The sequence below is a fragment of the Thamnophis sirtalis genome, unplaced genomic scaffold, assembly GCF_051295495.1.
Source record: "Thamnophis sirtalis isolate CommonGarterSnake01/CBP01778 unplaced genomic scaffold, rThaSir2_p1.2 scaffold_3, whole genome shotgun sequence".
Taxonomy (NCBI): Eukaryota; Metazoa; Chordata; class Lepidosauria; order Squamata; family Natricidae; genus Thamnophis; species Thamnophis sirtalis.
Genome location: NW_028261383.1, coordinates 134,151,206 through 134,222,979, shown reverse-complemented (window position 1 = coordinate 134,222,979; position 71,774 = coordinate 134,151,206). Strand labels below are relative to the sequence as shown.

At 43.5% G+C, this 71,774-nt stretch overlaps 2 protein-coding genes across 6 annotated transcripts; one reads left to right on the top strand and one right to left on the bottom strand.

The window, feature by feature from the left end:
• Nucleotides 1-17,490: 17,490 nt before the first annotated feature.
• On the top strand, nucleotides 17,491-23,379 carry GPR142 (G protein-coupled receptor 142). Its single transcript, XM_014073764.2, has 2 exons — nucleotides 17,491-17,617; nucleotides 22,320-23,379. Exons 1-2 carry the CDS (start codon nucleotides 17,491-17,493, stop codon nucleotides 23,180-23,182), a joined length of 990 nt encoding a protein of 329 aa, XP_013929239.2. The 3' UTR covers nucleotides 23,183-23,379.
• A 14,889-nt stretch (nucleotides 23,380-38,268) lies between these two features.
• GPRC5C (G protein-coupled receptor class C group 5 member C) lies at nucleotides 38,269-57,724 on the bottom strand. 5 transcript variants are annotated; one of them, XM_087710177.1, is made up of 5 exons: nucleotides 57,604-57,724; nucleotides 45,292-46,365; nucleotides 42,206-42,300; nucleotides 40,861-41,019; nucleotides 38,269-38,754 (listed from the first exon to the last, which is right to left on the bottom strand). In XM_087710177.1, exons 2-5 carry the CDS (start codon nucleotides 46,319-46,321, stop codon nucleotides 38,713-38,715), a joined length of 1,326 nt encoding a protein of 441 aa, XP_087566303.1. In that variant the 5' UTR covers nucleotides 46,322-46,365; nucleotides 57,604-57,724; the 3' UTR covers nucleotides 38,269-38,712. The 5 variants fall into 5 exon arrangements, with proteins under 5 accessions (XP_087566303.1, XP_013929240.1, XP_013929243.1 ...); XM_014073765.2 differs by lacking the exon at nucleotides 57,604-57,724 and adding an exon at nucleotides 57,113-57,558; XM_014073768.2 differs by lacking the exon at nucleotides 57,604-57,724 and adding an exon at nucleotides 57,113-57,556 and having other exon boundaries at nucleotides 38,269-40,700.
• Nucleotides 57,725-71,774: the final 14,050 nt, after the last annotated feature.

Genomic DNA, 71,774 nt, shown 5'->3' with positions numbered 1-71,774 from the left:
GGAGCATTACGGTCATAACAGGGAGGGGCAGATACGGCAGGGACTTTAGGGCTGGCCATTATTGGGGAAGGAGGGCTCACTATGACACAGAGATCCCTCCTTCCGGCCCTATGAGTCCCACTCCAAGGCCAGATGGTGCGAGTAATCAGGACCCTGGTCTCAGGCTGTTGTTGCTAAATGCCAGGTCTGTAGTTCACAAGGCTCCCCTCGTCCGGGACTTAATTTTAGATGAGAGGGCAGACCTGGCATGTATTACTGAAACCTGGCTGGGCCCGGAGGGAGGAGTCCCCCTCGTAGAGATGTGCCCAGAAGGTTTTCAGGTGCTCCATCAGCCGAGAGCCCAGGGAAGGGGTGGAGGTGTGGCTATTGTTATCCGAGAGTCTCTAGTACCTCGTAGGATCCCTGCTCCGGAGCTTGTCGGGTGTGAGTCCCTGCTGGTGAAGTTGGACCTCAAGGGTCAAGTGGGTTTGCTGTTAACGTACCTGCCTCCCAACAGCGTTGCAGCAGCCCTCCCCTCGCTCCTCGAGTCGGTAGCCGAGCTGGCAATTGAGTTCCCCAGGCTTATGGTTCTGGGGGATTTCAATTTGCCTTCGCTCGGTGAACACTCTGATGGAGCGCAGGAGTTCATGGCTTCCATGACAGCCATGGGCTTGACCCAAGTAATTCGGGGCCCAACCCACTCAGCGGGTCACACGCTCGACCTCGTATTTCTCTCGGACTTGTGATCTTGGTCTGAGGGGTAGTGAGATCATACCCCTGTCGTGGTCAGACCTCTGCCTACTGAGGCTTGACTTTCGGAGACCAAACCTCCACTGTAGGGAGGAGGAACCGACCAGGTGGTTCCGCCCCAGGCGACTTATGGACCCCTTGAGGTTCCAGACAGAGCTTGGGGTTATTCCTGATACTCTCACCCACAGTCCGGTGGAGACTCTGGTTGCTGCCTGGAACTCGGCAGCGATGGAGTCTCTTAACCGGATTGTGCCACTACGGCCACTCCGAGGCAGTGGATCCAGCAGGCCCCCTTGGTTTACCGAGGAACTCCGGGAGAGGAAGCGCCGGAAGAGACGCCTAGAGCACTTATGGAGATCCAACAAATCTGAATCGAGCCGAGCACTCCTACATCAGGGCAATTAGGACGGCGAAAAGAACTTACATTGCCACCTTGATCGCCTCCGCTGAGTCCCGCCCAGCCGCCCTGTTTAGGATAACCCGTTCCCTCCTAAATAGGAGGGACACGAGGGACCCCCTGCAGGGCAGGGCTGAGGATTACGTCCAGTTCTTAGCGGACAAAGTTGCTCAGTTTCGGTCGGAGTTGGACTCCGATCCTGCAGATCCAGCCGAGGCACAAGGGGATAATCTGGCAGACCATCGCTGGGTTGAGTTTCAGGATGTTGCCCCAGAGGACGTGGACAAGGCCATGAGAGCTGTGAGTGCCTCCACATGTGTACTGGACCCGGGCCCCTCCTGGCTGGTTGTTAACAGCAGGGAGGTGACACGGGGCTGGATCCAGGCGGTTGTTACCGCCTCCCTTTGGGAGGGGGTCTTTCCCCCCGCACTTAAGGCAGCGGTGGTGAGACCCCTCCTGAAGAAACCATCTTTGGATCCAGCCGTTCTTACCAATTATCGTCCAGTCTCCAACCTCCCCTTTGTGGGGAAGGTTGTTGAGAAGGTGGTGGCCTTTCAGCTCCAGCGGTCCTTGGAGGAAGCCAGCTATCTTGACCCATTCCAGTCCGGCTTCAGGCCTGGCTACAGCACAGAAACTGCTTTGGTCGCATTGACCGATGACCTCTGGAGAGCCAGGGATAGAGGCTACGCCTCTATCCTGGTTCTCCTTGACCTCTCGGCGGCTTTCGATACCATCGACCATGGTATCCTTCTGCGACGACTGCGGGAGGTGGGGGTGGGAGGCACTGTTTTGCAGTGGTTCTCCTCTTACCTCTCGGACAGGTCGCAGTCGATGTTAGTTGGAGGGCAGAGATCGACCCCTAGGCCCCTAACATATGGGGTGCCGCAGGGTTCGGTCCTGTCCCCCCTGCTTTTCAACATCTACATGAAACCGCTGGGCGAGATCATTCGGCGGCACGGGATAAAATACCACCAGTATGCGGATGATACCCAGTTGTATCTGTCCGCCCCGTGCCAACTCAATGAAGCGGTGGACGTGATGAACCAGGGACTTGAAGCTGTTAGGGACTGGATGAGGGCTAACAAACTCGTGCTCAACCCAGATAAGACTGAGTGGCTGTTGTGTTTCCCTCCCACCAATTTGGCAAGTATTCCATCTCTCAGGCTGGGGGGTCAAATTTTACACCCCTCAGATAGGGTCCGCAACTTGGGAGTCCTCCTGGACCCACAGCTGACTTTCGAATATCATTTGTCAGCTGTGACCAGGGGGGCATTTGCCCAGGTTTGCCTGGTACACCAGTTGCGCCCTTACCTGAATCGGGAGGCTCTCACAACAGTCACTCGAGCCCTTGTGACCTCTAGGCTGGAATACTGCAATGTGCTCTACATGGGGCTGCCCTTGAAGAGTATTCGGCGACTTCAGCTAGTCCAGAATGCGGCCGCGCGAGCGATTGTGGGTGCACCTCGTTTCACCCACATAACACCTATCCTCCGCGAGCTGCACTGGCTACCTGTCGATCTCCGGGTACGCTTCAAGGTGCTACTTGTCACCCATAAAGCCCTTCATGGTAGTGGATCTGGGTACTTGAGTGACCGCCTACTGCCAATTACCTCCACGCGACCTATTAGATCTCACCGATTAGGCCTCCTCCGAGTTCCATCTGCCGGTCAGTGCTGACTGGCAACCACGCGGAGGAGAGCCTTCTCGGTAGCAGCTCCGACCCTATGGAACGATCTCCCCGTGGAGATTCGGACCCTCACCATCCTCCAGACCTTCCGCACAGCCCTCAGAATCTGGCTATCCCGTCAGGCCTGGGACTAAGATTGTAACCCGCCCGAATGGTATGAATGTTGTGTTTTTTAATTATGTATTGTCTTATATGTTAAAAGTTTGTCTTTCTCCCCTCTTCTCTTTTTAAGTTGTGAGCCGCCCTGAGTCCCCCCAGGGAAAAGGGCGGCATATAAATAAACTCAATACCAATACCAACTTCCAGATCAGCCCAGCATCTAACAAACAGAGAGCTAACAGTCATTCTGGCTCCCTTTTATGGCTGATTGAGGAAAACAGCAACCAATCACATTTTACAGTATGATTTAAAGAAACAGGTACAACATTGTTACATGATTTATATATTGCCAACCCAACCGTTAGAATTATATTCCTAACAGTAATATTTCAGCATCTATGGCACTGTGTCTCCTCATAAACAAGGTCATAGCATTTCTGCTTTGAACCAAAATTATGTAAGAATTTGTGTCTTCGGAGAAGTTTAATAGGGAGATAGGCTGTGTTCTGCTCCGGGCAATGAGGTTCTGCTCGGGCAGCCAGTTAACTCCACACTTAGGAATATCTTTCAGATCACGTTTATTATCAGGCATCCTTAATAGCAAAACTTACAGTTCAGTGTTAAGATTCTTCTGACTTTCCATGATCTGTCCCATCACGTAGTGTAAAAAGACATTAATTCCTCTAACCCATGCTGCTGGTGCAAAGCTGCTTCTGGTAGAGCCGATGGCGATTCAGTGAGTGCCCAGTAATAAATCAATTTCCCGGGCAGAGTACCCACTGCCCAATCGGGGAGCACAGATGTGGTCACATGTTATGGGACTACATTTCCCATGAGGTAGTTTCTTAAAGGAGACAGCTCTTAATTCCTAAATTAGCTATATGCTGTTGGGACAGCACACTCCCCACCTGGAATTATAAATTCCACTATCAACTAGCCTTTAACTAAAGATAAACAAAAAACATGGCATAAAAATGCAAACTGACTGCCTAACTAACTGAGTTACACATAGCAATAGCAATAGCAATAGCAATAGCAGTAGACTTATATACCACTTCATAGGCCTTTCAGGCCTCTCTAAGCGGTTTACAGAGAGTCAGCATATTGCCCCCAACAATCTGGGTCCTCATTTTACCCACCTCGGAAGGATGGAAGGCTGAGTCAACCCTGAGCCGGTGAGATTTGAACCGCTGACCTGCTGATCTAGCAGTAGCCTGCAGTGCTGCATTTAACCACTGTGCCACCTTGGCTCTTATCATGACTATCTAATCAACTAAGATAAACAAAGGCTTAACATCAAACATGTAATTAACTGAGCATGCAACTCTACCTAACTGATTAACTGGGTTACACAAGGCATAGCTTCAAACAGTGCAAACAATCATGTAAACACAAAGCATGCAAAGCTTGAGGTTCAATCTTCTAGTTCAGTCTTTCGTAGCAGCACTACCAGATCGCTGATTGGTCTGGAGTAGAGTTTCTTGGTGGAAATCCTCTTCGCGACCTGAGCCTCCATCTGACGAACTAGTTCATCATTACTGGGTGGGGCTTGGTGCACAAGTCCCATAGGCCATGAGTTCCAGTGGACACAAGTCCCTTAGGCCACAAGTTCCAATACATGTCTTTGGGAATGAAGTTCCCTGCTGGTTCTGGCCAGTCACCTGTCTTCTGAGTCAGTAAGGTGGCTGGAGTAAGGGCAGTTGGCATTTCAGGATCCAAAAACTCTGGAACCAAGGCTTGAGAGTTGATGATGGCTGCACCTTCTACCACGAGGGTGGTGAAGATGATTACTGCTAAGCCCAACATGAGAGGCTTCCGTCTGGATAGTTGTTTGAAGCGAGTTGGTTCTTGGGACTGGTTGACGGGTAGTTGTGGTGCTAGTTTCACCATTCCCATGATGAGACTGATGTGAACATTGTTCTCCCCACCGTAGACGATGTGAACATTGTTCTCCCCACCGTAGATCTTGATGTATCCTACAGCTGTTACCACCTTCGTTGTGGCGATAGGCAAGGTGGGAACGTACTTGCGCTGGACAGGAATGCCTTGGAGACAACTCAGGGATTCTCGCCATATTGGCCGATCTTGCTTCTGTTGGTTGTGCTGTTCGTTGCTGGACCACATGAAACATAGATAACTGATGGTTTTCTCTGACGAGGAATAAGTAGAACATCTGCTGGATGTTGTCCATGATGGCTATGGCTTCCTTTCTGGGGTGAATGAGCATGCTGAGTAGACTGTTGTTGAGGTTCGGACTTTTGAAGAACACTTTATTCAGAGGGACCTTGGGATTGCACGCTGGTATCAAAAAGTGCTCGAATCTGGTCTGGCTCTTGTGGCTGGCACTTTCTAAAGGATGGTGAGTGCCAGTATTCTTCATCAATTTTGAAAGGTGGAGCAAGTTCTGCGTGTCTGTTCTGGACCGTCTTGTTCATGAACTCCACTAACTGAGCTTTCATTGCAGGCTTCTTATACATGAGTCGTCTAAGACTGAAAAGGCGGGATAGAGCTTGCTCATGATTGTTTGGAAGCCGTTGCCTTGGTATATGAAAGGGTAGTGGAGCCACCCAACTCTTAGTAGCGTCTTGTTGAAACTCCTTGTCCATGAGTCTCAAAAATTCTTTGTCCTCTATCGACAAGGCTAAGTCATTGTCTTCTTTGCTAGTTTGGAACACTGTTGCTCCTAAAACTGGCTTGATCGATGAGGTCGTGAAGTGTTCTTGGCATGGTTTCAAGTGGGATGTTCTTCCATTACTGAGAGTGGAAGTTGTGAAGACATTCACCTGGGTTGGGGCCTGCAGCCGATCGACACAAACGGTTCCTGCGATGACCCATCAGAGTTCTGTCTTGAGGGCGAGTGGGGAGCCTTTTGGGCCTCTGACCATTCCATGGCAAGCGAAAGCGTCAGGGGCATCCATTCCCAACAAGAGCAGGATTTTGGCTTCAGGGTCTAGGGCAGGAAAGTGATTAGCCATGTGTCTCAGATGGGGTATGTTGCTTGCTACCTCTGGTGTCCCGATCTGACTGCGATTGTCTGGTAGACCATCCCATTCTAGTAGTGATGGCAGTGGGAACTGTGCGCTCCCATCTAACGCTTCTATGCAGAATCCATTGACTTCCCTCCCCACTGTGCGCTGGGATCCAGTGCACCCTGAGATCGTAAATCCTGTCTCTTCGGTTTTGATGTCGAAGAGATCGAAGAATGCTGACCTTGCTAACGATCTGGTGCTTTGCCCATCTAAGATTACATACATCTTCACGGCCATTTCTGGATGAGTGGCAGGGTAGACTTTGGCCAGGCAAATTTTGTGGCACGTGCGAGGTGTTGAAGAGCCACCACATATTGAGGTGCATCTGACGCTTACCTCTGTGTTAGTTTCTGGGTGCGCTTCGGCATTTTGTGGAGCCTCCTTGTGTGGAGGGGTGTGGGCTGTTGGACGATGCGCTGTCTTGGAGTTTGGGTGTAGGGCGCCAGGGTGCCAGCTACTCTTGCAAAGAGGACATTGCACCTTGGCCGTACATTCTTTGGCGATGTGTTCTGTAGAGTCACAACATTTATAGCAGAGTTTGTACTCCCTAATTAGAGCTTTCCTTTCCTCCATAGGCTTCTTCCCAAAATCTCTACATTTGTTCAAGGAGTGGGAAGACTCGTGGAATGGACAGAATGGGTCCTTATTTGTTGTTGGGGGTTTAACTATAACTTTCCTGGTTGGTCGCACGTCGGAATCGTTCCTGGCAGAGTTAGAGATTTGCGTTTTGTGAACTGACACAAAGGTTTTTTCCTTTGTGGTCTGCATTGGACTCTTGATTGCAGCAGTGTTATGGGCAGCCTCTTTGGCAATTGTGGAGTAGTCATCCCAATGACCTAGGTTTCGAGGGTCAGTGCATAGCTCTACCTGATCAGCAACAAATTCTTGGAGTGTAGCAAAGGGAGGATCATTGTATTGATTGTTCTTCCTGTAGGCGTCCCGCAGATCGGTCCATCGATCGTTGAACCGTCTTGATAGTTTTCTGATGATAGTGTTCTGTGTGTTGTATTCATTAAGGCATGCCAATCCCTTAGTTGTGGGGTCTTCTTGAGCAAACCGTAGTTCTGAGAGGAGGTCAGAAAACTTCCATAACTCCTCGGGATCATTTGGACTAATATTTGGGTGCTCGATGACCTGTTTCAAGAGTGAGGACTCCATGAGCATGGATGTGCCAAACTGTCGATCAAGTACTTTCCATGCGTGTTCGCAGGCTTTGACTGCATCCTTCAGGTAAATGTGGTAGATTCTTGTAACCATTTGTTTAGACTTTGGGCCTAACCAGGCTTTCATAAGTACAATCTCATCCTCAGGCTCTATCTTCTCATTACGGACAAGACGTTTGAGGATCTCCCTCCATACCTGATACTCTCGGCCTGGTTTGTCTGAGAACTTCTCTAACCCTTTCTCTAACCAACTCATCTTCCTCTGCCAAGGTTGCCAGTCTGCTCCAGGGTGGTATGCCGGGGGGATCGGAAGGGTGTGCCCTGCAGCTTTGGGTGGATCAGGTCCTGTGGTATCCTGTTGGTTTGAACAGGTGCGGTCTAGAAGAGTGGGCGTGGCAGCTGTGAACAGCTGGGGTTTTTCTTCCGAAAGATTCTGTGCAACTTCATGTTGCCACAGTGTAGCCAAGGGTTGTTTTTGTTGTTGCTCTGCAGGTTGACTGTGTTTATAAATCTGTTCGTTCCTGTTCAAGTAGCCTTGAAGTATTGGCAGGAATTCTTTTGCCTCGACGCTGATGTTGCTACTTGCAACTATTTGTATCTCTGCTGGCTGAGGATTGTTTGAAGTTCCTCTGCCATGGTTGAGATTGTCTGGGTTCGTCGGTTTAGGCTCTCCAGTTCTAAGGGAAGGAATGAGTGGTGCAGACTGTATGACATCAACTATCTCTTTAGCTTGTGGGTTTGTTAATTGTTCCTGTTGTATTACGTGTTGGCCGTTTACGTAGGCTTCGACACGTGCATCTGGGTTCTCTGCTTCTACCTTCCTAGGATCGAAGTTGATGAGGCCACCACCAGCCTCGGCCTGTAGAACTTTGGCCCATACTAGTCTTTTGTTTGCTTCCCGTTTGCGCCGGAGGTATTCCAGTTGAGTCCCAATTCTGGCAGCTGCAGCTGCCTTTTCTGCTTCCACGGCTGCCAACTCTTCCTTCAGCAGCTGCTCTTCTCTTGCTGTCTCTAGATCTATCTCTGCCATCCCAGCTTCTATTAGTGCCTCTCCAGCTGTAGATATCCCTGGCCTTTGGCTGTAATGGGAAGATTGCTGTGAGACGCTGCTACCTGCCTTTGATTGGGAAGATGAGGCCTTTCTGGAGGCATGGGAGGAAACTGCGTGTGACTGTTGAGATGTTGTATGTGAACGATGAGACCTCACTGATGCGGTCTTTTCTCCCTGTGTAACTTTTGAACTAGATGGGGATGTTCTCTTAGAAGCGTGAGAGGGGGCTGCATCTGACCACTGAGATGGTGCTCGCGAACGATGAGACACTTCAGATCTGGCATTTGTTTCTGATGTGTCTTTGGGATGGGATGAGGACGCTTTCCTAGAAGCATGAGAGGAAGCTACATATGACTGTCGAGATGCTTCAGACTCAGCCTTCTTGTCCTTGGGATTGGATGAGGATGCTTTCTTGGAAGCATGAGAGGGAACTACATATGACTGTTGAGATGTTTTAGACTCAGCCTTCTCATCTGGGGCTGTCTCCTTCAGATTGGATTGTATAAGGTCTTTGCTGCGTCGGATCTGCTTTTTACGTTCTTTGTATAACATCTGAATGCGCAACATTTCCCCCTGGAGTTCTTCATCACCATTTAGTTGTAACTGGATAGCAGTGAGGTGGTCTCCGTAAGATCTCCATGGCTTGTAGATTTTGTCCATATCTTTACTTAAAGAACGGAGGCGTTCTGGGGGTAAATCGTCTTTGAGTTTGTTGCAGAGATGCTGCAACTGCTTCCAGGCGCTTTCCTGCTTTCGATAAACCCGGTCCCATTCCTCCAAGAGGTTTGACCGCATAGTCTGCGTAGGCTTTCTATGCTGTCTTAGGTCATCGGCTGTTTGACATGTTTCCGCCTTTTCTGATAGTTGGACATTCAATTCTGAGCTTTGGGTGACCAATTCTGAGTCTATGATGGGTTCAGGCATGTCTGACCTTTCTGCCAATGGTTAGAAAGGTTCTATAACGAGGATTAATTCAGAAAATGTCTAAAATCCGTTATCAATTCTTGAGTCCAACTCCCTTCTTTGGCCACTAGCTTGCGTTGCAAGACTTGAAGATGTAGCTGCAGTTCACTTGTCAGCCACTAGGGTGCATTGCAGGACTTGAAGATGTGGGCGCAGTGCACTTGTCGGCCACTAGTGTGCATTGCTACACTTGGAGATGTGGGCGCAGTGCACTTGTTGGCCACTAGGGTGCGTTGCTACACTTGGAGATGTGGGTGCAGTACACTTGTTGCCCACTGAGGTGCGTTGATAAACTTTGGAGATACAGGCGCAGTTCACCTGCCAGCCACTAGGGTGCGTAGAGAAGCTTTGGAGATGCAGGCACAATTCACCTGCCAGCCACTAGGGTGCGTTGAGAAGCTTTGGAGATGCAGGCGTAGTTCACCTCCCAGCCACTAGAGTGCGTTGAGAAGCTTTGGAGATGCAGCCACAGTTCACCTGCCAGCCACTAGGGTGCGTTGAGAAGCTTTGGAGATGCAGCCACAGTTCACCTGCCAGCCACTAGGGTGCGTTGAGAAGCTTTGGAGATGCAGCCACAGTTCACCTGCCAGCCACTAGGGTGCGTTGAGAAGCTTTGGAGATGCAGGCGCAATTCACCTGCCAGCCACTAGGGTGCGTTGAGAAGCTTTGGAGATGCAGGCGCAGTTCACCTGCCAGCCACTAGGGTGCGTTGAGAAGCTTTGGAGATGCATGCGCAGTTCACCTGCCAGCCACTAGAGTGCGTTGAGAAGCTTTGGAGATGCAGGCGCAGTTCACCTGCCAGCCACTAGGGTGCGTTGAGAAGCTTTGGAAATGCAGGCGCAGTTCACCTGCCAGCCACTAGGGTGCGTTGAGAAGCTTTGAAGATGCAGGTGCAGTTCACCTGTCAGCCACTAGGGTGCGTTGAGAAGCTTTGGAGATGCAGGTGCAGTTCACCTGCCAGCCTCTCGAGTGCGTTGCTAGTGTTGGCTTAAGGATCTGGACTGCAGTCTAGAGTGGTCACTAGATGGCGCTGCTTGTGTCTATCGTTTGGAGTGATATGGCTGCTTCCTATCGAGATTCTTGCTCAGCTGCCTCTCCAATGTTGGGATTCCTAAGGGAATGCACCAGAACTCAGAACCCCTCTTGGACCTGGCTGGCTTGATACCTCCTAAGGGCTTGCACCTTTTCCCACTTCACAAACAATAACAAATCAGCAAGAACATAACATGCATTCTCTTTTAATTCATTCAGCTGGTCTGCCTCTGCCTTATTTCCCTTTTGGCAGGCTTGCATCAGTTGGCCTCTTTATTGCCTCTAGTTGCCAAGACAACTCATCAATAAAGTTCAAAGGAGTTGGGAGGTCTGCTCTGGGCTGATGACCTCTTCCTTACTCAAATTTCATTTGCATGGAGATTTTTCCATGAGGCATTTACTACACAAAGAACTTCTCTTCTTGTTAGTTTTGGGAACGAAAGGGGGGTTGCTTTATCATGCAAATCCTGATTTCCTTTTAACACACTTTCTTAATCACAACAACGTTCATCTCAGGAGAGATAATCAGCCTTTCTCGCTGAAATGGGATGTTTCTCTTTGCTCCAAAGGGGGGTGGGAAAATCCTGGCAGCTTTTCTCAGTTAAAATGCAAACGGAGTTTGGGATTCCACCTCAACGTCTTATTTACTCAGGAGCTTCTGTATGGGGGCAAATCATTCATCATCTTTTCTTTGAGGGGAATAAACTTCAAAGCCTTTTCACTCTGAGGAGGTTAAAGAATTTCTACTGTCTTCTGCTTCGGAGCTCAGAGAGGAAAACAAAGGAAGCTAAAGGAATTTTAATGTCTTTTTACTGTGGAGCTCAGAGAGGAGGACAAAGGAGGTTAAAGGAATGTCTTTTTACTGTTCTGCTCCGGGCAATGAGGTTCTGCTCGGGCAGCCAGTTAACTCCACACTTAGGAATATCTTTCAGATCATGTTTATTATCAGGCATCCTTAATAGCAAAACTTACAGTTCAGTGTTAAGATTCTTCTGACTTTCCATGATCTGTCCCATCACGTAGTGTAAAAAGACATTAATTCCTCTAACCCATGCTGCTGGTGCAAAGCTGCTTCTGGTAGAGCTGATGGCGATTCAGTGAGTGCCCAGTAATAAATCAATTTCCCGGGCAGAGTACCCACTGCCCAATCGGGGAGCACAGATGTGGTCACATGTTATGGGACTACATTTCCCATGAGGTAGTTTCTTAAAGGAAACAGCTCTTAATTCCTAAATTAGCTATATACTGTTGGGACAGCACAGGCTGAGATATCAACACACCTAGATGGAAACATGTTCTGCCTCTCCATTTCATCTCACAAGGGTTGTGGAGCAATTCTTGAATCAGGCAATGGACTCAATGATAGATTCTTAAGTGAAATGCAGTGGCTATCCCGACATGCTTTTTAAATCTTTTGCTAATATGCTCTATCTTCTGGCAACTTAATAGCAGTGACTGTGAGAGGGATCTTGGAGTTTTAGTGGGCAACCAATTAAATATGAGCCAAAAGTGTGTGGCAGCAGCCAAAAAAGCCAATGCAATCCTAAATTGCATTAACAGAGGGATACAATCAAGATCAAGTGAGGTACTAATACCACTCTATAAAGCCTTAGCAAGACCACACCTAGAATATTGCATCCAGTTTTGGTCACCACACTATAAAAAATAGTGAAAGAGTGCAGAGAAGAGCAACCAAGTTGATTAGGGGACTGGAGGCTAAAACATAGGATGAACAGTTGTAAGAACTGGACATGTCTAATTTAGTGAAGATCATGTCCAGGGGCAACATTGCTATCATGTTCAGGGGAGACGTGATAGCAGTGTTCCAATATTTGAGGGGCTGCCACAGAGAGGAAGGGGTCAAGCTATTTTCCAAAGCACCTGAAGGCCAGACAAGGAATTATGGATGGAAACTGATCAAAGAGAGATTCAACCTAGAAATAAGGAGAAATTTTTTGACAGTGAGAACAAGCAACCCATGGAACAGAAGTTGCCTTCAAAAGTTGTGGGAGCTTCATCACTGGAGGCTTTCAAGAAGAGACTGGACTGCCATCTGTCAGAAATGGTGTAGGGTCTCCTGCTTGGGTAGGAGTAGATGACTTACAAGGTCCCTTCCAACTCTGTTAATCTGTTAAATAGGTGTAATCCTAAATAATAATAAAAACAAGTTTTAAAATGACACAGTGGAAGGACAAAGATCGAGGAAGAGGCTTGGCCAATTACTTTCCTAACTCCAGGAAGAAAACTGCATGGGTGTATCATCCAGAGTCAAGTTCAATTCCATCGAGCGGCCATAAGGTAGCCCACATCAGGAAATAAGGCAGGATAACTAGAACTATACTTTATAAAGGTAAGCCAAAGAAGCAGAAGCTTGCAAGTGTGATTGTGCCTTTGCTCCCCCCTGCCACACCAATTCCCCAATGATTCAGGAAGGAACCAAACTGAGTCCCTTGCTAACACTGTCTCCTTTCACAGGGTGAGTGTTTGTATATGTGCATGTGAGTATATTTTTAATTTTTTTGGAAGTGGACAGAAAAGGTTTGCACCAGTAACATCTGGATTCCAATAAGTTCAATGCAACCCCCCCAAAAAAGTATTGTAGAAGTAAATGGTTAAAATCTCTCCTTTCCCCCGTCTACTGTCATTACGTCACTGCCATATTCCTCAATCATTGTGTCAGAAGAATAATTTGGGTTTCCATCTCAAGCCAGGACTGCACAAAAATAAAAAAGGGATCCAGACAGCTGTGAGGAAAGAAGAAATATTTATTCCTAAAAGCAAAAGAACTTGCCTTTAGGGGCAGGCTGCATAGAAATGGGGTACAGTGGCAGATTTTTATAGGGGGAGCTTATCCAGGGTGAAGTGTCCACCTGCTGAATCTAGATGACACTTGAGATGTGTTTGTGTGTGTGTGAAGATATGTTTATCCTTGTGAGCATGCAGTTCCTCTGGGAGACCTAATTTTATTAACTCTGTGTTTGTGGGTCTTATCCTTTGATATGTGGATTAGGTCTGGGTAACTTATTTGGGGGTTTGAGGAAGTTGCTGATTTTAACTTAGTTTCCGCTTGACTATCAATTATCTAGGGGAGACACCGATTCTCAAACTATTGCGTATTCTGTTGATATTTTAAGGGAAGATGGAAACAGTATAAAGAATAAAATATACTTGGATATAAAACTTCTCACATCTGAAAAAATTAGGGGGAGAAATGTAGTAGGTCTAGAAGGATTGACTTCCCGTGATCTAATCTAAGCAGGAAGGCCTGGAGTGTGGGCCTCCTCTCGGATTGCTTATGTTTACTAGAAGAACCTGTGACTCAAAGCATGTTTGATCAATGATTGGCTCATGTTCTTGGACAAAAAAAGCTTTGCAACAATTATTCACATTCTGGTAACCACCTGCTTAAGTAGGTCAATGATCTGTAGTATATCTGAGACTGCTTTTGAACCTTGTCCAAAAGTTCCAGTTAATCAAAACCAGGACAGCTAAGCTGCTGTGTGGGACCTGCCCATCCCAACACATTAGGCTTGAGTGTAACCATCTGTACTAGCTGTTGTTGTGGCCCGCCAGCGGCCAGCAGAGCTAATGGGAGACTTGGACAGTGAGGAGGTTGGGGAAGAACATGGGCCAGTCCTGGAGTCTGCGGAAGGCTCTGATGAGGGCTCTGGGTCAGAGGCAGAGGTGGGGCCAGGGCTGCCTGACAGTTATCAGCTGCCTTCGGAGTCAGATATAAGTGGGCCAGGAGAAGGGAACAGGTAAGGAACAAGGGCCAACTCGGGAGTAAAGGCACGGGTGGATGATGAATGGCCCTCCCATAGGGAATAAAGAGGAGTGAAGGGGGAGTGGAGCTTGCAGGAGACAAGTTGTTCGTTTAATTAGTGTGAAGATTTGTTCATGACTCTCAGAGACTCCTTGCCGAGTATTTTCTTATACCGTGTGGCATTTAGAAGATATTGGCCTGCCACCTCGCCAAGCCTGTGGGGTCCGTGATTGTAAACCCTTGAAAAGATTTTTTGCCGGTACTTTGCTGGGTGTGAATGAGAGGAATTCACATTAGTTTAATAAAAGGGGGTTTTGTTGGGACGTGGAGTCTGCTTCGTGGTTTGGGGAAACCTAGGTCAGAACAGCTGTGGTCTCTTTCCAAGCATTTTTCAAGCACTGATTGGTTTGGGCAGAGTTCCTGGAGGAACATCCTCTCTGCCATACATGCCCCTGCCTGAAGGTCCTCAGGTTCTCATCTCCATCTCCAAGCAAAATGCATCATGGAATCTTTATCTTTGGGAGAGGAAAAAGGGGGCAATGGAAAAGAAGACTATGCGTTGCAGACATGCATGAGAAGCTCTCTGTTGGGAGGAAGGGTAAGAATTGACATCAGAAGTGTCAGAGGAGCCAAAAAAAAGTCAAGAGGGCAGCTTTGATCACATAGTTACAGCCACACCACAGTAACCTTTTTTTCCCTTTTAAATCACCTCTATGGCTGATCTTGAGACAAACTATCTGCAGAACAAGAGCAAAGCGACCTGTTGCTTCTAGCCCTCTCTGCCTCTTTTTACTCCTTCTGTCTCAGCTCACTGTCCTCCAATTTGATTACACCCACACTATTGCTATAAGTAAGCAAGCTCAAAGGCAGGCAGCATCGCTGTGGAACACACCCACATCAGTTTCTGGGCCAGAGGGCAGCATCTGAAGAAGCCTTTGGCCTGAGCCTCTGGGCAGAAGTCCATATGGACATCTAGGGCAGTGATGGCGATCCCCCCTCCGCTGCCCTGCATATGTGCGCACAGCTTTCTTGGAGCCCGGGGAGGGCAAAAACGGCATCCCGCACCCTCCCGGAGGCCAGAAACGGACTGTTTTCTGACTTCCAGTGGGCCTGGTAGGTCCAGTTTTCACCCTCCCCAGGCTCCAGACGATTTCTAGGAGCCTGGGGAGGGCAGAAAACAGCCCAACGCACAACCCAGAGATCGGGAACGGACTTCTGGGTTGCCCATTGAGCCATTTTTCACCTTCCGGAGGTTTCTCTAAAGCCTCTGGAGGGCGAAAAACAGCCCTCCACACAAACCAGAAGTCTGTTCCCGAACTTCTGGTTTGCACGTTGGAAGGTTTTACGCCCTCCAGAGGCTTCAGAGAAACCTCCCGAGGGTGAAAAACGACCAAAATTCAAGGCCGAAAATCAGCGGGTCAGAGCATACATGCACAAGCACATGCATACTGGAGCTGACAGGGCAAGACCTCACCAAAGATTCGCCATCACGGGTCTATGGTTTGTGTTGAATACTAGCGCGGGGGTGTTGAATACTAGCGCGGGAAATACAAGCGCGGGAATAAAGGACTCCCTTCTGATTGGTTCCCGGGCGGAGCCGGTTCAATCCTCGCCCTGATTGGTCGAGCTACTCGACGCCCCATTGGCTCCTCGTTCAAACCCGGAGGTATAAATGTTTGGCGCGAACCACGCCACGTTGAATCGTAGCCACTCTGTTCTCAATAAAGGTTGCTGTTTGCATACCCGTCTGTCGCGTCCTTTCCCTTCGCTCCAAGATGCAAAACTGGCGACGAAGGTGGGATGAGAACGTCGCCGTCCCACCTACTTACAAGACTATGTTTGCCCTTCCTAAGGGAACTCTTTAACTAGGGGGGGAGGGGTGTTGAATACTAGCGCGGGAAATACAAGCGCGGGAATAAAGGACTCCCTTCTGATTGGTTCCCGGGCGGAGCCGGTTCAATCCTCGCCCTGATTGGTCGAGCTACTCGACGCCCCATTGGCTCCTCGTTCAAACCCGGAGGTATAAATGTTTGGCGCGAACCACGCCACGTTGAATCGTAGCCACTCTGTTCTCAATAAAGGTTGCTGTTTGCATACCCGTCTGTCGCGTCCTTTCCCTTCGCTCCAAGATGCAAAAGTTTGAGATACTATTTTTTGCACCCATACAGCACAAACAAAAGTAACTGACTGGCAGTGCTCTGAGACAGCTTTCTCCCCTCCCTTCCGCCTCCATCTCTGCTTAGCCAGACCAGCCGGCTTCTCCACTCCCTCCTAGGTCTGTCTCAGCCAAGTGCACACCTGCCACTGCTCCTCCTCCTCCTCCCCCCTCCTTTTGCAAGAGCTTGAATCCGCAGCTTGCTCTTTCCCATTTCTCCCCCTGGGCTTTTCTCTTTCTTTTCTCTCTGGGTCCCTACAACAGCCTTGCAGAGAGGGGGAGGAGGGAGGGGAGGAGGACCTTCAGACATCATCTACTGGGGAGAATCAGCAGTGACCCTTTGCAGAGCTGGCGAACACAGGACAACAATTTCTGCCACCAAAGCATCCAGGTAAGTTTACATTAGATTGCATTCTGCAAGGAGATGGCACATAGTGGACTTGATGCCCTGATCTAGCCTGATTTAGCAAGAGGAAAGATAACTGCATTCCCTTGAGCTGTGTCGTTACATTGCTTAGTTCTACCAACCTCAGGAGCTGGATGGATAGAAAGTTGCCACTTGCTAGGAAAGAGTGAAATAGGGGATTGGAGTCCATAGAGGGGAATTAGTGCACCTCAAAACCCTCTAGAAATCCTTCTAGGTCTCACTGTCTGTAAATGGAAAAATAGAAATCATTCTACCTGAAGGAAACTCAGAGGCTATCCTGTCCAACTCTTTTGTTAATGCGGGGAACCTGTTGCAGTTTCCTAGCTAATAAAATAACCACTGGAAAGAAGGAAGGAAGGCACTAGCAAAATGGAATAGAATATATCTCAGAGTTGGTTGAATGCCTCTTGTATTTAAATGCAGTCATTTATTTCCACCATGCCCACTATATTGGCATCTGTTTACATCCTTGGAAAGCTTGCTAAATGCCCGACAGATATAACAGAACATTCACTAATCCCTTAGTGATGTCTCTCTATCCTGAATTTTGGAAAGGGCATTATAATTCTGTCCTTTAGCTTTACATCTCTAGGTGCTCTTGTTTCCCACGCCTAAGCGACTTAACAAAAGAGGAGCAGAAGTTGTCTTTGACCTCTTCTTTAGAAGCTTCATTGTACACCAGCAAATCTCTCTTTACATACACACTGAGGGAAAAAAACTTTTCTCAATTGGAAAGCTATAGAATTGCCAGGATAATAACAACCATGGGGAAATATGTGGGTCAAATGAAATCAATCATTGCCTATAGCTATATTGATTCATTCAGTGGCACCGCTGTTTTGCTATCCATGTTTAAAAAAACAACAAGGAACAATTTCCTGCGGCCAACAGTCCAGGATCGGTGAGATTTCTGCTATTGTAAGCAAGGATTCTATTGTATTTTTTTTAACCCCGTTGTCCTTGGTCTCCTCGTAGCCGGAAGGCACTAAGAGAAGATGAACAAAAGTGATCCGGCCTGGGGAAGCAATGCCAAGGACCCAGATGAGAAGGAGATATCGCCTTGCATGGTCAGCATAGGGGCCCTCCTCTACTACTGCATCCTGCTGTGTGTGGGTTTGCCTGGTAAGACAAAAATCAAGAAATCCGACAGCTCCATAGGTGTGTCAGTGAGACGTGTTTCTGGGTACTTCCAGCAGGTAAGAGGAGGTAGATAGGCAGCAGCAGCAACAACAACAACTCTTAGTTGAGATATTTTATAGTTATTTGTTTAAGTGCCTGGGTAGTACTGTCAAGCTGACACATTGGGGAGGGGGGAGAGAAGAGGCAGTCAAGCTATTCTCCAAGGCACCTGGGAGTAGGACAAGAAGCAATGGATGGAAACTAATCAAGGAGAGAAGCAACTTAGAACTGAGGAGAAATTTCCTGACAGTTATAACAATTAATCAGTGGAACAACTTGCCTCCAGAAGTTGTGAATGCTCCAACACTGGAAGTCTTTAAGAAGAGGTTGGATAGACATTTGTCTGGAACTATAGTATAGGGTTTCCTGCCTGAGAAAGGGGTTGGACTAGAAGACCTTCCAAGGTCCCTTCCAACTCTATTATTCTGTTCTATTCTATTCTAAATAAAAACTCTATCATATCAATTCAAACAAATACAGTCCAGAAACCAAATCACATTTTAAAAGCCTGCAGAAGGAGGGACTCAAGACATTTTTTGTGGGAAAGTCTGCCAAGAAAAAAAATGGATCCCACTGAGAAGGATCTACCTTTAGTGGCTATCGGGAGAAAACAGTTGGAAATAGGAGCCAAAGGCCATCAGAGAGAATAGGAGATGGAAATGGAAGTCTTGCCCTTGATATATCCCACAGAGGTGAAATACAAACAAACCAGTGAACTGCAAAAGGCTGATAAAACCAAAGTGAACAGCTGCTGCAAAGCAAGAAAAATAAAATACATCCAGCCAAATTTGAGAAGGTATATTTGCAGGCAAGGATTGTAACTGGAAGGAAATTAACTGAGCCCTTCATTTTAAAATCAGAAGGGTTAAATGTTTTTCTTTACATGTAACTGCAGTGGGATTCACTTATTATTACACCGCACTTATCTCTTACCAGCATTCACGTATTATATTGGTAAGTGACAAATAGAAAACGTTTGTACTTAGAGTGAGAAATATGTTAAAGTATCCCCCCCCCCAAAAAAAGGACTGCAGATTTCCCATATAACTGATATATAAAGAAATACTGTGAACTGTATTGTATTGTTCCAGTAAGGGCTGGGGGTATTTTTCTAGGAATATTCAAGATGCAGTATATAGGGATTATAGTAAAATCCCTTAATAAAGTGTATATTACAAAACCTGTTTTATTTTGTGGTTAGATTTATATGCTGCTTTTTGCTCAAGAGCTCAAAGCAATGCAGGCCCTCCCCAGGTTATAAGCAAGTTCCATTCCTGTGTTTAATTCGAATTTGCATTTAAGTCAGAACTCGTACTTACAGATGGACTGCCTGTTACTAAAACTGGCAGACAGGGCCGGATTTAGATGAAAAGAGGCCCTAGGCTATTCCACTTATGAGGCCCTTTCACCTCCCATTTTTAAGTTTGTAAATTACATGAGAGACAATAAAATACATCATTACTGTGATATATATCAATATATATAGCTGGCCTCCCGACGGAGGGCGGCTCTGCGGCAAAGGCAGCGAGGCCAGCCGCCTCCCCTGCTGCGCTCAGCTGCCCGGCTCGGCCCCCTCATCCTCACCTGCCTGGCCACTAGTGGGCTCCGTGGCAACGGGGCGGCTACTGGGAGCGGCCGCGCCTCTTGCCCGACCGCCGGTGCCGGGAACGTGGGCGGGCTCCCCAACTGCCACGGCGCTGGAACAATCTTAACCAATACATTTTTATGTTTGTTTATTAGTCATATGCGTAGAATTTCTCCTTATTTTCGGTTCAGTGTTTTAGTGTTCACTGTTTTTAGAATAGTGTAATTTTAATTTTGCTAACAATTTGAATGTAGGCCCCTCTTGATCTTGAGGCCCTAGGCTGAAGCCTAGTTAGCCTATAGGAAAATCCGCCCCTGCTGTCAGACAACATTCTCTTTCCTTAAGCCGACCAACAGCTGAAGCCACACAATATTTCCATGAACCATTGAAAAGACATTACTTGTTAAATGTGCACAGTTTCAGTGGTTCATGAAAACATTGCTTGACTTCAGCAGTTCTTTAACTCAAGGAAGAATTGTCAGTCTGTTCATAAGCGATCAGTTGTTCAGTTGTTAGTCAGTTGTTTTTAACCTGGAAACTGCCAGTGTATAGTGCTTCAAACCTCTTACAGCATTTTCCCCCATAAAACAATAAGACTGTCATCAATCCAAACTCACCTAGGGAGCTTTTCTTCAAAAAAATAGTCTAGATCTGTGATGGCGAACCTATGGCACACATGCCAGAGGTGGCACACATAAGCCTCTCTGTGGGCATGTGCACCGTCGTCCCAGCTCAGGCAGCTGGTTGTCAGGTTTCCGTCGCATGCATGCGCACTGGCCAGGTGGTCATCAGGTTTCCAAGGTGCGCATGTGCGCCAGCCAGCTGATCATTGGATTTCTGGCTGTCTGGCACACGCCTTCCTCTTTGGCCATTGTATGCCTAAAAGGTTCGCCATCATTGGTCTAGATCAGTGTTTCTCAACCTTGGCAACTTGAAGATGTCTGGATTTCAACTCCCAGAATTCCCCAGCCAGCATTCGAGTTGAAGTCCGGACATCTTCAAGTTGCCAAGGTTGAGAAACACTGGTCTAGATGCTAGAACTCTTTAACTAATATCCCACGATCATCACAACTTTTGTCAACTTCTTGTGTATTTTCACCAAAATCCTTTTAACAGAAATATTTTTTTCCACTTGTATTCATTAACATCAGTACAAACGAAATCATAAAATGTTAGAGCACAAACTCTGGATGCCATCCAGTCATTCCAATAACCTATTCAGTACAAGAGATCAATGCATTCTCCGATGTCCACTTATTATTATTTTTTAGCAAAAGGAAATCCAACTTTGTTTCTTACCCCAACATTTTAATGCATTTGTCAGGATTTTTTTTTTTTTTAAGCATGGCTACAGGACGGTAGGAGGTTTATTAGGTACAACTTTATTCATATGGGCCCATCATAGTGTGAATTTCAAGATGAGCACCAGAGGGAGCTATCATCTCACAAAGATGTGGAGAACATTGATGGGCCTTCTAGGCAGTTTTATGAGTCCTTTCCAAGGGAAAGTGGGATGGTTGGCTCAGAGAGAGAAAAATATGAAATCTGCTTGCCCCACAACTCCATTATCGTTTGCATCTACGATGTCAGCAATACTGAAAATGATTTGTTTTCACAAAGCGACTGGCATTACTTTAGCCATTCATAGGAACTAGCCTCATCTGTTTTGAAATGTTAGTGCTCACTGTAGTATATACCCTATACATTCCAAGCAAATGGCTGTCCAATCTTTTCTTTAAAACTTCGAGTATTGGAGCACCCACAGCTTCTGGAGGGAAGTCATTCCATTCATCAGTGGAACGACTTGCCTCCAAACGTTGGTGCTCCTTCACTGGAGATTGGACAACCATTTGTCTGAAATGGTATAGGGTGAGCATGGGGCTGGACTAGAAAACCTCCAAGGTCCGTTCCAACTCTGTTCTTCTGTTAAGAGCCGAGGTGGCGCAGTGGTTAGGGTGCAGTACTGAAGGCCACTACAGCTGACTGTTATCTGCAGTTCAGCGGTTCTAATCTCACCGGCTCAAGGTTGACTCAGCCTTCCATCCTTCCGAGGTGGGTGAAATGAGGACCCGGATTGTTGGGGGCAATATGCTGACTCTGTAAACCGCTTAGAGAGGGCTGAAAGCCCTATGAAGCGGTATATAAGTCTAACTGCTATTGCTATTGCTATTATTCCTATGTAAGAACATGTGTGAGAAATGGAAGGAGGAAGAGCTGCAAATTAGGGATTGGTCAGATAAGAGGCAGCTTAGTTCACAGAAGGAATGAGAACAGAGCAAACATTTGAATTTATTTGTATTTATTAGTTTGTCAAACATGTACAAGATAGCAGGTATAAATATAAACATGGGCATGAACGAAAGAAATGAATACAAATAAATGGGGACAGTAGGATAGGGACAGTAGGCATGCTGGTGCGCTTATGCACACCTCATTTACGGACCTCTTAGGAAAGGGGTGAGGTCCACAGTAGACAGTTTGAGGTTGAAGCTGTGAGGGTTTGAGGATGCAACAATGGAGTCAGGTAGAGCATTCCAGGCGTTGATCACTCTGTTACTGAAGTCGTATTTTCTGCAATGGAGTTTGGAGTGGTTTACCTCTGAACATCTCTGAAACATCTCTGAAAGGAATCCCCTCCCCCACCCCAAATTTCTTGGATTGGGTAAAGGTAAGGAGAGAGAGAAATGTACTTTCAGACTTGCAACAATGAAGATAGTTCTCGTACTCATGGTTGTTTCTTTTTGTCTGGATTACTTCTAAGGAGTGACATTGTCCTACTTCCTATTTCATTTGTATAATTGGGTCCCCAATACAATTACTGTATATCTAGTCCTCTTTCCGAAATCCTGTTTGTTATCTTTCCCAACTTTATTTTACCTTGATAATAGCCCCGTCAAGGAGAATAAGCTAAATGGTGGCCATTTGGGTCAATTTTACAGAAACCAAATTATTAGTCACAGCTATATATACAAATACTAATTCATCCTAAAGCACTTTTAAACTTCTCATCTACGGAAAAAAGTTTACTACCTTTTTGTTATCTTTTCTTCCTTGTTCAAGTTAACATTTTAACTGCCGCTGCACTTTCCCGTCTTGCTGCTCGTACCCAGAAGTCCTCGTACTGCTACCTCTTGGCCCTCACCGCTTCTGACATCCTGACTCAGGTCTTTGTGGTCTTTGCTGGCTTCATCGTGCAGGCAGCCATCTTGGCCCGCGAAGTGCCAGGTGCCTTTGCCCATGCAGTCAACATCTTGCAGTTCACGGCCAATCACGCCTCCATCTGGGTGACGGTACTGTTGACTATGGACCGTTACGTGGCCCTTTGCCATCCCCTGCAGTACAGGGCTGTCTCCTACCCAGAACGCACCCAGAAGATAATTGCTGCCGTGTTTGCAGTCTCGTTGGCTACTGGGGTTCCTTTCTACTGGTGGCTGGATGTTTGGCATGATGTCTACCCGCCCAGCACTATGGACAAAGTCCTGAAGTGGCTTCATTGCTTCATCATCTACTTCATTCCCTGCACTATCTTTCTGATGACAAACTCTGTTATCATCTGCAAGCTCAAGCGATCAGGAAATCGCAACCGCCGTCTCAGCAGAACCACAGCCATTTTGCTGGCTGTCACCACTGTCTTCATTGTCCTCTGGGCTCCACGGACATTTGTCATCATCTACCACCTCTACGTGGCATCAGTCAATCAGGACTGGCGAGTACACCTGGCCTTGGATGTGGCCAACATGGTAGCCATGCTCAATACCTCCATCAACTTCTTCCTTTACTGCTTTGTCAGCAAGACTTTCCGGCGTACTGTCCGTGAAGTGCTCATCTCTTACAGGTTCCAATGTACTCAACGATCAAAGAAGGACACTGCTTTGGAATTGACTCTGAAACCCCTGGGGGTCTGGGCTGGGACTTCAGTTTAGGGAGATGATCATCATCCTTCTGCAAACAGCCCTGCTTTTGCTGAATGTGGATTCCGTGGGCCTTTTGGTGCAGCAAGATGATGGAGAATAAGGACTTCCTTTGTGTCCCTGAGTTCCTTCAAAAAAAGGGGGGAGGAGGTAGTGAAGTAGCTTCATTCAGAGATGCTTTGTTTTCATTCTTTATTTTTAAGTAATGAATTGTTTGGGGAAGAGAGGAAGGAGGGAAGCCTTCGTCCTCCTTTTGTTTTATGGTCTTACAACTCTCATCCTTATTCAGTGAGGTGAGCCATCCGTCAAGGACAAGGACAGACCTTCACTGCCATTTTGAGATGTGTTCCACCTCAGTGGAATGTCTTTAGTATATGGCAGGAAGACAAATGTCTGGTTTATCCCCAGCTCTTATTCACCATATCTGTTCTGATTCTGATTCTTCCATAGACAGGGCAATGCATACACAGTATTTAAAGAAAGCAAGAAGGGATGTTTGTGTGCCTTGATTTCCCTGTTACTGAAGGCAAAAGACAAGGAGGCCTTGAAGAAGCCAGGCCCTAGAAATCAAAGAGAGAAAAGTAGTACCGTAATATCCATGTAACAACATGTGTGTTTAGAAGGGTGGAACCTGCAGAATTGTTTCAAGCAAGCAATCCCTTTGTGTGGTGAATGTCTCTGAGCCAGATAATCCATTCCACACTTTCAAAATTCCAACATTCTTCACTCCTCACCCCAAACTTTCCACTCCCATAAATATTTGCCTTTAGGTGGGTTTCTCTGAGTGTTTTTCTCTCGCCTCCTTTGAAAAGCTTCATTCACACCCTTTTGGAGGGCCTGTCAATCTGGCAGCTCCCCAAATAGCTCCAAGCACCACTGCCTGGGAGGAAAGCCAGCTACGTCCCGCCAAGCATCAACTCATGCTTTCTCCCAGAGGCACAGGCAGAGGCATATAGTTCAGCTTCAGACACGGGAAGTAGGCCTGTTGGGACATTCGCATGGTCTTAGATCCATGCACAAATTGGGAGGTCTGTGCAGGATCTGTGTGAAGGTACCTATAACCGTTTATAAGCCACGGTTTATGGCATAATCCCAGATAATTTAAATATATTAAATAATCCAAGTTTCTGTATGATTTAGCCCAATTTGACTGAAATGAATCAGACTCACCTAGTCTCCATACCATGTCAAACTGTTGACAAGGATCAGTGTTATAAACTCCACAAGTAAATGGAGAATGCTTAGATTTGTTTTGTATAGACAAGGCAATTTACAAGTCTGCTTAACTTTTGTTGTTACTGTCTTACTATTAATGAAGGTTTTTGTCATACTTGAACTGATCTATTCACTTGAGAAAGAATATTGAATAATTGGAGAAGTCGGAGAAAAGGGCAACCAAAAGGCTCAAAGAAGTACAATTTAATTTTATTTAACTTGGAGGGGGGAGAATCACCCACCATCAACGAAGAGAGTTTGAAGTTTTTTTTTAATTAAAATTAATACATATTTAAAGTAATTTGAGAAATTCAAAAATAGAGCTATTTCTCTCCATTTTGTGTGACAGAATTTTTGGATCAGTAGTCTGTTCAAACAATTTCCTTTCTTTTCAGGCAATTTTTTGAGTCAATGGCAGGGATGCTAGTTACTAGGGACATAATAGTATTTAAGATACCAAACTAGAAAGTTATAGACCCACTTTAAGCATGAAAGCTGGCTGGGTGACTTTGGGACAGTCACTCTCTCTCAGCCCAATCCCCCCACATAGGGTTGTTGAGGAAGGAAGGAATATTAGGTATGTTCACCACCTTGAGTTATTCATAAAAATATTAAAGGCAGAATAAAAACATCTAAAATATGTATAGTATGACAGTGGTAAAATATTGATAAAAGTGTCACGTGTGATATTTTTCAACATTAACAGCTTGGATGAAAACATAAAGAGAATGCTTTCCAAATTTTTATACAAGATAAAAACGAGTGAAATATCTAATCTTTTAGACAGCACATATAAGATCCAAAAATGATCTTTTTTTATTTTGGTTTGTCAAGCATGTATGAGAAAAACAAGTTTAAGTATGAATATAACGTATAAACATATAAGTATAAACAGGTATACGTAAATACATACGAAATGAATACAAATAAATGGGAATAGTAAGCCAGAGACGGTAGGCATGCTAGTGCCCCTTATGCACGCCCCCTTACAGAGACCTCTTAGGAATGGGGTGACGTCCACGGTAGACAGTTTAAGGTTAAAGTTTTGAGGGTTTGAGGATGTAACAACAGAGTCGGGTAGAGTATTCCAGGCATTGACCACTCTGTTGCTGAAGTCATATTTTCTGCGATCAAGTTTGGAGTGGTTTACTTTGAGTTTGTATCTATTGTTTGACTGTGTGCGGTTGAAGCTGAAGTAGTCGTTGACAGGCAGGACGTATCTTAAGTTAGAGAGACTTAAAATAGTGCTTTTTAATTTTAAAAAAAATGCAGTTATTATCTTAGGATACAAATCAAGTGTACAGGGGGTAGGGGATAGGCAGGGGATAACTGGTTTGGAAAGTGTATGTGTGAAACTATCTAGGATTTATAGTTCCCAAATGAATATGGAAGAGCAGTGAGACCTGACTATAGCAATAGAAGTATAATTCCCAAGGAACAAGGAGTTATATCTTCACTGAATTCAATAATTATTAAATCCCATCATGTATTGTGTCATCCTAGGCTTTAAGAAGGTTTTCAGAAAAACTGGAACATGTACAAAAAAAAGGGTAACAGAGAATTTGAAAGCTGTTAAGATATGTTTAATCCATAAGCCATGACAATTAATGAAGGTTATTGTGGCCTTCTTCAAGTACCTGTATGAATGCCTTGTCAAACTTGCAAAGACAATATCGAAATAGCAAAGACAATTTAATACAGGCAATTCAATGAAATATTTTAACATTCTGACCAACATCAAATATTGTGAGAAAAGACCAGAGACTGTGCTACATAATATAAGTTCGAGCAAATGGGGCAAGGATGTTCATAACCCCTTCAAATTGAATTTGACTCTGGGTGTTTTCATGGACATGTCTATAAACTGGTGTTTTCTCGTCTTGACAGTCCAAGTCTTCTGGACTGTCCCAGTTACTCTAGTCAATGCTATGGCTTCTTGCCTTTCTTTATGGCCAAGGAAGAAGCTATATTTATAGCTAGTTTCTGACCCGCACAGCTAGGATGAAACAAGAAGGCTGTACCAGCTGAGGGCTTCCAGATTTGAGGTACTTACCTGTCTAGTGCAGTTCTAGCCAGCATGGATGACACCTTGGTCACTCACACTCTGATCAGCCCTTCTTTATTCTCCTACCACCTGGAAGGAGATATAGAAGCATAGGCAGCCACATCAACAGGCTGAAGAACTGTTTTTATTCCTGGGCTGTCAGACTCCTGAATGAAAAATAACTCTACAACATAGTACGATTGACTTGCAGGGGCGGCGCAATGTGCAATAAGTTCACATGGTGCAATAGGAATGGGTGTTTGTTAGTAGGATTCATCGGGCTAGGGATTTTTTGTCTTTCACTGCGAGTTGTATTGTGTTGGGGGCAGTGGTGAAATCCTCTGAAGTCTGTTAGCGGTTCGGTGAGTCTGCTACCAAGCACGCTCTATAAAAGGAACATTTTGAAGCCTTCCGAGTCTGTTATCATCTGCAAGCTCAAGTGATCTACCAAAGGTAAGTAGAACAGCGAGGGTGGGGGAATCTGCTGTGCCACACGATTTAGATTAGCTAGAAAGCAGGAAATCTGACGATTCTAGCTGATATAAATCGTGCATCACAGCTGATCATCGGAAATATCAATTCACCCGAACCAGTAGCATTTAAGCCCTGGTTGTGGGGAGTGCACAAAGGGAGGCTCAGCCAATCTCATTGTATATATGTTGTACTCTGACAATAAAAGTTTGAATTTGAATTTGTTGAAAGATGCTACTCTCAGGATAAACCTGTTACAGGAAAGTAACACCTATTCCCCAGCAGGATAGGGCAAACTGCAGGTGAAGACTATTTTCAGAGTCTTAAATAATATTTTTGTAATGTTCTACATTTGGTAGGGAAGCACAAACAGAAGCTGGCATAGCTCTCTACCAGATGGCTTAGTTTACCACAAAGAGGAACATTATTTTTTATGGAAGTGTATAAAAGGAAGACTCCTCCCACCAACTACAACTCTGAAGTTGTAGAAGCATCCAACCCCCCAACCCCCTGTTTCCACTGAGTAAGCTGGAAAGGTCCTCTGGTTATAGTGCCATAGTGCTTCTTTCCCTTAAGGCAATAACAATTTCTCACAGTTGACTCTCCAACGTTTAGCTGCCTTTAATTCATTGTTCATGAATAAATAGACACGCTTATCTGGCTTGGACTAAGCTGGCCAGAGAATGCAGGCACAAATCCTTTGCTTGAATTACCCTCTTTTAGCTTCCTTTGACAGATCTACGACTGCTTGGCAGCCTGCAGCAAAGTGGCAAACAAGTAGAACTGCATTTCTTCCTTCATCATTTATTGCACGAGTTGAAGCATGACCCTCCCGAGCCTTCTGGTGATGTCACTCTTCACTAACCACTAACTACCGCTACCTCCACGGCCCATGAAGCTCAGAGAAAGAGGCCATTTCAGTTGAAAGAATAATCCACATTCTCCTCGTTTCAAAGAAGAAAGGAAAACTGTAATTTTGCACTCCTCTCCTGTTGCACCTGCCTGCCACCTGCTTTGCCACAGGCCAGCATCAAGGAGGACAAATACCTGGCCAGCCCTGGCTTGCCAGTTAGAAAGAAAAATAGTTCCATTGAAGCGGGGGAAAGTGGCTCATAGTTTGTTTAATTGAATAAATAAACAGCTTGATCAACTCAAAGCTGAATTGGAGGGCCATCAAAAATTTTAGGATGAGTTATTTACCACTGGACCCTCTCAGTGCCCCTTGCAGGTTCCAGAAATTGGAAAATCCACCAAGAGAAATTTCTGGGAGGGAGAACTAGTTGTTTTGTTTCTTTATTGGTGGCCTGTTCAGATCAAGCTACTTGTTATTTCTCTTGAGGTCTACCTGACACAGTGCCCTATTTGCACAATACATTCACCAAATCAGTGTGTAAATCCTAGGAACTCCCTTCACAATGTGTGTGAGGCATCGCTGGCTTAGACCTTAGTTCATCTTTTAGGTGTCTTAGCAAGCTAGATGAACCCAGCTTGTTTGGTTAGTTCAGGTTTCAACAAATAAGGGGAGACATGATAGCAGGGTTCCAATATTTGAGGGGCTACCACAAAGAGGAGGGGGGTCAAGCTATTCTCCAAAGCACCTGAAGGCCAGACAAGGAATAATAGATGGAAACTGACCAAGGAGAGATTCAACCTAGAAATAAGGAGGAACTTTCTGACAGTGAAAATCAACCAATGGAACAGAAGTTGCCTTCAGACGTTGTGGGAGCTTCATCACTGGAAGCTTTCAAGAAGCGAATGGACTGCCATCTGTCAGAAATGGTGTAGGGTCTCCTGCTTGAGTGGGGCGGGGGGGTGTTAGGCTAGATGACCTATAAGATCCCTTCCAACTCTGTTAATCTGTTAAATTAAACCCAGAGTCAGATTTAAGATATTATGCAAATGCAGCCAGGCTGTGGCTCCCATTCCTGATTTGCAAAGGAGAATAGCAAGATAGGAATAGCAGTTTTAAAATATCTAGAATTTTTTACCCTTGACTGCATATGGTTTAGAAAAGAGCTGCATCCTCCACCATGATAACACAGGGATCACCCAGTTGGAATGAGAGATAGACATCAATGGATATCTAAATCTCTCTGGCCTAAGGCTCGGTTACATGCCCGCAATTGTATGCTTTTCTCCCAGGCTTGACCTGAGAGAAAAGTCTGTCATTTTAGATAACACTGCTCCTTTCCCCCCTTCTCAAGATGGGGTTGCTGCTCTCACAGAGATTCACTCCAGTTACTGTCAGGGTAGAAGTCGGTTTTCCTGAGCTGGAAAAAGAGCTGTGCATTGTGATATCTCACTTAAATTTGTTCTCCACATTTTCTTTGGGGTCTGGGAGCTGAGTTCAGGTCCTTATGCTAAAGTAGGTACAGACTGGTTTGCCCTCTCTCTCTTCAGAGAGGAAAAGAAGTGGTTGGCTGGAGAGGGAAAATGATTTCCTGCCCTGGAAACAGACTGATGGAAGGAGAGATAGGATGACCAAGAACCAATCAGCCGTTTCTTTAGTTATGCAAACTTCAGAATTCTTAGTATGTTGCAGCAAATTGAGGTTTGTAATCTACTTACGAAAGACCAGGACTTGATACCACGAAGGAAGAGAAACAGGTTTATTGGATGCATCGAGTTCAGCGTGTTCACACACCAAAATCTGAACTGAACTGAGCTCTGCCCAGGATCCTACTTTTATGCCGTGTTCCACACGGTACATTCTCAAGGCGTTTCCATACACGAGACAAGCATGACATTTCAAAAGGGGAAGTTCACTTGGACTGTTACAGCAAAGTACATAGGAGAAATATAAAAAAGAGAAGTTCCTATTTCATCTTAAGCTGTCAGCAGCTTTTACCTCTGTTCTATCTCTCACTTCCTGTGTCCCCACTTTACAGGGTCTTGCCACACTGTTCAGCCCTATTTGTAATACTTATGAGGAAGTTGGGGAGAAGGTTCACTCCAGCTAAAAGTCAACTTTGGGACTCCAGGGCACTAGAATGAAAAGCCAAACTAAAATGAATTTATAAGGTCCATTCTATTAAGACCACCTAACCTGGCCAGCCACTGGTGGGTTTACCTATGCAACCCATGCTGCATCAAGTAAGCAGGATGTTATAATTCTCCAAGATAATTTATTCAATAGAATGCTTATGGTTTAGCCCAGTGATGGCGAACCTATGACACGCGTGTCAGTGCTGACACGCGTAGCCATTTGGGGTGACACGCACAGGATTTCATGCGATTCATCCTCGGCTCCTGCACGGCCGCCGAGGATGAAAGAATCTGTGCTGGAGGAACGGGGGGGCGGGACGTGTGATCTCCCCCGCCTACACTCACTTACTGTATCGCCGCCGCCCCTTTCTGAGTGCAGGGGCTGCTGGTAAGGCGTGCGTGCCGTGCGCACACACGTCATCAGCGCGGTGAGGGAGGACCCGCAGGAGAGGAGCGCGGGAACAGTGCACGCCTCTCTCCAGTCAGGCCGGCACAGAGAGTCTACTCCTGGGACTGTCAGTTACGACCGCACCACAGCAGGGAACAGCGGAGTGCCAACGGGAACTGTGAGCGCCATTAGCAGCAACTATAAATTGCGCAAAATTATGTTTTTGTTGAAGTGACACACAACGCGAGTTATGCTCAATTTTTTGCCGATTTTTGACACACCACGCCAAAAAGGTTGCCCATCACTGGTTTAGCCAGTCTGGAAATCATGAATTATTATTTGATCAGAGAGATTATCTGTTCAAGACATGTATAATAAAAAGAGGAAGAGAACACTTAACTAAAGGATAAACCAAGTATAGGGCAAGTACAGGGAAGCAGAAAAATGGTGCCAAGCACTTCCATTAGTCTAAGAACTGTAGGAAGTTAGCATCCACCCCTCTCCTAGGAAAATGAAATATTTTAGGAAATATTAAAAGGGCAGAATATTTTCCCCTAAAAGGGAAGCACAAACTCAGCCCTTTCATCTTTGTCAATGGGCCATTAAGGCCTGAGTCAGTCTATTCTACATAATAAACATCTACCTCCTTCAGGCTCTGCCAACAGAACTTTGGCCAGGAGGGAGAGAATATCCATGGGGAAGCCATAACAAGTCTTTCCATTACATCATTACCCAGCAACAGCTCAACCAAGCTTGGGACTCAAAAGACAACCTACAGAGTTGCCCCAGCATGGCCCCATGGGAGTCTGATAACCAATCAGAATACAAGCTCAAGATCAAAGGCCAGAGAGGGCATAAAACTAGGGCACTCTCAGCCTCTCTTCCCTTTTTCGTCAAGATCTTCAAGGCATGTGATCACCCTTTTTCCCCAGGACCTCAAATCATGTGGTCCTGTCCACCTTTAAAACCATCTTTCCAAGCAGCCTCCATGTTTCCAGTGTTTTTCTCCCCACTTGGAACTGAACCCAGAAGGACAATTCTTCCAACAGAACTTTGGCCAGGAGGGAGAGAATATCCATGGGGAAGCAAAGGACTGGGAAAAGGAACAAAGAGCCAACTTGAGACTGTACATTTTGCCCACCTGCTAGGGCAGTGTTTCTCAGCCCTGGGAACTTTTAAGAAATGTAGACCTACTCTCAGAATTCCCCATGCTTGCTAAGAAATTATGGGAGTTGAAGTTCACACGTCTTAAAATGGCCAAAGTTTAGTATCACCTTCTTGGAAGAAATATCTATCTGGGTTCAGTTCCAAGGGGGAAGAAAGACACTGGAAATATGGAGGCTGCTTGGAAAGATGGTTTTTAACAGTGGACAGAACCACATGGTTTGAGATCTGGGGGGGGGAGGGAAGAGATGCAGAGAGTACCCTGGTTTTATGCCCTCTCTGGGCCTTTGAATTTGAGCTTGTATTGTGATTGGTTGGGTAATGATGTAAAGAAAGGGCTTTGGGCAATTCCTACTATGGCTCTGCCTGAAGGAGGTAGATCTTTGTTATGTAGAATAGACTAGCCCATTGACAAAGGTGGGGGGGCTGAGTTCCTGCCTCCTTTTTAGGGGAAATATTCTGCCATTTTAATATTTCCTAAAATATTTCATTTTCCTAGGAGAGGGGTAGGTGCTAACTTCCTACAATCTAAATGGTTCCTTCATGCAAATCAGAATATTTGCAGGAGGGCGTGTTAACATTTGTTGATGGAGGCTATAGATCACTTGGAACTGTTTCATCTGCCAAGGAGAACTTTTCAAGAAATGGTTAGCGGGCCAACTAGCTGCGGCATGGAAACAGCAGGCTTGTTGTTTTCCAATGGGCAAATCACCCAGCAGTGAAGCGTCAAGATGAGGCTTTGTCAGGCCAATTATTCTTTCCATTCCTACTACTTTGCTGTCTTTCTGTGTAGGAACTCAATATAAGAATAAAGGTCTGAGAATGAAACAGGTACTCTCCCCTCTGGTTGCTATTTGCACACATATTCATCACTCTGCAAAAATAGATGTTTCCTAGAATGCGTAGATCTTGGTATGATACTTATGATTTTATGATAATTATTTATATTACACCTTTATTAATAACTAAATAAAAAGGACACAGTGGCTCAGTGTTTAAGACACTGAGCTTGTTGATCATAAAGGTCAGTAGTTCAGCAATTCGAATCCCTAGTGCCTCATAACGGAGTGAGCTCACGTAACTTGTCCCAGCTTCTGCCAACCTAGCAGTTTGGAAGCATGTCAAAATGCAAGTAGAAAAATAAGAACCATCTTTGGTGGGAAGGTAACAGCGTTCTGTGCACCTTCGGCATTTAGTCATGCTGGCCACATGTCCCCGGAGATGTTTTTGGACAGTGCTGGCTCTTCGGCTTTGAAACAGAGATGGGTACCACCATCTAGAGTCAGGAACAACTAGCACATATGTGCGAGGGGAACCTTTACCTTTAAATAACTCAAAGTGCCAAACCTATCCAGTACTCCTCCCTCCTCCTATTTTCCCCATAACAACCACTATGTAAACTGAGAGAGAGAGAGAAGGTACTGGCTCAAGTGCAACGGATCCAGAAATAAACCACAATAGCTATCAAATATAACTAATTTCATGGCATCCCAAAAGGCCAGAGCTGATGTCAACCACAACCCACTACTGGGAATGTCCTGAATTGTTTAACAGAATGGGAGTAAAGAGATCTTGAGAAAGAGGACAATGATACTGGATGTTTGCAGGATTATTGTTCTTAATCAACACTTGGTTTCAACAAGCAAAACCAAAAACAGAATCAGTATAGTTTAAAACAACCTCCTTATCAGTTCTGTCATCCTTCCAGTTAAGACTCCTAATCGGAAAGAAAAAACTGCCAAGATAAATGTACAATTCCCAGTTCACCTAATTTCGCCTAAGACTCCAACAAGCTTCTAAAAAATAATGATTAAACAAGGTTTGGCTTGGATTCTGTTTGGCTTGACAATAGCCTAACTGGTTAAACATTTCCAGAAACTCTGGGAATCAGCGTAATGTTTAACACCAAACACAAGACAGAGGATAACATAGATTATTTAGTAAGCTCGTTCCCTAAATCCTTAGGGATCAACTACAAATACATTATGGACAGAAAATGTGAAAATTTTCAGTTTGAAAACTCTTCTATCATAAAAATATCTAGCAGCTTCAGCTATTTCTGTGCTAGTTATTGGTTACCTAACATTCCACATTAGCAGCTTGTTACTGCATTTGAAGGAACTGAGTGTTCAGAAATGTTCCGGTTTTTTAGTATTCTCGTGTATAAATGTCCAGGATGACTGGACACTTGGTACTGGCACTGTTTTTCTCATCCAGCACTTACCAAAACTCACTTTTTCATGAAAGTAGAATTGCTGGGTATGGTCTCCAAATGTGAGGAAAAGAAGAAGAAAAAAGACGAGGACAAGGACAATGGAAAGAATGTAATAACAAAAACTAAATCAAAGCAAGATGTTGCACTAAATGACCTCCAAATTTCTTTCCAGTTCTGTGATTTTGCAATCCAAATGTGCTGATCCTCAGTTTGTCCCTATAATTCCTACTGTTTCCCTGAAAATAAGACTGGGTCTTATTTTCTTTTGACCCCCGAAATAAGCACTTGGCCTTAGTTTCGAGGAGGGCTTATTATTTTTGAGGTGCAGGAGGTGGTGAGTGGGATCACCTCATGGCTGCTGCTGTGTAGCAATATTTTCGGGGAGAGCTTATTATTAGAGGAAGGCTTATTTTAGCACATGCGCTCAAAACCCGATTGGACTTATTATCCAGGGAGGTCTTATTTTGGGGAAAACAGGGTAAAATGACATAGTTACACACTTGGAAGTAGACACCAGTCAGAGGGAGGCTGGACTGATAAAACTTTCCTTGACCCATAGACAGTCTGGATATAATTCTGAATGTAGCAGCAAATAAGCCACATGAAGCCTTGAGAATGTGTTGGCAGTAGAGAGCCAGGATAAACCCCAGATCCCCCCAGGGCAGTGTTTGTCGCTTTGGCAACTTGGTGTGGCCAACTGCAGAGAAAAGTTAATTGCTACTAACCTCCATCCAGTACTTTCAGAAATCCCCATGGTTCTCGAAGTTCTGCTGATTATGTATCAATTGTAATAATGGCTTAAAGGTAGTATTCCACAGCAGCAAATCCTGGAAAGATTTTCCAAGTGCAAAGTATTTTTACTCATTAGGAGGACACACCAATACCAAACTGGGTATTGTTTTTCCGCATCCAGTCCCTGTTCTCCACAATAGATTTTCCTTCCCACATTCTTTGGCCTCTTCTTCCCATAAACAGGCTTTTCATGACAGCCATTGCATATTTAAGACGGCTGACATATTTGCTACAATGAAAACCCAGCAGCTTTGGTTGGTTTCCTGGTGTTCAGGAAATCTTCCCATGGCTTATAGTACTTTTGGTTTTGTTTCTTTCAAGCTAAGGCATCTTTAAATAACTCTCGATGCTTGCTTCCTAGGTGCTTCAACAGTTTTGTTTGTTGAAAGTGGGGAAACATTTGTCAGCCATTGAATATTTTCTGAAACATTTAGCAAGGAACTCAAGCAGCTTTTAAGGGAGTCACATCATTTTCTTGAGATATATTGTTGATAGGAATGACTCACTCTTCCAAATTAGATGCAATTAAGAAGCTGAAAAGTTCCTATAAAAGCCTGGCACCAAACCCACTATTTTTGGAGACAATTTAAAAAATCAAGACACAGATGCATAATCAAAATGGTTTTAGGGAATGTCTCTCTCTCTCTCTCTCCAGCTGTGATGTTAGTACTGCTGAGAAGAATGCTGAAGACTTCTGTCACTTCTATCGATGCCTCCTATTCATATTGTAATTTTGGGCACCACACTCATCTCTGCGTAACCTTTTCACCTGTAGTTAAGCCAAACATTTCTGGGAATTGAATAAATAGAGGGTAAGGGCAAAAGCATTCCTTTACTATTTGTCCTCCTCAACTTTAGACCTTGAATAAAGAACTATCCTAGCAACTGGGAGCAGTTACCATAGGTGGTAACCGTTGACTTACTAGAGATAACTCATTTCTTTCAAAGCCTCCTTTCTAGAATGCATTTTATGAGCTATAAATTAGCCAACCACTTTTTAAGCTAGTCCATTTGTGTGACTGTTGAGTATGTGCCAAATGTACAGTTCAGGGCAAACCCAGAGAATTGTGTTAATTTAATAAACAGTAGTTAACTCTGAGTAAACATATTGTGCCAACACAGCCAAGAAAAGCTTCTTTTTTTTCTCCCCACTTATTTTACCTTTCCAAGTAAAGAGCCTTCTGATTAAAGGGGTGGAGCCAGAAAAAGGAGTGTTAAATCCTGGATGTGTGATTCAGAAGCTGAGCCTTTTTTACTTTGACATACTGCAGCTAGGACCTGCCAGGCAGCCATTCATGCATAAAATAGTGTTGTAACCAGAACAAGGCCACCTCATAAATGGTGAGCTATAGAGCAGCCCTGAAATAGAGGCTTGAAGGTCATTGTGATCCAAGCCGAGAGGAATTTACAACAGTAATAATTCTTAGAGGGAAGCTGGTTCAGCTGGGAGAGAACTGTACAGGCCAAGAATTTGGTTTACACTATGAAAACACTCATTTAGATCTGATTGCCCCGTAATCTGGCGGAAGGAAAGATGCCAATGGCAGGCCTATCAGAAAATAGACCAAAATGTTTACCAAGGTAACAAGGCAGCTCCTGCAATTCTCTCCCCACCCGCCCTTCCTCTAGCCTGTCCCAAGGACTAAGAGAGGTCAGAGCAGAGCACTCCGGCCATCTAAATAATTAATGGAGGTGCGGTTTGCTCAGGCTGCCATTTCCGGGAATGGCAGAAAAATTGCTGCCAGTACGAAAGGCTATCTGGCTGAAGGATGTATCTCCTGAACTTGGCATGACCTCCAGTCCACCGTGTATTAATCGAGGGACTCTATAAAAGTTTGTTAGGGCTGATGATGTGTTTTGAAAACAATGTCACGCTTCACAAGACATTATGGTTGTTTCATGTCTCCTGCTTGAGAAACACCTCGAGCATAATAACAAACTTTATGGAGCATTTCAGCAAATAGATGACGTAGCAGGTTTTTAAAGACTTTTTTTTAAAAAAGCTCACAATGCTAGATGGACTGGTTTTTTTAAAAAAAACTAAATCATTTTTGACAAAACACAATATAACTGTAGTTAGAACACTGGCTCTGTGGATACTGTTCAACACTATTGACACTATGCCTATAAAAGTGCAAGAGCAAAAATATTTCTTGGAGGATGTTGATATACATCATATATTCACAAATTTTGCTCACCATTCCAAAGGACAACTACAATTATTTCAGAAAGAGGTCTACTGCTACTCCTAAAAAGGGTATGGCTAGCTGATGAGAGCTAAATAGCTTGAAATAGATCAATACTAGTCTCCCTTAATTTATTTATCAGCACAAATACAACATGTGTGTGTGTGTGTGTGTGTGTGTGTGTGTGTGTGTGTGTGTGTGTGTGTAAATGTATGTATGTATGTATATAGAGAGGGTGGGAGGGAGGGAGATAAGAATGCACTGATGTTACCTATAGTTTGATAATGAAATGTTTGCAAGAAAACAACCAAGCTCAGAGAACAGTAAGGACTCCACTAAAAAGGAAAAAAATATCTTTATTCAGAAAATATCTTTATTCATAAATATCTTTATTCATTCACTATTTCTGCACTGGCACCCCACCTCCATGTTGGTAGAAGAGCAAAAAACAAGCCATCGCTAATTTTTTATTGGCTAGACTAATTAATGCAGCTAGCTGAGTAGCAGTCTAAGGATGAAGCTGGAACACACCCCAACGTCAACCACCACAAAGTACAATGTCAAAGTATATTGTACTTCCATAAGAAATAGTGACATAACCAGAAGGTGCCTAGAAGAGCCTGCTGAATCAGACCAATGGGCTATCTAATCCAGTATTCTTTGCCACACAATGCCCAAGTAGATAGTGTAACTTCTTGGTTATTCTTTAGTAGCTGGTATTTAAAATAAGCTGCTTGTATTTTGAAGATAACAACAGTCGTAAAGACAGGTAACACATCTTCAGTTTTAGCAAGAAACAGGTAGCCAGCTCTTGATCACTGGACTCCTACATAATGAAAGATTCTCCTGCTTGTAGATAGGTTGAAATGCTATCAGCACACAGAAAATAGGGTCTTGCTATTTTATTTCTAGAATTCCATAACATCTGGTACAAAGCGTCCATGGATATTCTCAATTCTCCAGGTCATAGTTGTCCCAAAGGTGCTCATCAAAAGGCAACTGGACTTTCTTGGGGGTTTTTTTCCCTTGAAAACATTTCATTCTTTAGATCTGATTCTTAGGTGAGAAGTGAAACATTTTCAAAGGGAAAAAAAAAACACCAAAAGTCAAGTTGCATTTTGAAAAGTACCTTTGGGATATCTGGTATAAAGATGAGGGGACTCTCATCCAATAATGCTGAGATGAAATCATGGCCACAAGAAACAATATTTCTGCATGGTGGAAAAAAAGAGAGCATGTTGGAGTGAATGTTTATTGCTCCAAAATGTACTACAGTTAATATTATTAGTATAAATACTTAGGCAGATTACTTGTCTTTTAAGGCAACCTTTAAAAAAAGTTAAAAAGAAAAGAACAAGAGCAAAACAAGAACCCTGCCCAGAATGGAACAGAATGTTATGTTCCATACGTTGTCCAGAAAATAAATTCCGTGTCAAATAAAACAATCTGAGTTTTCAAATCATAGAATAATCAAGTTCTGGGAAGTCCAAATCCTTCCTATTAATCAGCTGAATCCATCAGTTAGGAAATGCACAGAAGAGAAATATTTGTAATTTTTGCCCTTTCTCTTTGTCAACTCTTCTTCCTTTATTCTCAAACCCACAAAAGCATATGACAAAACAAGAAGTCAGAAGCCACTTTTAGGGAAAAAAAGAGATTTAATTTGTCAGACAATTCTGAATTTTATAAAAGCCATATCTGATAAGAACCACTTCCCCAATCCCAGCTTAAAGGGTAGCGTGGATGAAACAGCAGTCTGGGACATTCCTCCTTAGTCTTCTGCCATTTACTCAGCTTGCATTAGCAGAGGGAGATTACATCATTCTTCATTATCAGAGCAGAGAATCTTTCAGCCAAAAACTAGAAGCAGACTCATCCTCTAGCAAGGTACAGAAAAGCATCCTCAGCAAGACGGGCAGAAATCATGACTCAATGCAAGTCTCTATCAGACTAGCCATGGTCTGTGTCAGTATAAACTTGTTCCTTCCACTTCCTGAGCACAGGCTCTGCAGGCAGGGTATGGTCCTTCTATAGACAGTAGAGAACTCCTTTCCAATCAGAAGACGGCCCAAAGAACATCCGTCACTGTCCCCGCACATTTGAAGGCTCCTTGTTTGGAAAAGTCTGGAAAAGAATTTACCTGCTCAAAATACTTACACAGCAGGCTAAACTTCAGTGGACATCAGTCTAGGAGGCCAGAAGAAGACTGAATGAAAAGGCATTGCAAGAAACAGGCAGTGCTTCTTTTTTATCAAGTAGCTTCCTTCTCCTGCTAGCATATGAAAGAGAAACAGCACCCCTTTTCTGCCCAAGAGAGGGGAAAAGAGACAAAGAGAAAAATGGCACACAACAGCAGCATAAGGACAGGCAGGCCATAAGCCAGGAACTAGCACACCAAGGCATGAAGAGAAAGTGCGATACCATGAAAAGGACTGAAGGCATATCAAATAAATGTATTGAGGCATAAGACTGTGCATCTCAGAACTCATTTAATCAGTGGTGGCTGGGAGACAAGTCCACGTAGGGAAAAGTTGTTGTTTCAGAGTAAACCGAGAACCTGAACAATTCTGCAAGGAGCAGCACAAAAAAGGATGATAAAGGATAAGTCAGCACAATAAAGCATCCTAAATGGAGGTGACTCATCCTCACCTGGTGAGGACGAGGTAAAGTAAGATGATTAATGCCAAAAAGAGACAATTACATTTCTGTAGGGAAACTGCCACTCCCAGATGTTTTTAAGCCTGACAGCATCCATTCCGTAGCAAAATTCCATTTCAGCAGCACACAATCATTTAAAACTTGGAATAGTTTGTGCAGTTACAGGGCACCACCCATCTCTTGCCTTGTGGAGCCCTCTGGCCTCTCCTTGCCATTAAATTCCTTCACTTTCCCTTCATAGATCTGCATTTCCACCCCCTAATCTGGGCCCACCAGTTTATCTTGCGCTCCCACTTTGGTTGGGATGATAGTCCGTAGTCCTTCAGATTGAGAGAAGATTAAGTTAAGGAGGGCTTATCCATATTGAAAGCACAACCGCCAATGCACCTTTTTGACAAAACAGTACTGATGGCAGTCTTGCAAATCCCACCATATTTATGTTGTCATGAAATGAAAGTATCGTTTTAATATAGCTTCCTCCTTTCATGTCCACTGGTGCCTCCAACATGTTCAATCACCAAGTTGGTTGCAAATGTCAGATAAGAATGTTTAAAACTCTGACCACAATGTAAAGTAGATCCTCCCTGCTGCATAAACATAGACATTCAAAGTAAAACATCTAGCATTTTTAAAAATACACACATATATATATGCAGACTTAATTTTCATAACAGGGAGGGATTAACAGAAGAGGAAATAATAAGGATTCCAAAAACAATACCATGATGTCACATTCCAGGGCTTGGTCCAAAATCAGGAGAAAGCAAAGCAGGCTTCCAATAAAGAGGTTCTTGCTACATTTGACCAGTTTCACTCTCTCCGTTAAGAAAAATGGCCTCTATTAAAGAATAATTGGGGTGATACCCTTCTAATTTCCAAAAAACCCTCTCTCTTGTGGGAGTAGATATGCGATGGGAGGATGCAGGAAGCATCTATTCCCCCAACAAGAGGCTGAATTGTGATCTGTAGATTGGAACTCCTCAGCATTCATAACGCCATTGTGGCCCCATCATTGGTGGAGTGAAAATAAGGGAGACTCTCAAAATACTGGCAAAACAGAGGTGGAATTATAAATTTGACTGAAGGCTCCAAGGAGAATAGAAGGCCCACTGTTCGGAACACATAACAGGAGGTGGCATCCTGACCCAGTGACCCAGATTTACTGTAACAGATGTCAAGTAGAACGCTTGGTTTATGCATGAGAAAAAGAAATGCATTGCCTCAGCAACCAAGAGGAAATTTTCTCAGTTCCCAGGATAACATCGCCATTCTCCATGTCTATCTGAGGCCTTGCCCCAGTTAGATGCTCCTTTGTGGAGGCAGGCTTTTGTAAGGCATCCTCAAGTAACAGGATGTGCGGAGATCAAGACTCAAAACTTCTACCATCTGTGCTTGCTATATGGAGACGAAGCCTAAGGCAAAACAAGACATTAAAAAGTTAGGTCCTTTACATTAGGAATGTAACTGGGAAAGAGACAGACTGGTCTATTTTACCCACAGCAAATATAAGCAGAAAGGTCAGATAAGAATTCAGTTGGTCCTAAGATTACAACAGAATAATCCAAGGCTTACCATTTCGCTCACTTGCCCATTCCTTCCATCTTTCTGAGCCAATGCTTGCTTACTCTGTGAAACATAAGCATCATCGGCACGCAGGGTAGAATTGGCACTGCCCATCATTTGGCTGTTGGCCGTAGCACGAGGGAGGATGACATCATAAGGGGCATCCAACTGGAACCCACAAAAATAGTAAATAGTAAAAATGGGGTAAAAAGTATAATCCTGGTGTTGTTTTTTTTGAAATGTGACTATAATTGCAAAAGAAACCAAACCGGCATTAAGTCAAAATATTTTAAGGCAATAAAAAGGCTTTCACAGACTTATATTCTCAATAAAGGAGAATATTTGTAGCTCAGGGTTGAAATGAGGGCTCTTCGGTGCTCTCTGAGCTTGGCTGTTTTCTTGCAAACATTTCATTATCCAAACTAGGTAACAACATCAGTGTTGACTATGCTTATCTCATTTAAGTAATGAAACATTTGCAAAAAAACTACCAAGCTCAGAGAACACCAAAGAACCCCTCACTTATATTTTCTCATTTCCTAACACGGTTACACCTAACCCTAACCCTAACCCTAACCCTAACCCTAACCCACAACTGAAGGCTTCAAACCTTTCCTGAACCCTTAAGCTTCTTGATTTTTTAATTGAACAAGTTAAAAACTAAAATAACAGCTGCCCAGAAAACTGCCGGAGAAGGCCAGGCTCTCTCATAAAACACCTAAGGCACTAAATTAATGTAGGGAACATAACTCAGGTGAGAATAACTGTAATTGAACAAATATTCACAACTTAAGCAATAGCTGAGCTAAAATTCTCCTACTTGGGAAAATAGAGATCAAGGGAATTTGCCACCTCATATCCTTCTGTGTTTGAGAAGAAGTTGTAATCACAGTTTTTGTTTGTTTATTTTGTTATATGATGTTTTTCTTTCCTTAAGTATCTGTATATGGTACATTGTTCATTTTAATCTTATTTGCATTATTTTTTTCTTTGAAAATGAAATAAAAACTATACAAAAAATCAGATTAAAAAATGAAAGCAATGAATTTGTTATTTTACACATTTTTTAAAAATGTTTACGCAGAAACATCCATGAAACTATCCATCTTTATTTACAGACTATACCCTCAAATTACTCCTGCTTGTGATGAGCCCTTTCCAACTTATACCTGACATTATTTTTGGATTTAATATCTCAGACAAGCCTTCACTTTTCTGGTCAAGCATAGCCACTTCTTCTAACATTTTATAGACGTGGTTTATTTGTTTTAAGCCCACTACCAAAAAAATTAAGCTACAGTCAAGCAAGATGAGAAGGAGAAGCAGCTGCCAGCACAACTGCACATTCACTTACAGGCCCGCTGTGCATTAAAGTCATCTCTGTGGGCTGATAGACGCTTGTCAGAAGCTGCCCATTGTATCCGCTGTATGGAGACACAGGCTTTTTAGCTAGAAAGAGAGAAACCACAGGACAATAACATTTAAATACACTATTCCAAACTTTTTCACGAGCAAAACTAGATAGCATGGTTTGAATGGCAAGCTCTAGAGCAGTGTTTCTCAACCTTTGCAACTTGAAGATGTCCGGACTTCAACTCCCAGAATTCCCCAGCCAGCGAATTCGTGTTCGCTGGCTGGGGAATTCTGGGAGTTGAAGTCCGGACATCTTCAAGTTGCAAAGGTTGAGAAACACTGCTCTAGAGAGAAGAATGCTGGTCAATAACTTATATAAGACAATTTGGTATCTAAATATAAAATTATGTTGATTTTCTCGGAATGGGACAATTTGATACGGTCAATTCACTGCAGCCAGCTCACCACGGCCATCTCATCTCAGCACAATTCACTGTGGGACAACTTGCTGCCGGACAATTCAGCAATTCAATTTTAAGCACTTAAAAAATAATTTAGAAATTATTTTAATTTCGGTCATTCACACTTTATTTTGTCTATCCTTCTGCATCCTCTTTTTAATGATTTCCACCATTTCTTCAATATTAATGTAAGTCTTGTCCCACGGCAAGTTGACTGTGGTGAGTTGCTGTGTGCTGAGTTGTCCTAAATCCAATTTTCTAGCACAGCCTCATTAGAAAAAGCTTCCCCCTGAGACTGTAGGGTTTCATGTGAAATAAGAGAAAGATTATATTTAAAGCAATTTTGGGGCCAAAATCTCAACAACTGTTTACAGACTCCCACCATTTTTGGCATTATTATTTTGTTTGCTGGCTTCCCATGTTTACTTCTGGTTTCTGAAAAAGAATGCCCATTAGGGAAAAGGAGCTCATTTAATGACCACTGTATTTGTTTAACAACTGTGGCATTTGCTTAATGACCATGGCATTTGTTTAACAACTTTAAAAAGGTTGTAAAATTGAATGCAATCACAGGGTGCCCCAACTTCACAAACAGCCATGACTTATGATCGTAATTCCAGGCTCAATCACAACTGTAAGTCAAGGACTACCTATATAGGTATATTACAATCTTAGCATACTGGGTTTATGTGTCCAGCTACTTTTATAACTCCAGAAGCAAGGAAAGATAAAAATAGAAAAAGAGAGCAAGGTAGACCCTAGCAAATAAAGTCACAAATTTGTATAGAAGTGTATACTTTTTTTAAAAAAAAAAGTGAAACTCTTACGGCTCTTCCCCAAATTAATGGCATCCTTTCTTAGAAGTACACCTGTATAAATACACATCTATGATTCTTTCCAGTGAGTTACTGTTGCTTATTAGCATCGTCTGATCAATGCAGTCCAATGAAAAAGCCATCAAAAAGCTACTGGGACTTTTGTTTCATAAGCCGCCCATAAAACAAATTCTTGTTTGCAGGTAACAATAAGCAAAGTAAGTTTTAATGAGCCCAAGGTGCTTGGAGACTTTCTCTGAACAAGAAAATCCATCTGGATTTATGGCACTCAAGAGACAACGTCGGTTGCATTAATGCTCTGAGGTTCAGCTCTCTCTATAGCACTGGCAATATGGCTGATGTAATCAGTAAGCCAATGACAATAAACCATAATTTCAAACTGACGCATGGGCCTAAAATAAATCTTGCTTATTATATTGAGTCCATTTGTACAGTATACGATACATAATCAACAGGTTCAGTCCTGCATTGCATCAGATCTTAGCCGGTTTCTCTTCAAATCATATAAAATAAAAAGATGAACTCAGCTACTGGATGTGCTATTCTAAATTGATTTTACCTTAGCTGAAAATAGTTCTAATGTGATATCTTGGTTTTTATTTATAGTACAGTGTTTCTATCTTTCTCAGCCGGCAGAGTTTCTGGCCATTTCCAAACAGAGGGTATGAGCCTAGAAATCTCGTAAACACACAATAAATTTACTTATCACTTATCACTGTATAAACTTAGATATAAACTCTACTAGATTTACTTCCTCCCAATAAAATGTATCCGTAAAACTTTTATTATTTTATTCTACATGTAAATTTTAGGACAGAAGACCAAATTATAGAGCAGCTCAGATTTAGCAAACCTGCCTGAATTTTGATGCTATGAAAAAATATCGTTCCATCTACTGAGCTACAGAGTTAGAAAATTCAACTACAAAATTAGAGGAGGCAAAAGAATTGTTATAAGATCATAGAATAGAATTAGATGGCACGAATGTTATGTAACCTCCCTGCTCCCAAAGTGTGCCACAATGACAGTACCATTCTTGTACAGATTACTAGATATCCAGCACTCCTGGGAATCTACAAATTAAAGCAACCATCACAGCACACCCTGAGATAGGAAGTTGGATGAACTTGATTCGCTATCATCAACAGATGCATCAATTTTTCTGGACTTCTCCAGCTTGGCCACAGATACCGATGACTAGGATACCCACCCATAGGCAACATGGTGCTAGAAGAGGCGGAGGGGAGAAACACAGCAAATAATTTTTCAGGACAGTTAGTCCTTGACTTACAACCATTTCTTTAGAAACCGTTCAAAGTTACAACAGGACTGAAAAAAGTGACGCACGACCACCCCTCAAACTTATGACTGTTGCAGTACCCTATAATTACTTAATGGAAATGCAGATTCTTGGCATGTGTCATGTATTTAAGACGGTTCCAGACACCCCTCAAATCCACCCACCTGAGTCCTAGGATTGCCATTTGCAACCTTCCTGATTGGGTTCCAATAAACCCAACTAATTAACTAATGGGGAAAGTCAGATTTATTTAACCACGATTCCTTTAACAACTGTGGCAAAAAGGGCCACAAAATTGGGCACAACTCAATTAACAACGGCTTCACTTAACAATGGAAATGCTGGCCCCCATTGTGGTTGTAAGTCAAGGACTACCATAATCATTTTCATGTCTACATAAAAACATGTTAAGCTATGTTTAGCAAGCATAAACCTGCATGCAGTTCCTCTGATTACACTCCCCCTCCCCGGTCTCCTCACCAATGCCTACCTGAAGAAGGTTCATCCATTGAGAAAGCTTTGTTCTCCACGAACATACTTTGGGATTTCTGCTCCTTGAGGATTGTTTCATAACCAACCCCCCGTGTGGGGTAGACATCATCCTCATAGGCCTCCTCTGGTCCTGGCTTGACCACCTGAGAAATCTCAGGAATGACATAAAACAAAACAAAAACTGAGGCATTGGAGACAAGAGCAATAGCCAAGGTGGGGTCATCCCAGGTTGATCTCTGGTCCTGCTGGTTGCCATACACATACATAACAATCCATACTATCCAGATGGCCATCGAAAAGGAAGTAGTGAGGAGAATGAAAATGGCATGCTTTCTCCAATGCTTGTAATGGCCACACAAGACAGGCCAAGTAGCAATGAAAGTAGCTACTTGCAAGAACATTACGTAGATGAGTGCCATGACAAAGTCCTCGTTCTTCAGTTCACAAGGATCCTTGGCAGTACCATCATTCCTCACCACAGTAATAATGAGCCACTCAACGTTGATGATGACTTCAACCAAGACAAGGACAAAAGCCATGCCAAAGGTGACCCATCCCCGAGGTCCAGTGTTTTGCCGGGCAAAGAAATTGAGACTGAGGCTATGGGCAGCCAGGCAGGAGAAGCAGATTGCAAAGAGGACACCAAAGAGGAAGCGTCGTGAAACACATGTTGAGAAGTCTTGCTTGACAATGAAGGCAAAGGTCAAGCAGAAAAGCCCCAAAGTGCCCAACAGAAAGAAAGCTTGAGTCCCTATTAAGCTCTTCTTCCGGTAGTCTTGGATAAAAGGCAGACTGGCCACTAAGACCACAGTGAGGACAAAGCTGGTGACAACACCAAAGCTGGCCACGGCTTCTAAGACAACACCCCAGGCGACAGATAGGTCACAGAGGTTGTAGTAGATGGAGTTCAAGTCCTTGCCACATCCAGGCGGTGGGGATGGTGGTGGTGAAGTCCCTTGAGCTAAACATGTCGTCATGGAAAGCACAAGAAGCCAAAGACATGGCAATTGTGTCCTGGATGTAGCCATCACGATGGAATGATGGCAAATATTCTTGGCTCTTCAGGAAAGAACTAGAAAATAAAGGGAAAGAAAAGATAGTGACTGTATGAAAATGCCGATTATTTTTAGTATTTTTCTTCTCCAGACATATCCAATATATTTGCAACCAAGAGTCATTACTTGGCCTTTGGATCATCTATCAAGAATCACACCAAATTGGACACAACCAAGACAAAGTAGGGCTTATTACACCTGAATAAAATAAATACTGTCCAAATGAATATTTTTCCCTATTTAATACCTTACTCCTTGTATCATATTAAACATTACAATATGATGTAGAAGGGTTATGTAGCCAGAATTTTGAAGGCCCATACAAAGCCTTGAGACCTCTCTAACTCCATTCTAGTCATGAACATGTTAGCTAGGTCTCTTTGGTTCACTACTTCGGTTCCACCACAAAACCGCGTTCGACTAAAGCGCGCTCGACGAAACCGCGTAGCTGACGTCATCACAGGGCGACAACAGCGCGGAGACAGAAGCACGCTGTAAACGCTAAACCTAAAATTAACCCCTAAACCTAAACCTAACCCCCCTAAACCTAATCCTAAACCTAACCCTAAACCTAACCCTTAACCTAACCCTTAACCTAACCCTAAACCTAACTCTAAACCTAACCCTTAACCTAACCCTAAACCTAATCCTAACCCTTAACCTAACCCTAAACCTAACCCTAACCCTTAACCTAACCCTAAACCTAACCCTAACCCTTAACCTAACCCTAAACCTAACCCTTACCTTAACTTGAATCGGCTTGCTTTTAAAGCGCTATTTAAAGCGCCCTTCTTTCTCCGCGCTCGCTGTTGTTGCCCTGTTGATGACGTCAGCGACGCGGTTTAATCGGGCGCGCTTTAGTCGAGCGCGGTTTTGTCGTGCCACGCACTACTTCAAGTACCTTTAAGAGCACTGCTAGGGTCTTAAAAGTGTCTACCCCAAGTTGATTGGTACCCTGAGAAATACTGGGAAATATAGAAATGCTTACAGCAGGATGGTTAGTCAAGGATCAAGGTTTATTTGAGACAGCTCTACTTCTTGAAAGCACTTTTCCATGCCAGCCAAGCTACATGTTCCAGAGCACTGCTAAATTTAGAACTTTTAATTATGAGAATGTTCAAGTTCATTAAAGTAACAGAGCTGGGTGCTTGAATGTTATGCATCAGACTTATTCACCTTAACGGCTCACTGAAACTTTACCCCCATTCCCAAATCATGGGCCATGCGGGTTGGGGCTTAGAGGAGTTGTAGTACCTCAAAAATCTGGAAGACAATTTATTGGGGAGAGCAATGACTCACTTTCTCCTGAGCTGTTTCCTAAATCTAGATCACAGAAGGCTAATAGCTAAGGCAAATCAAGAATTAATTTCCTAATCTGTGTATATTATTTAGCTAATAACAGCACTCCGATCAATGTAAGGGCACGTGAACCTACAGTTTTCTAAGGTCAGAAAATCCAGTAATAAACTCCAAAGTAACTTGAAATCTAGGTTTTTTTTTAAAAAACAACCTGCAGCTAATATGGCCCTTCAGTAGCAATTTTCTCATGACGCAGATTTAAACTAACCTGGCACTTTTAACTTGTGGTTGACCAAGACTAAGTGAATTCATGGCTCAGTGAACCTCCAAAATTAGATTAAATCTATAAATTTAGGTTAAGTTTACTAAGGTTAAAACATGATACAGACAGAAGCCACAAGGGAACACATAGATCAATGATTTGATTCGCTATAAGGCAGTTCTTTTTATTTCTGCCTCACAGTGTTTTGTGGCTTATGGCACAGTTAAAAACTTAGAGCAGTCTGAGGGACTGTACTAAAGCATTATGACACTAAACTGTAAAAGTACATATCAAATCTTAAACACAGAATAAAAAAAAATATCCTAAGACAATGTTCTCCGACCTTTCCAGATTTGTGGCCCCGCATGGAGGGGGGGAAAGAGGGTTGGTTTTGTATGAGGGGCAGGCGCGCGTGTGCCTCTACTTGTGCAAGTGGGGTTGTGAACGCCAGAGCCCACCGCAAGCATCAGTAGGGCTACGACTACTGGTGCCTGTGCGCCAGCCCACCATCACATGCCCAGTTGTGAATAGGCCGCAGCTCACAAGTTGGGGACCCCTGCCCCAAGAGACTAAAAACCAAGAATCTAGCCAAGAATCTAAAATTTAATGTAGAAAGAAAATAGTCATCATCTGATGTCAACAGCTACAAGCAGCTGTCTTTAAAAAGACTCGGAATAAGATGGCAGTAGCCACTGAGCAGATGGCCTGTCTAAATTAGAAAGAGAGGGTTTCGTTCCCCTCTTCCTTTCTGGTTTCTGGGGAAATTAATATATTAGAAACACACAAGAGGTAGATGGGGTATCCTGTCAACAAGTAAATCTCAATCAGAATGCAAAGAGAAAATTGCTGCCAACTCTGCATAGGCATCAGGAAGGGCATCTAGCCAATAAACTATCAGCTCCACCCACTTGTCCCAATCCCACCCTGAAGCAAGAGATAGCACAGCCATTAAAAAAAAAGTCAAGCAGGTTAGCTGGCATACCAATAAGGTGACTTTGGTGGCTACTGGAAAAGCCCAAGGGAAGAACACTATTGATGTAAACATTGAAAAGGTTCGAAGTTAGTTCACGAGAGAGGCCTTTTCCCTTTTCCTGCAGAGCCACAGAAAAGGTTTGTGCCATCTCCCTCTTCTTTTGCTAAGTTGTGGCAGAACTGCCAGTGATGGACTTGTGACTTTTGCAGAGAGAAAAGAAGCCTGACGCTATATCTTGTCTTTAGACAAAACAGTGCCAGGGTTAGGGGGTCCGGGCGCAGAGAGGAGAGAAAATGCACAGACTCCACATAAAGAACCATGGCTGAACTGTTCTGGGAAACAATTATAATAAGAACTCTGCCCCTCCATTTCATTATATAAAACATTTGCCAGATCAGTTGTGCTCCTCTGAGATAACACCCTCTAGCCCTCCCTTTCCTGGGCTCTCACTCAGGACTGCCTAGTTCCCAGGCTCAGAGGAATCCATGTACTTCTAAAGGCCAGAGTGGTGTGCGTGTGTGTGCTCACGTCTCCAAATCTGATTATTGCAAGACCAGGACCAATCAGGGTTAATGTGTGTTTCAGGGGCTGATACCTGGAAGTTTTGTAGACTTTGGTTTCCTCTCTATTTAGAAGGCAGCTATGTTTAGAAGGACTGACGTTTCCTCTATAGCCCTGATGGTGAACCTGTGGCACAAAGAGTCTGTGGGCACGCCAGCCATTGCCCCAGCCCAGCCCCACTGTGGATGCGTGCACGTCTCCCACCAGCCAGCTGGTCCTTGGGTCTCTCCCACGCATGCGTGGGGTGGCAGGGCGCATGCGCGGGGTGGCAGGGCGCATGCACGGGGGAAGTCACACTGCATTTTGGGGCCTTACGCAGCACCCCCGTGAACAGTTTTGGTTTCCAGGTTGATGCAGGAGGCTTTCCAGACCCAAAATGGAGCCCAGAGGGAGGCGGCGCCCCATGCCCCATTTTGGCCCTTGAAAGCCTCCTGCACCAACCTGGAAGCCAAAAATGGGCAGGGGCAGGGTGCATGCATGAGGGAGCGGGGGTGGGGGATTCACTTGTGCAAGGATGGGGGCGGAGTACGCAGGGGGTGTCACACGTGCATTGTATTATGGGTGTGCATGCGTGTGCACTTTCAGCAGGCGACAACAAAAAGGTTAGCCATTACTGCTCTATAGGCATGTAAATAAACCACTTCATGTCTATGGATTTGGGCCTTTTCAGATCTAAAAAGCAGCCATCCAGTTCCATGGGGGTCTCGTTTCCTACTCATCCAGACTATTATCCTATTTGCTGAACATTACAACCTAAAGAAGAACTCTTAAACCCTCTCCATATCTGGCTTTTCACAGTCTACCAATGGTAATCTTGACACCAAAAGCGTTAGTTTAAAGGAACCATGGATCAGAGTGCCAGAATATAATCCAACAACTTTTAGTAGGGATCCTTTAAAAGGTCCTTTTGCTAAGCGTCAGATCAGGAATTCACTGAGCTCTTAGTATACACGTGTTAGTTATTATTTCTATTTAATGTGGAATATCAGTTCTTTGGATGAAAATGAGAATCTCATTTATAAATTTAGTGTTTAATATTGTACTGTAATTGTGGGGTTGAAATCATATTAATCCTGTTTGTAAACAGTTAAAAATAATAATATTAAGGCAGGAAAGTTATAAGCTTTGGTTAAGCAAGAAAGCATCAGGCCAATGAACTTCCTGTCCAGTTGATTCCTATTTATTTAGTCTCTCTGCATATTTGACTACCATTTCAAACTGAAATAACTAGTCCAAGTCATTTTTTTTCAACTTTTTTTTCCAGCAGTGTTTCAATACAGTAAAAAATGGCAAGCTAATTTAATAAGAGCTTTTTAACTCTATTAATTCTAATATTTACAAGATCTTTTTCAAGCTTATGTAAATGAGCACTGCATAAGTTGCATCTTCTAGACATCAAAGATAGTTTTACCATTATAGAATATTATACTTTTGGCTTAGAGATGATTTAGCCTTATACTCTAAAGCTACAGCATCCTCCAATATCCCTTTAATATACCCAACTGCAGCATTAGCAATGGAAGCACCAAAATATCTTAAGCAACTACATACCCTAGGAAGCTTGCAGATTGTAGAGGTTTAAGACTTAATAAACAAACACCCAAACATTAAATATTCCTTTTAAAAATGCATTATCATATAACACGTTAAATTACTTATATAAACAAAAGCTAAGCTCCCTAATTTAAGAGGCTGCTGAGATATGACTACAACATCCATTGTTTCCTTATTAGCACAATATTGTGCCATTTTACTTTAAAGAGCATTATTTCTGAAGCTTAATTCTACTCTCCATGTCTTATCAGGAAAATAATCTCTCTCTCTCTCTCTCTCTCTCTCTCTCTCTCTCTCTCTCTCTCACACACACACACACACACACACACACACTCACACACACACACACACACACACACACACACACACCACTCATTTTATCACCATTCCCAGTTTGGGGTTGGGTGGGGGTAACATTTGGGGGGGAAAAACATTTGCAAAATGTCAAAGTCAACTTAGAGCATACCAATTTCATACAAATACACACACCTGACCAGTGATGTGTGCAGCATCACTAGTAGGCTGGCCCTAAATATATTATGCTTATTTGGAAACTATCAATTCTCCAGTTTTAACCTGCTCCAGCTTGAAAATTAACAGCTCCACAAATGTAGGTATTTCTGGCATTTGAATTACTGTACTGCAAGTCCAAAGTTGATATAACTTAGCTTTTTGAAAAGAGGCCCTGGCAACTTGGCCTGCATATTCTAACTGTGGTGGAGCTCCCTCATTATGTGATAGTTCATCATGTGGAAGGAACTCCTGGGAGGGGTAGGGTGGGTTGGGCAGGGCCAGCCAGAAGTGGGATTTGGGGGTTCTCCAAACTGCACAGAATTTTAGCTAGAAGTTCTCCCAAACCCATAGCAGCCCTCCCCTGCCATATACATATTTATTCACACAAACAGTGTGGTTATTTTTCTCTACATAGCCAAGTATAGGGTTACCAGGTCTGAGTTGCATATATCCACACAGATACTAGAGGATAGTGATGAGACACAAAAACCTAAGTTTTTGTCATCTAATAAATGACTGGATTTTTTTTTAATATCCTGGATATAGCTGTCCTATCTAATAACAAGAAATATCTGGGGTCAATGCATGGTGATGTAGCCTTTTTGCAAAAATCATACAATGCAGATTTTGTCCAATTCAATGCCTGGATAAAATCAGAAAGGCTGTATAAAAATATACTAAACAAATAAGGATTCAGAATAAGCTAGTTACTCTCATCTCTATTCTTAGAACAAGCACTTTTGCCCTGCTCCCATGTGCTCCAACAAACTACTTGATTCAGCATTAATTAATGTTGCAGAAGCCTTAAGTAAACATTGATGCCTACTTCACTGCCAGCTCCCTGGAAAGCCACCCCAATAAACTTCCTCAAACTACTGATCAGTAAGATAGCTTAGCTATTAACCTTTCTTTAGTTCCAATCTTGAATAGGCAGAAACAGATCTGTGTTTAGAATACTGCTAAGTTGGTGAAGGCTTCCATTTTTCACTTAGGAAAAAAAATTCAAATAGCAATATAGCTAATACTTGACAAACAACTAAAACAGATATGACTTTCCCCCTATCTATGACTCTAAAAGGAATGGGAGAAGGGAAGATCCATGTTATTATTCTCTCTGATTAGAATTCATTTCTTGTACAATGCTCATTCACATGTTTCAGACTCCAGATGCAATTAAAAGTAAAGGTAAAGGTTCCCCTTGCACATATGTGCTAGTCGTTTCTGACTCCAGGGGGCGGTGCTCATCTCTGTTTCAAAGCCAAAGAGCCAGCGCTGTCCAAAGACATCTCCGTGATCATGTGGGCGGCATGACCAAATGCCGAAGGCGCATGGAACACTGTTACCTTCCCACCAAAGGTGATCCCTATTTTTCTACTTGTATTTTTACATGCTTTCATACTGCTAGGTTGGCAGAAGCTGGGACAAGTAATAGGAGCTCACTCCATTATGCGATGCTAGGGATTCAAACCGCCAAACTGCCAACCTTTGTGACTGACAAGCTGAGGGTCTTAGCCACTGAGCCACCACTTCCAGTTGCAACTACAAACATGTAATTTGTAGGAGGCATCACTAGGAAGCTTCTCATACCTCTAAAGGTGTTCTCTGAAGGATGGCACTGAATCACACCTGGTCAAGTAAGTCATTTGACGAAAGGACACTTTCAAGCTTACATTCCCTGACCAGTAATAATCACTATGTGCAAAACAAAAATAGAAACTCTGCATTCTATAATACATAGGGGAAATCTCTCTACATGGCAGCTCTTGATTAAAATATTTGCTCATCCTTGTTGTGGTACCTGAGATTTATCTTAGTTTTCTCTAGAACAATTCAGCTATCTAGGGATGACATGCATATTTCACTGTAAGAATGCAGCAGGCTTCCTCATCCATACATCTTCACTTAGCAGGGGAAATAAAAAGCACCTCTGTTAGAACTCACTGCTGGTTGGAAAAAGCAGCGTTGTTCCAGATGTATTAAAGGCCTGAGCTTTCCTGGATCTACTTTTCCCAGATTCTCTTTGCAAATAACATGTGGCATTTTAAGAAAAGAACGGATGGAAATATTGCTTTAGGGGAACAGCATCAAGGGCCTATGAGAAGCCGCAGTTCTGACATCTGGTTTCCATGGCAGGCCAGGAGGCACAGTACATTTTTTATTAAACACTTCTGTTTCAATTTCTCCACTTGTACCAAATGATACATTACCCCAGATGCTTTTGTGAGCTGCCTTCTCATTGTATCCATGTAGATAACACAAAGTAAGGACAGTTTACACACAAATATATTTCCCCTCTCCCCAATAGCTTTCAGAGAGTACAGAAATAATTGGAAAAGTTGCTTTATTTCTATAGGTAGTTTTCCTTTCCAAGGCAAACAGGCAAACTGCAGAACAGCCCCCAAACTACAAAGGCCCAGAAATTCCTTTCTTCTATGATTCACACCTCTGCAGGAAACAGGCACCATTTCCAAGGTACCTAGAAGCAATTACTGGCTCTGTCTGAAGAAGGTTGGCTGCTTCCAGATGAATCTCTATAGTAGGCAGGAGAGGTGGAAATGGCAGAAGAAGGAGGAAGCAGTGAGCAATTATTTCTTTTGGCTGGCAGGAGGGGAAAGAAGGCATAAAATAGCAATAGCAATAGCATTTAGACTTATATACTGCCCCACTGTGCTTTATACAGCACTCTCTGGGGTATTAGCCTATTGCCACCAAAAATTTGGGGCCTCATTTTACCGACCTCAGAAGAATGGAGGGCTAAGTCAACCTTGAGCTCTGTCAGGATCGATCTCCAGGCTGTGGGCAGAGTTAGCCTGCAATATTGCATTCTAGCACTGCGCCACCAGGCCTCTTATAAATGCCTGATAGATTTCAGGGACTCTTTTCTCCATGGTTCCAAACCCACAAGGATGTCTTAGCAAAGAGCAATAACCTGATCTTAAATATGCTTGATTACCAGACAACTTCCTAAGCAAAATTATGCAGGTTTGGTAGCTCATACCAGGCAAAAGTGAGAATAGCAAGTGATGCCCATAGAACAAATCAACAGTGAACAGAAATAACAGACAGACATTATTGGACAGGTGACGATGAAGAGATATATGCATATATACATCCTCTACCTAAAAGCACTACCAATATTTCCCTGCAAAGAATATTGAGATCTAGAATTCTGCTCCTAATAAATTGTATATATCAAACTTCCAGAAACTGAGTTTGGTGAAAACCTATCTACTTAGTTAACTCAAAAAAGCACAATTGAAGATAACAAATAATGGCTATGTTCACTCACAATCCTTATCTATAATTAACTGAACTATTCCACTCAATATCCTGGTTCTGCCTGATACAATAAACAAGAAATTAATCTCAGTGGCTGAATTCATATGCTATGTAAGGCTGAAATGTTGTTGGTAGGTTTGTGCTTCAGTATGTGATGTAAACATAACGAAAATATCACATTCAGTGTGAAACATTTCTAAAACTACGCCTGGTTGTGCAAATTCTAGAGCAGGAGTGCCCAACCTTGGCAACTTTAAGACTTGTGAACTTCTGACTAAGGAATTCTGGGAGTTGAAGTACACAGGTCTTGCCAAAGTTGGACACCCCTTTTCTAAAGCAAATGCATAGCTCTAATGCAGACCAGAGTATGTTATGATTGGCAGTTTATGATAGCCTGAATTCTGCAGACCAGCTTTGAGAGGTCAATCAGTATCCATACTACTAACTGAAGGTATCAGTCCATATTACATATTAGTCTAATTCCAAGAGCATACACACTGGCATTCCTCAATTGATGTTCATCAGGTGGTTTTGACTGCAATTCCTATGAGCCTCAGCCACAAAGGCTGAAAGTCAAAAACAACAAGAGTTGTAAACCAAATATATCGAGGTTATCTCACTGGGAAACACTTATATTATTCCTTCTCTGAAGGCTCAGATGTCAAAGCGACAGAATAATTCTGCAGTGTTATCTGTTGAAAGGTATTTTGATAAGGAAACCTGATTAAAGTCATGGAAAAACCTGTAGCAGCTTATGAATTATTACTTCAAGAGAGCCAGTTTTGTGTGGTTTGGTTAAAGCAACAGATTAGGCCCTGGGAGGCTATGAGCGCTACTCCTGCTTGAGGCACAAAATCAGCTGGGTGACCTTGGGCCAATCACTCTGCCTCAGCCCTGGGAAGGAAGTAATGGCAAGTCACTTCTGAAAACTTCAGGGACTTGTCCAGGCACACACTAGGAGCAACACTGACTCACAGATTCCAACTTCACCCATTTAGCCTAGGAAAGTACTAGAAGACCTCGAAGGTCCCTCTTCCAACCCTATTATTCTATCTTCTATGTTCCCAGCCAAGAAGCAAAGTCCCAGTTTAATTTACTCCATGTTTGTTTGCAGAAAAGAGGTAAAAATGAAATGTTCTCTTTTGACTTACTCACAACCCTTCTGAATGCTTGCCCAAACCCAAGAGTTCTGTACCTTAGCACAGAACATACAAATCCCTAGACACACACCCCCCCCAACTTGAAACCAAAAAGGATCCATAAGGTAGCTTGGTTCTTAAAAGCCAACTCCCCACAATTCTCCGCCCTTTATGGGAACATGAAGTACCACAAATGGCTTTAAAAAAAAAAAATCTTAGGCACACTTGTAGTTTCCCTTTCTTCCCAATGCCCTAGGGAAAAAATATTTTGTTCAATGTCATGCTCCAGCCAGCCAAAAGATTTGAGGAGGGCTCAAAAAGAATTTGAACCCTGGGTTCTTTTGCTCCACATTCAACAGTTGTTGCATTTTTCAATCCCCTTTGCTGGGAGGGACTGAGTGAGTGGAAGAAAGAGAGAGAGGGAGAAAGAGAGAGAGAGAGAGAGAGAGAGAGAGAGAGAGAGAGAGAGTATTTCTTAACCCCCCCCCCTCTGTATGTATATGTGTTTATGTATAAAGGAAGAAAGAAACACACCAACCATTAAAGAATCCCTCTTTTGCCTTGCAAATTCCCAGCCACCATATTAAGCCCCTGGGTGCACTTCAACAACCTTTGGGGAGGGGCTATTATTTGTTTTCCTCTTTCCTCAATCATACACCTCAAACAAAACATTATAGAATGTTTCTGATCGGTTTTTAAGCTTTAAAAGCTTCTCCTTGCTGTGGTTTGTTTTTTATATTTAAAGAAACAACGTCGGATAATCCAAACGTCGGATACCCCTATACTTAAATGCCTACTGTGCGCTCACACACACCCAACACCTATCGCCACCCTTAAGTTTTACTTTTAGAAAAGACCTGGGACCATCATCCAGCGGCTCCATAGTTCCGGCGCGCGTTAAGAGGATCTGACCACGCCAGTTCCTACAAAGCAGAAGCCAAGAAGGAGAACCGTCTAACAGGAAGCAGGGAGGGCTGCTTTGTATTTGAAAGCAATCCTTCCCCTATTCCCCGCCGCTGCTGTTTCTGAAATAACCCCCCCTCTTACCCATTCCATGCCTCAACTTATCTTCTGGGTCAGCAAAAGAAGACCCCGGGACGGGCTTAGCTCGGCTGCGAACGAAACTCCCTCCGCAGAAGAGCGGAGCCCGCGTCCCCAGCGAGGACCCACGCCCCAACGCTTACCTGCTTTAAGGTAGGGCAGACAACTCGACGGGAACTGAGGAGCCGGCGGGGTTGGCAGTGCGGCCGGCCGGCCTCCCGGGACCCTTCCTCCCACTGGCCGGAGCCCAAAGTTGAGCTGGCGGGAGAGGGGGGGGCGTGTCGTGGCGAGGCTGGGAACGATGCGGGCGGGAGGCGAGACGGAGCAAGGTCTGCTTCTTCTTTCTCTCCCCCCCCCCCCGCCCTTCCTCGAGTGACGCTCCTGGGCTTTCTGTTCTGGGAAGCTACCAGCTTGACACTAGCATGACATCAGGCTCCATTCAAGGGTGCTTATCAGGCCCTCGGCCAGCCTCTCTGGGCAACCAGATTGCAGGCAAATAAATCACCGCCGTTGCCCCGCTCTCGGCCGCCGGAGAACTCTTCGGGTGTCGAGTAACCGAGCTCTCGCCTTACGTACCAGGAGCCCGTCCCGCCTCCCCCCTGCCCAGGTTCTGTATGGCGCTGCAATTCCAGACCTGGTTTTGTAGCTGGCGCGTCGGGCTGGTTTCATCCACGCCTCTTCTTTCTTCTGCGTTCTTCTGGCTGTGTCCGAGACAACAAACCCCATCCCAGGAGTTGAAAGATTCGAGAGTCTGGTTGGTTTGACTCCAGAGGGACGCCGCTCACTAGTGGGTTTTTTTTTTCCTTCCCTCCGCCCAGGTGGAGAAATTCCTGGAGAACTTTGCATAGCCTCAGAGGAGGCTTGGTGTTATTCAATCTTTGGTGTTGAAAAGATGCCAGGTGTTACTCTTAAATTTCCTTGATATTTTGAGGATAGGAATTGGGTACTTTATTGTCAGTTTGAATGTACACTAATCGGCATACATAATTAAAATGAAATTACATTGCATACAGCTCTCAAAGGGTCTCCACCTCTAATATACACAACATAAACATGACAAAATAAAAAATAAATACAAAATTATGCATGTACCCACATATATTATATGACACAGAGGAACAACACAGTCTACTTCGGATGTACCCTGTTTCCCTGAAAATAAGACCTCCCCAGATAATACGCCCAATCAGGCTTTTGAGTGCATGCGCTAAAATAAGCCCTCCCCCCAAAATAAGCCCTCCCTGAAAGTATTGCAACACAGCAGTAGCCATGAGGTGACTACGCTCACCGCCTCCTGCACCTCAAAAATAGTAAGATCTCCCCAAAAATAAGGCCAAGTGCTTATTTCAGGGGGGGTCAAAAGAAAATAAGACCATGTCTCATTTTCAGGGAAACACGGGTATACATATACATGGCAGGAGAAATAAATAAGGGAGTTTACCAAATGGATGGCATAGGGAACAAAGCTGTTACAGAATCTGGAGGTCCAGCTAGAAATACTTTAAAACTTCCTCCCAAAGAGGAGGAACAGAAACAGACCATGAAGTGGGTGTGAGGGGTCTCTAACAATATTTTGTGCTGTAAGTACATAGCTTAGATCCCCTTTGAAAGCAGGAGACGGTGTGCTGCCTTAGTCGTGAAAGGCAGCTGGGTGATGACTTAGGCCAGTCCCTCTCAGCCCGACTCACCTCGCAGGGTGGTTGTGCGGAAAATAGGAGGAAAATGTATTTGGATATGTTTGCTGCCTTGAGTTATTTGCAAATATAACCAAAGCAGGATACATTAGAGAAAGAAACGAAGAGGGTTGCTGGCTCTAAGGGTGGGGGCTGTTTTTTTTTACCTGTTAGTCAACCTGAGGTCAGCAGCTCAATTACACAAATTAGAGCTGGAAAGATGGCAACCTGCCGGCTAGGGTGGAAGCTATAATTCAGCCAAACTATAAATTAATGGCACCATTGGCAATAGAATACCATAGAGCATTGTCGAAAGGGCAGGTTTGTCCCAGGGAGCATTCGCATCGGGAACTACTGGCTGTGTGAGGGACTACTTTGGGATACAGACATGGTCCACAGAATGATTCCTAATGATTAAAAAAAAAAGAAATGAAGTATGAGCCCAATGTGACAAAGTAAGAGAATGGAGAAGTATTGGATATGTAAATCCTTTTTTTTTTTTTTTTGAGATTATACATAGTTCTCAAAAGGTTCATCTGCTATATCGCCCATTGTTGACAAGCAGGAAGGGATTAGCCTTCTGTGGTTGACTCTGTTGCCTTCTATAGGTGTCTCCAAATCTTCTGGCTACCGTGGAGACCCTCAAGATGGTTCAAAATCTAGTAGAGGAGAGAGGTAAGGGAAGAAGAGAGGGATAGAAGAGAGGGCTGGGGGAGAGAAAGGAGGAGTGGAAAAGGGAGAGATGAAAAGGAGAGAGGAAGGGGAAGTAGAGAAGAGAAGGATGACAGAGAGAAGAAAGGAGGTAGGGAGGGGGAGGAGAGAGAGAGAAGAAAGTGATGGATAAGGTACAAATATGGTGTATGGAGAGCAGAAGAGCCAATAATTGGTTTTGGGGAGTTGTTGGTAAGATGAATTGATGTAAACATTTAATAATACGATGTTGGCTATGTAATAGTATACATGTGATTACATGCTATGAAAATGAAAAAATAAAAAACTTTATTTACAAAAAAAGATGGTTCAAAATCTGCCTCCAAAGGCACTTTTGAGCAGAGTAAATAAAACCGGATGATTTACTATTCAACCATAATGCTGAACACATTTCATTCTTGAACAGATTTAAAGTGAACTTTAACTCAGATATTCTATGCATGCTTGAAGTATTTTATGAAAACTTGAATATATAGTAGTGAAACATTTCTCATTTTGTTCCACTTCCTAATATGGAAATCAGTAGATGTTTCAACACACCTGAATCTAACCTTTCTCAAACAGCATGAATACAAATGAGGTTGGTGAATAGAGATTTTAAGAGAACAGGTAGTTCTCGACTTAAACCCACAATGGAGCCCAACATTTATGTTGCTAAGTGAGACATTGGTTAAGTCAGTTTTGCTACATTTTACAACCTTTCGTTCGACAGCTGTTAAGTGAATCACTGCAGTTGTTAAATTAGTAACAGTTGTTAAGTGAATCTGGATTTCCCCATTGACTTAGCTTGTCAGCAGAACATAAAAGGTGATCACATGACCCTGGGACCAGAGGTGGTATTCAGCAGGTTCTGACCAGTTCTGGAGAACCAGTAGTGGAAATTTTGAGTAGTTCGGAGAACCAGTAAATACCACCTCTGACTGGCCCCGCCCCCATCTATTCTCTGCTTCCCAAGCCCCAACTGATTGGGAGGAAGTGGGGATTTCGCAGTATCCTTCCCCTGCCATGCCCATCAAGCCATGCCCACCAAGCCACACTCCAGAACCGGTATTTAAAAAATTTGAATCCCACCACTGCCAGGGACATTGCAATCATCATAAATATGAACCAGTTGCCAAGTGTCTGAATTTTAATCACATGATCATTGGGATACTGCAATAGTCATAAATGTGAAAAACATTTGTAAGTCACTTTTTTTAGTGCCATTGTAACTTTGGTCACTAAACAAATGGTTGTCAATCAAGGACTACCTATTTTCAAAAGCATACTTTAAAAAGTTTGGTGATGTCTGTTTCTGAATATGGGACTACTATCCTTTTGAAAAAATGGTTAATGTCTGTGGCTGAAAAGTCACAGATAAAAAAGAGGCATCCTGAGTGAAAGAAGAGCACTGGGCACTTGCAGCCAGCCACTCTTGTGCATTGAATAACCCTCAATTTATATTCAGAAATAGCCCAGCTAACAGGATACAGGTACACAGGAGGAATTAAGAAGAGTATCATGGATGCTTACCCTTTTTACCATATGCTCCTCCTCCATGATCTCCTGCAATAGTTCCTTCCCCCCCAAAAAAATAAGAACTGTAAAAAGTATGGCAGTATGAAACTCTTTCTTAACAGTGGAAAATTGGTCATGAACAACAGAACCAGCAACACATAGCTGTCAAAATCTGGTTCTCTTTCCTGATTTAAATAGGTTCTAGGGCTCTTTCAGAAGAGCATTAAATCCATATCTATAAAGAGTCCCCAATAAGACTTGATAAACATTTCAAAAATTGCTGCTCGAGCTTTAGATGGCCAGATTCTTCTATGGATATCAGGTGTCCAGTTTCTTCTCTCTTGCAGCCCAAGCCAAAATAGCCATAGAAATCCATGACCAAAGGAGAGAGGTATTGTCCATAGCAGCCTGAAGTTGATAATAGGAACTGTCCGGATTCTAGCTGCTCATCCCAACTGCAATCCCTTTATCAATGAAACATGCTAGATAGTATCCACTGCCCAAATGGTATTGGTGGGGGGGAGGAGGGAAAATACTACTTTAAAACTAGAACAGCCACCAGCAACTTTAAACTTTTGATGATGGGATAAAAGCAATTTTTTAAAAAAAATTATTTGTATCCCACCGTTATAATTTTTACTTAGAACTCAAGGTGGCGAATATATTGAGCACAACTTTCACCTCCTATTTTCCCCCAAAACAACAACCCTGTGAGGTGGGCTAAGCTGAGAGAGAGAGTGAGCAGACCAAAGTCACCCAGCCTGCTTTCATGCCTAATGCCAGACTAGAACTCAGAGGTTCCTGGCTTCTAGCTTAGTGCCTTAACCACTAGACAAACTGACTCTCATGTTTATATAAAAGAAATGCCTAAATACTTAGTTCTTTCCTCTGGCTTTGTGTTAAGGAGTTTGATGGGTTTCTTTAGGCTCAGGCTGATGTAAGGAGTGTATTATATTTCTTGGGGTGATTGTTGCTCTTTTTGTAAAGTTGTTGTCCTTCTGTTTTTATTTGGTGAAGCTGTCCGGTACCCTTTTGGAAAAGAGCAGTTTAGAAAATTGATAAATAAATAGATACATTCTCCTGGTGACCTTTTTGCAGTTCAGATTAAAACAGGATTCATCATAAACCTGTTTTGTATTTGCCTCCTAATTCCAGTTTATTGCCCTAAGATTTTTTACCTATGTCTGTTTTCCTACCTGGTCATCACTTCCTTGTTCACCCTCTTCCTTCTTGTTAAAAGATTATGGCCTTTTGTTCTTTAATAGTTCTGCAGTATTTACATCTGCCTAAACTGGTCCTTTTGGGATCTCTTGATTTAAAACTTTTGCTAATTTTGTTTCCTTTTTCTCATGTGGATGGTAGCCCACAGGCCTGGTGGTTAGAGCCACAGATCTCGCAATCAGTGGCCATCTGTTTTGTGGTGAAAACTTACTTCCCAACCATCTCCTGAATGCCAGCTTTTACTCTTAATTTCTTCAGACTCTGCTGGTGTGTTAGGCTCAAGCTATTAGATCTGCTTGGGTTTTAGCAAAAATATCCAAGCTAGGCTACATTTTAACATATTAAAACCTTTAGCCATTTTTTCCAGGTTTTATTTTTACTAACTTGTACTTGACTGCCACCGTTATGTGTTGCAGTCTTTAAGTTTTATGGGATAATAAATTTCTATTACAATAAGAATACTCATGTTCACACTCATAATTTTGTAACCAGTAATGCCAATAAAGCACTGCTGTTGCAGGTTGTATGTGTATTTTGTTGAGTGCGTCTGTCTTCAGCAGATGGATGTGAACTCATATCTATTTATTATTTACTAAGTGAAGAGTTCTAGGCAAGAACACAAAATAATCAGTAGGATACATTGCTTCACTGAATGCATAAAATAGATGGTACAATTATGGCTCACTCACTCCATAGCAGGATGGGCTTGTGCCAGATACCCAACACATCACACCCAATCTAATCAAATACACTTAAGGATCAAGATACCCAGAATCATGGGCCTCATCAACTTGTGCCTCACTGGCTACTTTCAGTTTGATGGTCCAATATACCAACAAATCAGAGGAGCACCTATGAAATCACCACTCTCTGGACCATAGCAGAGACCATAATGCAGCACCTGGAAGCTATAGCACTCCCACAAATGCATCCCAAATATAGTGTATAGATGATACCCCATCATAATAAAAAAGGAACAACTAGAAAATACACATGAAACAACATCATATTCAAAGAAATAAAATTCACAGGAGAAAAAGGAAGCAACAACATGCTACCCTTCCTGGATATCCTCATCAGCAGAAAAAACAATGGCAAATTAGAAACACAAGTCTATCGAAAAACAACCCACATTAGCCAAGTTCATCAACACTAAAGTAAAATCCAATCTCCTACAAAAAGAGCTATGTGTAGGGATACAATTCTGATGCATACAAACACATTGCAACAATCCAAATTGCCAGATAAAGGAAAGAACCATTTAAACCAGGGGTGTCAAACACAAAGCCTGCGGGCCAAATGCAATCCGCCATGTGGTCGGATCCTGCCTGAAAAATATAAGGGGTCTGCCCATGTCACTTCGGCCCAGTCTACCCAGTGCAAGGAGGGAACATTGGGCCAGCATGGCATCAGCCCGGTCTACCCAATGAAAAGAGGAAACCAGCAGTTTGGGGAATGGCATCAAGATGGCCACGCCCACCCAGTTGGCCACACCCACCCAGTGGCCACAAGCGGGCAGCCCCCCCACCCCGAGATCAACCACAGCTCTGATGCAGCCCTCAATGAAATTGAGTTTGATATCCCAGTTCTAGACAATGCCTTCCAGCAAAATGAATACCTACACAACTTTATTAAAAAGTGCTTGATCATTCAACTCTTCACAGCACACCCAATACAAGCTAAGAAGAAGAAAATACTACCACACTTTAAAAATAACTCAAAAACAACCAACAGATTATTACAACTACATAGCATCACCATAGCACACAAGCCAACTGAAGTTTTCCAAAACATCTTAAGTAAACCGAAACACCAATTCAAGCCATGGGCAAAAACAGGAATCATTCGAATATTCAGTGGAGGGGCCGTAACAGCCCTTGTTTAGGACAGACAGATAAAAGAATAACAGTGTATCATGAACAACAACTAGTAGTCAGAAAATAATATAGAAAATCCATAATCTCACAATATATGGATAGACTCAACTATAGTTTCAATTGGGAAACTGTGAGCATCTGAGACCAAACTGTAATAAAAAATGCTAGAGAATTTATTAAAGGTTGGCATTCAGCTAAATCAGTCATGTAGAGATAGACTACATGTATGCACCATTCAAAGGTGGCAATTAAAAAAGCTAAGAAGGGAACAAAAAAGCAGAACAAATCCAGTAACTGAAACCCAAATAAGCAGGGATTAACACCAGACAAACAATCAAGGACAAAACAATATCTTGATCAAAGAACTATCAATGAGAAAATCACATTCCTACCAACATTGGCAGGGCAAGTGACTGTATGTAAGCATGGATGAAATCCCATGCTCACCAGCACTGATGATGTTACCTGGTGGAATAATGAAACGCCTGCAAGCAAACAACCAAGCTTAGAGAGCTCCAAGAATTCTACAGTTCATTCCTGAGCTACATATATTCTCCTTTATTAGTTTCTCTCCTCTAGATTAGAAAATCCAGACTTTTTCAGGAATCCCTAGTGATCCTTTCCTGTGTGACGTGCTGACTATTACCTCATATTGGCAGTGACTTGTGTTTTATGTATGTGTTTCTGAACGACTAGGTGGTGTTGACTATTAGCTAGATAACATCAGCAGCACCCAGGGAAAGCCACAATTTCATCAGAATGACCAAACATGTATGGTGTTATTGCAGGATGATTTCCATCCCTTTCGTATTTGCATGCCACACATTGTGACTCATGAGCAAAAGAAAAGATGACATTGAATGCACTTTTCATCACTTCTCTCTCGCTTGCCTCCCACACAGATGCTGATGTTTGATTTGAAGTGTTGCCTACCTGCCTAATCTCTACAATGGCTTTTATTGCAGGTGCTTAGAAAAGCATGGAAAGAGGCAATGTATTTTTGCTCTCCACCCATCTGGCAGAAAAGACATATTGAGGACATTTGCAGTCCCTGGCCTTTTTCATGGAATTTTTCCAATTCTCATTTTTGGGATGACAGCCTTGATAGTGATCTCCTTGTTCTTGGTCTGGACGATGATGCTTGGTCACAGCTGGTTCCGTATCCTGACTATGGCAGCATATTCATTCAGGCATGAATGCATTGGCCAAGTTTAATTAACACATTATGTTAATGCTTTTGGGTTTGTGAGGAAGGATAAGAGGCAGGCAGTTGGACAGGCAGAGGAAAAAAAATCTTGTCAGAATATCTATGCTGACAGCAGAGCTTATTCCCACTGCTGGATTGGATGACAGTGCTGACAAGGACAACATTGAAGTGAATATGATGCATAGAACACTAGTCAGCCAAGCTTATGGAGTTTTCTCAGGACACAGAGTCTCTTGAGAGATACTCTCAGATTAAACTGGGCTGCTAAGGGGTTGCAAAGGTTCAGGCAATCATCTAGTTTAGGATCTGCCCAATTTGGTGAACCCACAAATCCCACCCCTGGCTGGCCTCTCCCCACTCCCAGCAGTCTCCATACGGCCCATTTGGAATACCAGGTAAGTGCAGGGCCCATGTGGAGGCTCGGGGAAGGCAAAAAGGGCCCGTTTCCGGCCTCTTGAGGGCCTCCGGAGCCCGGGAGAGGCCATTTTCAACTCCCAGAGGCTTGAGGAAAGCCTCTGGAGCCCGGGGAGGGCGAAAATACTCCCCCCCCCCGCTGTGGTGCAGGAGGATGACTAGGCCACGCCCACTATGGCCATGCCCACCCAGCAACCAGGCAGAGAACCCCTTGCTAAAAATTTTGAAGCCCACCCCTGGATTAAGCTGGCTCTGGTCCTAAACTGATCGTGGTCTTAAATTGCTCCATAGTTCATTGGCCTCTGCTGGAAATCCTGATGATTTTAGTCCTGACCTATTCCTATGGAATGATACCCAGCAGGAAGCATCTTGGGTCCAAGGTCAACCTTGACACATATACAATAACAAAACTGTAGTACCCCAATGCACGAACAATGAAGAATATTCAATCACATTTTCATTCAAATAGAACGTTTTGCCCTGAAACATGTCATTTCATTTGCTTTCTTCCGTTGGTATTTCTTCATCAGTTCAGTAGCACTTTACATGCAAATCCTTTTTGGTTCTTCATTGATAGATAATAACTATCTGAGGTTCAGCAGGTTGAAAACTGACATTTTATTTTACAATCCCTGGTGTGTAGGGGTGGGCTTCAAAAATTTTAGCAAGGGGCTCTCTGCCTGGTTGCTGGGTGGGCATGGTCTAATCGGCCTCCTGCACCATGGCAGGGTGGTGTTTTTGCATTCCTCGGGCTCCGGAGGGTTTGTTCGAGCCTGCTGTACCTGATCTGCATGAGAATGGTGAACCTTGACCAATTTACTGGACAGAACCTGCTCCCCCCCCACACACACTCCTTTGGTCAGGTAGCTCAAGATCAGGTCCAACCATCTATTAAAACCTGCCTTTTTTAGGGCAGTGATCCCCAAGCTTTTGGACATCAGGGGCCGGTTCCATGGAGAGAGTGTTTCTACAGACTGGTGGGGGCTGTTGTGGCCCGCCAGCAGCCAGCAGAGCTGGCAGCAGATTCGGACAGTGGGGAGGTTGGGGAGGAACATGGGCCAATCCTGGAGTCTGGGGAAGGCTCTGATGAGGGCTCTGTGTCGGAGGCAGAGATGGGGCCAAGCCCGTCTGACAGTTATCAGCTTCCTTCGGAGTCAGACATCAGTGAGGCAGATGAACAACTGGAGCCTGTTCCCAGTGTGCGCATGCTCAGAGTTGCCAGATGAAGGAAACAGTTGAAGAACAGAGATCGACTTGGGAGTAAGGCCACAGGTGGAGGATGAATGGCCTTCCCAGAGAAAATAAAAGAGGAACCAAAGGAGAGTGGAGTTTGCAGGAGATAATTAGTTTGCTTAATTGATTTGTGACTCTCCGAGACTCCTTGCCAAATTTTGCAGATATCAGCTTATCAGCTCTCCAAGCCAGATAAGGTCTGTGACTGTAAATCTTCCCTTGAAAGACTTTACTGGATGTGAATAAGCAGAATTCACAGTAAATTGATAAAAAAGGATTTTTGTCGGAACAAAGAGTTGCTTCATGCTCTTGGAAAGACTAGGTCAAAATAGGGGCGTGGTTTCACATGCAGCCTACATCCCATGCGCGGACCAGTTTCTGGCATGCCATGGACTGGTGCCAGTTGACAGACAGAGGTTAGGTACCTCTGCTTTAGGGAGAATTATTGTGTTTTCCCAGCAGCAAGGGAATCCATCCATCACTTTTCCTAAGTTGTCTTGCAGTAGACTTATGAGGCCAGTAGCAGTTTCTGGTCCCATTGCCGAACCAAAAAAATGCTTAGCAATAAGAGCTAGCATATTTAAGGGCCATTAAGAAAATGTCCTGTTGGTCCCTAGGACAGTACCAAAGATCACAGGCCTAATGATAGCATTTACAGTTAAACAATGCCATGTTGAAGATGACAGACAACATCTCCAGATGGCTTCTTCTAGATCATCTTATCTGGAGATAGCCATATTGAGGAAGGCCATTATGATCAATTTGCCCCAGCACACCTAGTCTGCTCTTGTTTCTTTTTCCCTACAGCTAGGATTTGATGATGAAATATCCACTGCAAATTGTACTCACTATTCATTCCTTAGATTTATATCCCATCTTTGCCTATTCATTCATTAGATTTATATCCTATCTTTTCCTCTGAGATCTCAAGGCAAAGTACACGGAATTCTCTCCTGTCACCTTCCTCATTCCTGCCCCAGGGAAATAGATTTGGCTGAAAGAACCTGAATTCCTCCACTGAATTTTCATGATTGAGACTATGCTATGCTATTATAAATTTTCTGGTTCTTCTGCTTCAAACTTCCTGCCAATCCATTTCAATGGATAAATCCACATTCTATTCTAGTGTCACAGACCAAAAATACATTATATGATTTGCAAATGATTTAAAGCAGACAAGTTCCACCCTTACAGCACCAGAAACTATCTCAAGTCTTTATGGAGGGAATGGTAGGTCAGAGTAGCCTGATGGAGGAAAATAAGGCACAGATTTCTGTTTACGGTAAAAGTACTTCTAGAACACACTCAGTGACTATTTAAGTTGGAAGAATATTTAATCAGGGAAACTGAATGAAAGCAGAAAATAGAGCAATCAGAAGAGAGAGAAAAAACATCACCACTAACAAAAATCCACATCTTAACTAAAACAGTACAAAATGTACACTGCATAAATATGGAGAACATACGAGCTATGGATATGGATTGGAGCAAAAGTCAACTTTCAGGTTTCAATATTCCAAATCCTTCTGGAATTTAATAAGCTAGAAGCAGCCAGCCTGGCTTCATTCAAAGGAGAACAAGCTGATTGTCAGTTCACCTTGGGCAGGCAGTTTAAAGGAAAGAGATGTAGTCCAACTGATAATCAATGAGAATCTCAAAAACAAAACTTTGCAGGGTTGCATAGCTCAGCAACTGAATAAGGCTTTGAATGGCATTTTGAAGAATAGGAGGGCTGGCCAAGCAATTTAGGTGATCAGGAGGTCTACAGAATGATATTTTTAAAAAAATATTTGTAAGGCTTAAGATATAATCCAGTCCAATCTCTATTGACTAATGATACTTTTGTCTTTTCAGTGTTGGGTCATTATTGGTTCCCCGCCTTGTGTGATCTGAACTTTTACCAACATTGCCTCTTTATAATATGATTATATATCTGCTTTCTTCCACTTCCTTTACTTTGATACTTGAGTTTGCTGGTCAGAAGGCCACAAAAGGGATCACACGACTCCAGGACACTGTGACCATCATAAAAGTGAGTCAGTTGCCAAGCATCTGAATTTTGATCATATGTTTCTGGGGATGCTACAAAGGTCATAAATGTGAAAAAATAGTCATGTCATTTTTTTCAGTGTTGTTGTCACTTTGTTTGAACGGTCACTAAGTGAACTGTTGCCGGTCGAGGACTATCTGTACTGCATCTGAGTTTTTCCCTGCTACAAATCATCAGCAATGTTTCTTGGACAAGTTTATAATGGGGGAAGTCTCTCAGAATTGAAGGGCAATACATTACAGGAAATGATCGAACATAAATTCTTATTCTCCCAACTCCTAGAAACATTGTGCTCCAGAAAATGGGTAATTTACCTCCCAAATGTTTTTAGTTTAAGTTAAACTTAAAACAAGTTGCACAAACAAGGCTGAGAGGGAATCACACTTTATTGCAACATAAAGGATTAAAAAAAATCCTTAGGAACAAGGCACAGTGTTCGGCCGTGGAAAGGTTGTGGCAGTAGCAAGACACTTGTGTTGGATTATATCACATGAAAAAGGGATGAAGGTAGCATAGCAACTGATGCAGGCGCTATAATAGTTTAAATTCTGAGGTAGTGCTAGGGGTGAGGATAGAGAAGAACTAAAGATGGCCAGAACAGAGTTGAAATTCTCACTCTTTTCTTCTCAAATTCTTCACTTCTTCTCCCCTGGGCCTCACTGCCAGGAAAAACAAAGCAACTTTCCTGAAAAGCAGCGGTCAGTAATTTGTTTATGCGTTTGATCCCTCTTGTGTTACTTGTAAAATTAGATGCTGGTTTTCTCATTCCCAAGGAATCTTGGGATTTGTAGTTCAAAGTCAAGGGGATATGAATTTCCAATAGCACCTCTCCAAATGATAAAACCCACAATTTAGAAAGAAGAACTGTTTTACACACACAAACAGGATTTGAGTCCTCTGTTTGGTTGGGATTCAGGAGCACAGCTGGGTTGTCAGCAGGCTACTCTCTGTAAAAGCATCTGGTAAAGAAAATCAGTTTTTGGATGCATGTTTCTCATGCCTGAAGTTGCCTCCTCCCCTCTCTTCCCCCCCCCCCCGGATTTTTGGTGAATTTTCAATGCTAAGGCAAGATAATGGAACATACTCTAATCCTTCTGGATTATATTCAACTCACATTAGCGATCTGCCCAAAAGGGAGTAACTAAATCACATGGGTTCATGTGAGTATAAACAAGACAATCTAAATATGTTCCTAGGGACTCTGTTTGTGCAGAGTACAAATCATAGACCAGTGTTAGGCCTCCTTATTATAATTGGAATATAAAGTGAAAGATTACAGATTGAATTACAGTTCAAAAAACTCTATTTACTTGATCTTGTTGACTGGGAAAAAAATACACTAATTCTCTAGGATGCTTTGTATTGCTGGAAAAATCACTTTTTAATTGAACATTTTTGAAAAAAAAACCTCAAACTTTTACAAATGTTTAGTTCCCACCCCCAGGATGCTTTGTATTAAGGACCTGTTTGTGTCAGTGGTGGGTTTCAATTTTTTTACTACCAGTTCTGTGGGTGTGGCTTGGCAGTCATGTGGCCAGGTGGGGGTGGCTTAGTGGTCATGTGACTGGGTGGGAGTGGCTTGGCAGACATGTGACTGGGTGGGCCTGGCCAATTTAGCCATCCATTTTTCCAATTTAGCTGTCCATTAAACAATACACAGCAGCCCCCTTTTCTATTCTTTTTAATACTGCATGAAGGTTTGCTAGGCACCCCCCATGCCCTATTTTGGGCCTAGCAGGCCCCCCTGAAGCCCCCTGGGAGCCAAAATGGGGCTTGTGGGGATCCTGGAACGGGCGGGGAAAAGTAAGTTTGTGAGCCCTGTGGGGATGGGGGGACAGCAAGCTCCGGAGGGGGGGGGGACTAGTGAGACTTACCTGTAGGCAGGAGAAGGCAGCTCAGTTGGGGCACAGGGCAGGCAGGTACCACGTGGCAGCTTAGGCAGGCAAGCCGCCTGGGAGGTGAGGAGTGACTGGGTGGAGCGGGTGGGCAGGACGAGCGACTGGGGAACCGGTTCGGGGGCATGGCAGGCCTGGGTCGCTGCTGGTTTCAGTGACCGAGGTCACCAAGTTACTACCTATTCAGCCAAACCAGTCTGAACTGGTAGGAACCCACTCTGGTGTGTGTGTGTGTGTGTGTGTGTGTGTGTGTGCGCGCGCCCTGAGTATATCACTGCTGAGTTTCTTCGCCTAGTTTTCTAGAAGTTAAATCTTGAGGGATGGCAGGAGAAAGGAATGGAACTTGACCACACAATACATACACCAAGCATGATGGCTCTTCACCTAGTTTGCCTAACATGCCAGGTCAATTATATTGACCTGCTTTATCTGCAGCCAAAGATTTTGAGCTGCTTGTAAGTCATTGCATGACAGGCGGCTGAACTAACAAACTGAATAAAGCAAGTTCTTCCACAAATCAAAGGATAAGGAACTTAGGCTCCATGGACAGGAGTATTACAGAGATTTGTTTTCAGGAAATATTATGAAAAACACCTAGGGCAGTACATTTCCTACTTCTGCCCTCGTGCCCACACTGGCCCATTCCAACTTGGCATGGACAACATGTGTGCTACAGCATTCCAAGCAGACTGGCGGCAGCTACTTCTAAAAGAAGCAGTCGCCCTTAAGCAGTAGCAACAGCGTCTGGCTTGGGACGGCAATTCCTGCCAGCAATAAGTGCTGACCCATCACCAAAGGCGACCAGGACACACACTGTTTCCTTGAGATTATTTGTTTTCCACAACTCTCAGATTTATTTCCTAAAAGGGTGACCCTGGCTTGCCCTAACACTGAAACTACTGGAACAAGCATGCAAATTTCAGGGGGGTTCCACATGCACCAATAAAGGCCTTGTGACATGGAAGGAAGCGTGATCATAGAGCCAGGCACCAGGAATGGAATGGACCTCAGAAACAAGCAGTTAACT

What these genes read in the sequence shown, in the direction of transcription:
- GPR142 (XM_014073764.2), top strand. Translation starts at nt 17,491, where the DNA reads ATGAACAAAAGTGATCCGGCCTGGGGAAGCAATGCCAAGGACCCAGAT. An exon ending in GCTGTGTGTGGGTTTGCCTG is followed by an intron (nt 17,618 to 22,319) that starts GTAAGACAAAAA and finishes TCCTTGTTCAAG; the next exon opens with TTAACATTTTAACTGCCGCT.
- GPRC5C (XM_087710177.1), bottom strand. Translation starts at nt 46,321, where the DNA reads ATGGCTACATCCAGGACACAATTGCCATGTCTTTGGCTTCTTGTGCTT. An exon ending in AATGGATGAACCTTCTTCAG is followed by an intron (nt 42,301 to 45,291) that starts GTAGGCATTGGT and finishes CTCTCTTTCTAG; the next exon opens with CTAAAAAGCCTGTGTCTCCA. An exon ending in CTTTAATGCACAGCGGGCCT is followed by an intron (nt 41,020 to 42,205) that starts GTAAGTGAATGT and finishes TGTGGGTTCCAG; the next exon opens with TTGGATGCCCCTTATGATGT.